At 43.5% G+C, this 72,089-nt stretch overlaps 1 long non-coding RNA gene and 1 other non-coding gene across 2 annotated transcripts; one reads left to right on the top strand and one right to left on the bottom strand.

Annotated features, from left to right (window-relative positions):
* Positions 1–20,655: 20,655 nt before the first annotated feature.
* Positions 20,656–20,728, bottom strand: TRNAS-GGA (transfer RNA serine (anticodon GGA)). Its single transcript has one exon. It is a non-coding gene; the product is annotated as a tRNA-Ser (tRNA).
* Positions 20,729–49,216: 28,488 nt separating this feature from the next.
* LOC112449142 (uncharacterized) lies at positions 49,217–64,183 on the top strand. The gene is made up of 2 exons (XR_003037637.2): positions 49,217–49,510; positions 64,018–64,183. It is a non-coding gene; the product is annotated as an uncharacterized lncRNA (long non-coding RNA).
* The last annotated feature ends 7,906 nt before the right edge of the window (positions 64,184–72,089 follow it).

Genomic DNA, 72,089 nt, shown 5'->3' with positions numbered 1-72,089 from the left:
ACTTCTCCAAGGCTCAGAAGAAATTCCAGAACTTTCTCAGCCTCTGTGGTCTGGGTCTGATCTGATTGGTGAGGCCCATACCAATTCAGTCATTAATTAATTGATATGCTTTCTGATCAATGTTGCCACAACACGTATTTTCTGATAAATAGTCACCAGCGTTGCTTAGTATCATTATCCTAAGTCTCTGCTTATTTGTTGGCCATAAAAAAGTCATTGCAATTTAATTCCCATTCCCTTGAGCATTTGTGAGTTCAACATTTGTTTACACATTTGCATTGTCCATTTGCATTTTTCCTTTGTAATCTCCATGCTGGTAATTTTGTGTGTTTTTCATTGAGGGTCTTAGTGTTTCCTCTTAATGATGTATAGGTGTTCTTCATGTTACTTTTAAAGTTTATTTTATTGAAGTAGAGTTGATTTACAGTGTTAATTTCTGCTGTACAGCAAATTAATTCAGTTAGACGTGCTATACAGTAGGACCTTGTTGTTTATCCATTCTCTATACATTGGAAATTTCAAATATTAACACATTTAATGTATATTTATTGTGAATGTAGTTATTAGTTTGCTTATCTTGAATGTTGTTAGTTATCTTGTTTTCTGAAGTTTATCTTAAAATATGAAGACATTTAAATTCTTTCATTGCTGTGGTATTCAGAAATCTCCCCTCTGTTAGAGTCAGAGAAAAAGCTAAATTATGTCTTCTTAGCATCTTTCAACCTTTTGTTTTTATGTCATAAACATTAATCTCCTTAACCATATAGGTAATCTTGGTGTCTGATGAGAACTAGGAGCTATAGTTGGTTGTTTTCTGATAGGGGGTCCCCCCAGTTTGGTTGACTTAGATGCCTCCTTTGTTCTGTACATGATTTCTGGCTTAATTGCCTATTTTAACACTGCTTTGGAAAAAGAAAGGCTGTCCTGTGTCAATATGTAGTGCCTCTGGTTTCCTGGCAAGCACGATGCCTGCGGCATCTTTCTAAACCGTCACGAGGTCCGTGCCGTTGCTCTGGTGTAGGAACAAGAGAGTCACAAGAACCGCTCTCAGCCCACTGGGTCTTGGCAAAGCAGCTCGCCACTCTGGAGTAGTGGCTTTGCCAGAACTCTGCATATAGCCTCGGAGTTGGGCCTGGAATGCTTTCTTAGAGAAAAATGAGGTTAGAAGATGTATTCATCACCTCTGACTCCACAGGTATTTTGCTAGGACAGGGTCTAATTTGGACTGTAACGATGTGCTTTCATAAAATAAGTTTAGAAAAGGAAAAAAAAAAAGAGTATGAATTTTCAAGGATTTATTTCCATTGATTTCATAGGAGAAAGACCCTGGGAATGGAAAAGATTCTTGGATCAAAACTGAAATTTAATTACTTCTTCAAGTTCTAATGACAGCACTTTTCTGTAGTTTTAGAAGTAATTTGGGTGAATCCTTCCTTTTGCTTCACTGCAGAAGTGAGGCATAGAGCAAGGATGACCCAGAGGGAAAACAAGTGTCACTTCCTTTCACTTTTGACCCATCAGTAATTCCAGGTGAAACACACTTCAGGTTAAGACATTTTTTCGTGGACATCATTGCATGTTGCTGTTGTATCAACTCCAAACTATGTTTTCAATTACTTACCTACTTACCTTGTGGAGAAGGAAATGGCAACCCACTCCAGCATTCTTGCCTGGAGAATTCCATGGACAGAGGAGCCTGGAGGGCTATAGTGCATGGGGTTGCAAAGAGTTGGACACGACTGAGCGACTAAGCACAGCACAGCACAGTTGCTCAGTCACGTCCAACTCTTTGCAACCCCATGCACTGTAGCCCACCGGGTTCCTCTGTCCGTGGAATTACCAGACACGATTATTAGAGTGGATTGCCGTTTCCTTCTCCAGGGTATCTTCCCAACCCAGGGATCAAACCCATGTTTCCTGCACTGGCAGGTGGATTCTTTACCACTGAGCCACCTGGGAAGCCCAGCTGTTATAATGAAAGTGAAAGTCAATAGCTCAGTCATGCCTGACTCTTTGCGATCCCATGGATTGTTGCCCACTAGGTTCCTCTGTCCATGGAATTCTCCAGGCAAGAATCCTGGAGTGGGTTGCCCTGTCCTTCTCCAGGGGATCTTCCCAAACCAGGGACTGAACCCAGGTCTCCTGCATTACAGGCAGATTCTCACCGGTTGAGCCACCAGGGAAGCCCTATTATCATAGTGTCATATTATAAGATTTTACTTTACAAGTAATTAGTGTACATTATTGAAGAAGACCTAGCATTCTTAGTGTAGAGAAGTTACAACAGAAAGTGCATTTCATAGTTTCTTTTGTGGGAGAAGAATTCATCATATTACCACTTGTCTCACTGGCAACTTATTTCCTACAGTGTGTATGTGAAGTTGCAGAAAAATAAAGACACAAAATTTAAATTTGAAACTTTATTTTAGGATTGATTAAGTTATGTTATGCTGTCAATGTGTCAGACGGGTTTTTGGAGTATGTTTTTTGTTAGGCTATCATTTTTAAAGAAACCTTTAACAAATAGCGTTTAGAACTAATACATAAATCTGTCAGTATTTTCAAAAGTGCTATAGAGTTTCAAAGAGAAAAGCATTGTTCTTTACCTTGCCCAATATAGCAATGAAACTAGGGCAAGCTGATTTTGTGTAAGATTCCGAAGCTCCACTGTCATGTCACGAAGGCTTAAAAGCCCTTAATTTACATTTTCAGAAAAAAAATTACAGAATTAAATATCTTTGAACCAGCAAGACTGTTCATTACAGGAAGTTATTATTTTGATCAGGCTGTTGGTTTCTGAAGTATCTTGGCAACAATACAAAAATAGCTTTCCCTTGTTAATAAAGAACAATCTGCAAAAACAAATTAGAAATGTGTTAAGGACAAAATAAACAGACATTTTATTTTTTAAACTTGGGGGCCTCTGCCTTTCACAGACTTCTGGAATCTGGGGCGCTCCACCCAACTGCTACACACTTTATTGCTCTGTTATAGGTTTGGCACGAGACGAATAATTTTCCAACTGTTGGAACAATGTGGATTCACATTTTTCCAGAAGGGGAAAAAAAACTCTATCTTACATATTAAATTCCAAATAGAGAAACAGTGTCTGTATCACTCTTGCCATTTCATGATGGAATTTGAGAACTAAGGGAAAAATTAGACGTAAGAAAATGGTATATCTAAGTGTAGTTGAAACCTACATCTGGTGAAAGGATTTTTAAATCGGTGGAGAAAAGTCAATTCACAGAGCCAAGCTCCCATGTTGTGAAATCTTACTTATAACAGTCACTTGAGGCCAGTCACCTGGGATTTGTCGAAATAACTCCTGTCTAGTTCTTACTGTTACATATTATACACGCACTGCTGGCTGCCAAAGAGAGCTTGGTCGAACCTGGGCCAAGAAATCGTTCTCTGAATACTTGCTTAGTCTAATTGTTCCTCCTAGGTGATCAGAAATTAATACTGACTTAGCTGCCATTGCAAGTGACACAGCTGTTTTGGTGGGGTGGAGAGAGGTTTATGTTTTTGCTTTTTATTTTAGAAAGGATGACATTGAAAATTTTCATATTCATACAGAAGGATGATGTAAAAAATGTGCAGTGGAAGGTGATCTTTCGTATTTCCCCCCCTACTTTATGAAGCGGACAAAAAGAGATATCCAGAGCTGTTCACAAGACTTGTATGAACAAATTCACTCAGTTGGAATTAAACCCTGGCTTAGGCACCACAGGTAAAGTGGTTCCTGTTTTGCCCTCCTGAGTTGAAGCGTGACGAAGGAGTGAAATAAAGGAAGTGGGAGGCGGAGAGGTTGGCTGGCTGGTTTCTACCAGGTGAGAGGGTAGCACCGTTGCATCAAGGTGACAAAGCCTGCAGGTGTCTGCTTCTGTGAGACTCATTTCCTAAGCATTTTGCTCGGCTCTTATTTCTTCCGCTCAGATGTGCGTGGTCGCACATCATTGCAGCCGTGTTCACACCCATGCTTGCTGGCATGTCAGCCTAGCAAACTGATTTCCCCGGCTTGTCCTGCCTGCTTCCTGAGTGCGGTGTGCACGCCTGCTGTCCCGGGGTCCTTTGTTCCCCTCGTCCCCTCCCTGGCCCCCGCCCTCCCTGGGGCTGAGTTTTGCCCCCATCTGGTCTGCCTCTATCCCCCTCTCTTGTTCCCCGGCCCCCTTGTCCTTCATAGGGAAGCTCCAGAGGGTCCGGCCGCCGTCTGGGACCAGGCGTACTGTGGCCGCTCTGGGGTGAGGGTGGCAGGGTGAAGGAGCCACCCACGGTGCCCGGTACTTGGGGAGCTTTGTGACTTCTGTCCCTGGAAAGACAAGCAAAGCTGATACCACAGCGCTGAAAACTTGAGCATCCCAGGAGACCATCTGGGTGCCACCCTCGGCTTTCATGGGAGTGAGGTATCATTACCCTAAAGGGGCAGCTGTGGTCTTGAGAGGTTAAGCGATCCACTCTGAATCTCACAGCTAATGAATGGTAGCCTTGTGTGTGCAAATGTGTGTGCGTATCTGTATGTGCGAGCATGTGTGTGTGTGAATATGTTTGTGTATGTGTGTGTGTCTGTGCGTGTGAATGTGTTTGTATATGTGTGTGCGTGTGTGTGAATGTGTTTGTGTATGTGTGTGTGTATCTGTGTGTGTGTCTGTGTGTGTGAATGTGTTTGTGTGTGAGTGTGTTTCTATGCGTGTGTCTGTGTGAATGTGTGTCTGTGTGTGTGTGAGAGTGTGTATGGATGTGTGTATGTGTTTATGTGTATCTATGTGTGAGTGTGTGTGTGTGTGAATTTGTGTATGTGAGAGTGTGTGTGCTTGTGTGTGTGAATGTGCCTATGTCTGTGTGTGTGTGAGTGTGCGTGAGAGAGAGAAACTAGAACATTGGTAGCTTTCTTCTAGAGTTGCCTTTTTATCCCATTTGGAGAATTTTTTAAAATACAGAAAAGTACAAAAAATGATACAAAATTATACCCTCATCACTCATGTTTAAAACTGTTAAACATTTTGCAATACTCTTGTGTCTTTTTTCTATCTATCTGATAGAAAATCATATAGATTTAAAAGTCACACAGGAAAAGTATGCGTTCGTGATCTTAGGGGAAAACAAGATAGGCAAAAATAGGAAAAAGAATGAACGTGTTAAGCCTCTTTAAAAAGGCAGAGAATAGACTATACAGCAATCACACCAATGCCCAGCCTTGCCCAGCTCCTGCCACTGCCTCGCTGCCTTCCTTTCCCTTTCGGAAACTAAACACCAAGCAGCTTCAGTCTGGTGAGAGTCCCTTCAGGGTTACCTACATCTCCACAGCCATAAACAGAGCACAGTATTGTTTTACATGGAATGCTCCCCTGTCGTACTTTATAGGTCATCAGGAACCTTGATTTCTTTGTTAACATCATTTTGCTGAGATGAAACACACATAACATTTAGCTCATTCATTTTAGCCATCGTGCAGTGATACACTGTGGGCCTGTAACATGTTTTGTCTAGATGGTCACTTCTGAATGTCTGGGCTCCCGATTTGTGATCTGGGCTATGGCATTTCTACTCCAAACCACCCCACCGTAAACGTGCCCAGAGACACCTCCCTGTGCACGTTTGAGGGTTTCCCTGGAGATGAAATTGCACGTGTTCACTGATCAGGCATTTCCCCACCTTGTCGTCCATATCACTAAACTGCTGTCCAAAGTGTCTGCAAGAGATAGAGGCCTGCCAACATGAACGGGGATTCTTTTCCCCTAAATTCTTCCCAAAGGTCAATGGGCTTCGTCTTTTTAACTTTTATTTAGCGATTGAAATTTTTTTTTGTTGTGCAAGCAGGAGGAAAGAGACTAGGTGAGTGCTCAGAACACTTCAGCATCTGCTAATCCCAGACTCTCCATCCATCTGGGATTAGCAGACTGTTACGGAGAGGATGGATAAGTATCAGGGCCCTACTGTATAGCACAAGGGACTAGATTCCGTATCTTATAATAAGCCACAATGGAAAAGAATATGAAAAAGAATATATAGATATATATGTATAACTAAATCACTTTGCTGTGTACCAGAAACTAACACAACATTTTAAATCAATTAGCTTTCAATTATATACTATACTTCAATAAATTAAATTTTACAAAGACCACTTCAATGTATGTGGAAATGTCATTATGATAAGATCATAGGAGATAGTGGGCTTCCCAGGTCGCGCTAGTGGTAAAGAAACCACCTGCCAATGCAGGAGACATAAGAAACTTGAGTTCAATCCTGGGTCGGGAGGATCTGCTGGAGGAGGGCATGGCAACCCACTCCAGTGTTCTTGCCTGGAGAATCCCCTTGGACAGAAGAGCCTGGCAGGCTACAGTCCATGGGGTTGCACAGAGTCAGACACGGCTGAAGCGACTTAGCATGCACGCACTACCAAACTGTAAGTTAAAGCAGAGAGCCTGGAAAGTTGTGAACAAGACCACTTTTGACATTTCTGTACATTTTGAGGACACAGCGTTGACTTAGCTGCTGTATGTTAACGATAGTGATACACACATATTAACTTTGCGTAAAAGAGCGTTTGACGATTGAAAGTCTGCGTATCCACATTTGAATGCTTTCTCACAAATCAACTGCTTGGTCATATAGTAGAAAAACCAAAGCCTAGAAAGTTTAATGACTCATCCAAGATTTCATAGGAAGATTTCTTGTAGAAGAAAGAAATTTTGAAAAGACCAAACATCTGGCTGAGAAATATTGAAATGAAATAAATGGTGCTGGGGCTTCCCTGGAGGTCCAGGGATTAAGAAGACCCAGAAGAGCCAAAGTAAATAAATAAACTAAATGATGCTTACGGGGCCCACGAGGTCTCCTCATGATTCTATGTACAATATACGTCTCTCAGCAGCTCCCATTTCTTCAAGGATGTACCTTCTGTGCCAAGGGCAAAGCCTGGATTATAGAAGATGCTCAATATCTATAATATTAGCTGAATTAATAAATAAGGTAAAAGAGGGAGCGTATTGAAATCCCTGTGGTGTGTATTTGTATATGCATATGAATTTGTATTTGTAAATGTATTTGAAACCTGTCCCCAGAAGATTCTGTCTCCCAGAGAATCACAAATCTATTTTCTTCCTCCTGTTCATCCCCTCGTTGCCTCTCTGGCCCCGGCATGAGAAACTTAATTGCAGACTGACCCAAATAAAGGGGGAGGTTGAATCAAATGAATAGTACGGGATAAACGGACTTGATGGAAAATTGCATGCAATAAAAACAGGGAACATGAGATATAAACATCATTAGGGTTGTGGGTAGGTAAACAATTTAAATCTTGTGACAAATGTCATCAGTAACATATACAATATATTATGGGATAAATTATAGTAGTGTTAGTATAATTGCTATAAAAATATAAGAACAAAGTCTTTTTAATAACTTGCAACAGGAGGGAACCTAGAACATGAAGCAAAAATTAGTCCAAAAGTTAACTGCAGAAAATTAAAAAGAGATCATTTGGATAGCAATAAATGATTAACTTTATTGATTAAAGGAAAGGGTTTTAGATGAAGCATTAAGGCTTAAGGGCCTTTTTCTTGGGTTTTGGAATGCGTGCTGACTTACATTTGGAGGGGCAATCTGGTGTTAAGGGTAGTTATTTCTTGAGCTTTAGGAGAATAGGTTTATGTTGAAAGCAAAAAACATCCAAGTGAGAAGGGGCATGGCCACCCACTCCAGTATTCTTGCCTGGACAATCCCATGGACAGAGGAGCCTGGAGGGCTACAGTCAATGGGGTCGCAAAGAGTAGGACATGACTAAAGTGACTTAGCACCCATATCAAATTAACGAGAAATAAATTGAGAAAGGGACCTCAGGAAAAGAGGCGTGGTGTGTGGTTTGAGAACCAGATAGCATTCTGCTAAGGCCTCCGGTTCTTAGTCCAAAGAAAGAGACAACCTCCTTTCCGACATCCTGTAATTCCTCCACCCTGATTCACTCGGATGGTGTCAGAGAGCAAGCGCCTGCACCACTGCTCTCCGTCGGAAGTCAAGCTCTAGGAGAGGGAAGGAAGAACGTCCCCATATTTTGGGGGAACGCATTGAGCTCAAGATGGCATGGCACCTCTCTCCCAGAGGAGCTGTGAGGTTTCTGCAACTCGTGGTTATTACTCATCTGAAGGGCAACGCCTCTACCCCACAGGGTCTCCTTGTGCCCGGCTGGAGGATCCTTTCATTATAGAGCACTTCTGTCACATTAAAAGCCTTTACCAAGGATTTTATAATCCTTATTTACTGCTCTGCATAGCAACCTTACAGCACACTTCAGCCCTGCCCTTTAGACTTTAGGGAACAGCTGCTGGGCACACCCAGTACCAGCCTTCTGAAGGCTCCTCTAGAATGAGAGTTTCTGACTTATGAAAGTTAAAATTTAGGAGTTGTCATGGTCAGAAAAGAGGATATCTAATTTAACTGCCTTTGGACTCTGAGGGTTATGAGGGGAGCAGATTAGCAAGGAAAAAAAAAATTCTTTAAAGTTCAAGGCCTTGTCTTTGGCTCTGGAAATTTCTCTGTGTTCTAAAGTGGATAAGAAGATATTAAATGTAAAGAAAAACACACAGGCACAGAAGGAGTCACTGACATTTATTTTTCAAGCTATGTGTTGAATTCAATACAGGAAGGAGCCAGGAACGGAATATTTTACACTAAAGTCACAAACAGAAACACCCAATGCAGTTTCTGCCTTGTAAACCTAATGGTTTTTTAGCATTTGCCACATATACCATGTTTATTACATGAAATTTATTAAAAATAGCACCCGTTCCTTGCTTGATGTGGAAGGAATTCAGTAAAGTGAACATCTTGGTTGTGCTGAAAAATTTGTTTCAGGCCAGACCAGGAAGGAAATTTATTAGGTGTATTTAAAATTTTGCTGATTTTAAATTCACGCATTAAAGAAGAAAATGATGCTTGGCACACCTGAAAAAAAGTCTATGTAATGGAATTCTTGGAGGACTGGTACACCCCTGAGTCATTTAAAGCCAGATTGGATTCAACATTCAGGAGCATTCCTTGGGGAATTTCTTGCAACTGACACTGACTAGGACGCACAAGGAGAATTCCCTTCTCTTTCTGCCCTAACTTGTCACTCTTTTGATTGAAAAATAATGTGATGTGTTCTGGGTCTTTTTTTTTAAGTGCCTATGAAATGTGTACCTCAGTTACACAGTAAAAATAGAATTCATTAAAAAAAAAACAAAAGCAGAGAAGACTATGAGGTTGCTATTTAAAAATACATTTTCAAGATAATGTGCTAATTGTCAGTGGATTTGAAGAATTTTATCAGGAATATTCCACTGTGTTTCAATAAGGAAGCAGTCTGAAATCTGCTATTACTCCTCATTTCCCGAATCCAAAGTGAAAGGAGTCGCAGAGGAAATTAAAATCCCACGTAAGTGACTTAATAAGCCTAGAAGAATAATTCGATTCTTTTTCACCCATTAGCCATTTTCACTTCATCAAATGATAACTATTGGTAATGTAAAACAAGAACAGTGTGTTCACTTGTTTTCCTATTGATAACAATATGGAACCTTGAAATTCGTCGTGTTAGGTACTAGCCAAGTAGTTTAAGAGTGGCCAAACCTGGTTAAATGTTGCCTAAATAATTGTCTGCAGGGTGAACACAATTGCTGCCACTCAGGGGATGTTCCTTTAAACTCTAGTGAATATATATTTTTAATTTAAGAAACCACAGCTGGCTTACGTGCACTGTAATGACAGTAATATTATTCTCCCAAGAGATAACAGCATTCCTATAGAGTCTAAGTAGAAATGACACATTTATGGCATATATTTGCAGGCTTCCAGACACAGTAGTTCCCCACCAGCACAGTCAGAACTATGAAGAGAGCTGGAGAAATGAGAACACTCCATCCCCTACCCCGCAAAAAAGTCACCTTACCTTGTCAGGAAGATAGTGCCTTCAGCTTTGGTAAATTTCAGGGCTGTAATTTAAAAAGAAAAAAAGAAAGGATAAAAAAGAAGGGGAAAAACAGTCAGGCAACTTGCATTCGGAATGTTTAGGGTTCCAGCAGGGCACTCTGCTTTTCAGTCTTTGCAAACATGCATGCGTGTGTGGTCAGTTGTTTCCGGCTCTGCGACCCCGTGGACTGTAGCCCGCCAGGCTCCTCTGTCCATGGGATTCTCCAGGCAAGGATACTGGAGCGGTTTGCCATCTCCTCCTCCAAGGGATCTTCCTGATGCAGGGATCGAACCCCCATCTCCTGTTACCCCTGCCACTCCTGCATAGGCCAGCGAATTCTTTACCTCTTCAGCCACCTGGGAAGCAAAGATTTCTGCTGAAGCACCGAGCAATCTTCCCTTAATGCCTGGTGAGCACTCACACTCTTGCTTATCTCTCTCCTTCTGTCTTTCGGCAGCACGAAGAACCTTCCCCCTCTGACCCTACGCAGTGTGTTAGTGGAAAGGGCCGTGTTCTTTTACGAGGAGCAGGAGGTGGATCTTGGAAAGGGGTGCACGTTCCCTGTGGCCCTTGTGATCACGCACCCTCTCACGAATAGCTTGAGATACACTTTGGCCGCGGGTTGTGCTGGTGTCGTCGCCATCGCTATTGGACCTGACCCGTTTGAGCACGGAAAATATTTCCCCCCAAGATCTCCAAAAATAATGTTACAGAATTGTTTTTCTGCTGGTGATGCAGCCGTTTGGATTCCTGCATGAGCTGCACTGAGACACTAAGTGCAGAAAGGGAGGCGTTGATGTGCTGAGACCTTTGATCTCTTCCTGCTCTCCAGTTTTGGGAGTTCATCAAAATCAAGTCAATTTCAGGAAGGTCTTTGCCCAGGGAGGCACGTCTGTCGACGCTGCTCCCGGGGCCCTGAAACCCTCTCCAGGCCAGGGAGGTGACCCATTAGCTGCTGTTTCCTTCCAGAATCAGTCGGCTTTTATTTTTGTCCCTGTGTTTCTGGTTCCTGTTTTGTATCTAGGCTATAAATTAGAGTCGAAGTTACCAAATAGAATTTTCTACACTATCTTTCCAGTGAAATATGTGTGTGTGTGTGATTTTCACTTTGATGATGCTTGTTGCTGAAAGCTAGTTACTTTGTGTTTTATTGTCAGAATAGAGTGAGCCAAACCATATTCTTAATAAAATGCAATTTTACTTGTACTGTGAAAGCGGTTAGGACATCCGTTTCTAATGCATTACTCCAGATGATGGTATTATTCTACTCGGTCATCCCTACCTCTCTCTTCACCTGGCTAACCTGGACTTCTCCTGCAGGTCTTGGTGTGCCTATCACTTCCTCAGTGGTTCTTCCTGAACCTCTCCCTTCCCCCAGGACTGGCTTCCACTGCTCAGCGCTCCTGCACCCTCTTACTTTCTCAGCAGACTAGCTTTTGGAGTCTTTCTTGTTGACCAGTCTTTTTATTCCTCAGGGTGAGGAGTGTCTTTGTCCTGTTGCAGCTGGAACCTTAATGCCCAGCAGTCGCGGAGTGTCTGTGGGAGGGATGACTGTCGGCCACACCCTGATCCAGGTCTATTATCATTCATCCACAAACAATTCCTCGCTGACAGGCTCCAACTTCCCAGTCAGACTGTCTCCCAGTCCCGCTGTACCCAACACCTTTTCTTCACAGAGGAATGACTCAGCAGAAATATAATGCAGACCAGAAAGAGGAATTTAAAGGTTAAGAGACCCCTGGCTTTGTGCAATGATTCATTTGGACCTTGCTGAGGGTATACAGCATTGCTCAAGACTTTCCTTGCTTGTAAAGAGTTCAGAGGTCTTCCCGGGTGGTGCAGTGGTAAAGAATATGCCTGCCAATGCAGGACACATGAGTTTGAGCCTCTGGCTGGGAAGATCCCCTGGAGAAGGAAATGGCAACCCACTCCAGGATTCTTGCTGGAGAATTCCATAGACAGAGGAGCCTGGTGGGCTACAAATCCATGGGGTCGTGAAGAGCTGGACATGACTGAGCATGCGTGCCACACAAAGAGCTCAGAGCCTGGCTCAGAGGAAAGGGAGCAAAAATCATTTAAAACATTGAAACAAGTGGAGTTAGATGTTCTAACATGGCAGCATCATGCTTAGGCATGGAAGATTCCAGAACTGTCCTTAAGAGTAAGTTGGCCCTGAAGTAAGGAAAGGCCATACAGTTACAGCAGGGTTTTGAGAACTATGGCCCATAAGCCAAATCTGGCCCCATTACCTGTATTCCTGTGGCCTGGGAGCTAAAAAAAAAAAAAAAAAATTTTCTGTATATAAATGGAACAACCAAAGAAGAAAAATAGTATTTCACGACATATATAAACTTATATGATATTTAAACTCAGTAGCCACAGAGTTTTATTGGGATGCAGCCATGTCCATTCATTTGTGTTCAATGGCAGGGCAGTTATGACAGAAATTGTAAATAGTTCAAAAGCTAAAATTATTCACTATTTGCCCCTTGACAGAGAAGGAAAACCTTTCTGGTCCCTAAGTTAGTAGAAACAGCATCTGCAAAGCTCTCTCTGCAATCTATTCAGCTTGATTTCAATGTAAGGGGTGTGTGAGTTGCAGGGGGTAGAAGGGTGTGCATATGTGGAAGGGGCCAAGAAATATCAGGAAATGAGGCTGCACAGATTTTGGACACCAGGATGAAAACTGGGCCTCTTCTGATGTTGGCGGAAATCTCATGGAGAGGTTGAAACAGGAGAGTAACCAGCTCAGACTTGTGTATTTTGGAGCTGGTCTCTCAGTAATTTGTGTCTGTGTGGGGTGGCCTGGTGGGTAGAGACCATGAGATTTCACTTGATAATTAATCTTATCATTGTCATGAAACATATCCCCTTTTGTTATGTCTCCACCAAAACTATTTTCAACCTATGACTCCCCCCCCCCCACCATGCTTTCAAGAAATCCCTTTGAAACCATTATCCGAGTCATGAAATTTAATTTACTTGTGTTGGGAGAACCTGTAGACATATCTAGGGACTTTGAGTGTTTTCATGGGGAAAACGCTGCACTTAAGTCACCATACAGTTGTGATTCACAACGTTTTTGTTTGTTTCTAGAGCAATTTGCCAAGAGTGTCCCTGGCCCCTCGTCCTGGAAAAAATGTCTCGCCATCTTCCCTCAAGGATTCTTTGGACTTCAAAGAAGACTATGAGTAGCTGGCAGGAGGAACAGGCCCCAGATGGAAATGTTATCAGCACCCACGTGTGCATACCTCTGGAAATGTTCACATTTTAAAATTGCAGAGTTAGCATGCTCTGGTCACCTGTAGGGGCCCTCTTTGAGGTATATAGTTTAACTATTAATTCTATACTTCAAAGAACATGTAGTTCACGAATGCAGCTGCAGGGCATTTAAAATATTATTCCCACCACTGTGGTCACCTCTAGTTTTGTCTTTTAAATAACAAAAATCAAATGTAGAACTGTAGTTGTGAGTAGCTAGGGCAGTAGAATTTCTAGAACAGAAGGCCATCTAAGTTACCTTTCTTTTAGAGACAGCCTTCCTCTGGCTTTTAAATGATATTTGTAAGGTTTGACTTGGCTGTCATTCAGGGAAGTGTTCATGTTTATGAGGAAAAGACGATATATAACCATCAATACCTCTGATGGATAGAAAATGTGGAAGAAGGTATATTATAGTTTCACCTTAACATATGAGTTTCACTGGTGGGAGGAAATGAAAGGTCAAGCTTTTAAATATTCTTTGTGTTGTTTTTGCTAATAATTTTCTCTCCATTTATATTTCACTTGTTCCCCAAATGACAGTTAATAAAGACAGAGCAACAATTTTTTAAAAAAATATTGAAAATTATATTTAAGAAAAGTCATGTATATTATTAAAGTTATATGAAAATATTCTGTAAGTTATGTGAGCTCCACAGTGAGCCTGAGCCGCATGGACTGAGGGTTGTGGAGGGAACGGATTCCTAGAGAAAAAAATCCAAGGCAGTTAGTGGAAGATTTGCTGGATATTCACTAGAGCACAGACTCAGGTGACTTTTGGCAACTTCTGGTTCAGGTAGCAAAGAATGAAGCTGATAGCAAAGAGTGAGGGTGATGGAATCAAGACGTTTTCCTTATAAAAGTACCTGGTGTTTGCCTCCTTCATTGGCTGGGTTTCTGCTTACTGAGTGGGACTCAGAAGAAAACACTGGGGGTGGTGAGAAGAGCTGTGAGATAGAGGCAGCGGGTGGCTGTGGCTGCTGGTGTGGAGGGAAGTGGAGCGCTGCGCCGCACGCTCACGCGGGGCGACGTTTGGTTTGACGCTCTACTGCCGCCATCTTGAAATTCCTCACAAGCTTTCATCAAGAGGTTCTGCGTTTCCACTTTGCACTGGGCCCTGTAAATTATGTAGCAGGTTTCGGTGAAGGGCTACGGCTTTATCTGGAGCTGGAAGAGCAGAGGTCAGCCTCAGGAAGGAGACCTGAATGAGGGTCACTGTCCTAGCAACCTCATCCGGGAGCACTGACTGCCAACGGAAAGAGCTTAAAAGGGTTTCGCCATTGCAGTGGGGCATCCGCTAACAGCCAGGGGAGAAATGTTGACCTCAGTGAGGGGACTATAAGGTGAGAACTTCATGGGGGGAGGTTTCTCCAAAGGACTCACAAATGCCTTCAAGGCAAACAGGCTTTGAAGATGCCGCAGTCCAGTAAGCCCCAGAGGCAGCCTGGTGCAGACAAGGGTGGGGCAAGAAGAGAAGAACGTGCTGAAACGCAGAGGCCAGCCCCTTCTCCTTGTGTCCAGTGGGATCCTGCCCTTTGTGCTCAACAAAGGTCATAGGTCTGTTCTCATAAAGCACACAATTTTACAGAAGTTAGCCTTCTGGGTCTTATTTTTGAAACAATAAACATTGAAGTGAAAAAGCACTCGAATATTAAATTTTATTAACATCATAAAAAGCTTAATATTAGAAACAAACTTTATGAAGATAGAGCCTTCCAGAAATGCCCGTTAGGGTGGTCAGTGGCATTTGGTAGCGAAGGAAAACCACCATGCTTGAGACTCCAGTGAGAGCAGATCTCTGCCTTTGCTGATAATTGAATCTCAGTTGTGGTAGCTTATTCTAGGAGGGTCATACCTGTGTAGTTACAGAGAGGAAATTAAATGTACTAACCAGCGAGTCACTCACAATACATTAAGGTCATGACAGAAGCTAATAAGGGAATTCCCAGTTTAAGCTTCTCTCCCTTCCATAGGCTCGGAGGAACATCTGAAGGAAGAGGTTCAGAAGACACCCCCGTGTGAGCTGGTGATGAAAGTCAGCCTTAGCTCTCTATTTCCTTGTTTTCATTAGCTTGAGTTACAAACCGAGAGTTTTTTGAATGCCCTTTTTAGTAAGTGCACTTCCTTTGTTTTCCTTACAAGTTCCCTGGTAAGAGAACTTCTGTAATCCATAATCACCTATTTTATTTCTATTTTATGTGATTTCACAGTGAAAGACAAACTTATCCATTATCTCATAATTACCTATCTTGTCCGGTTGAACAATACTTTTCTTTGTGTCACAAAACCTTCTTCTAAGAATTTGGTAAAACTGGTTGAGCAGGTTCCTCACTGAGCAGAAATCAAAAGGGAACTCACAGATGGAATCTCAAGCATTTATTTTCATATATGAGTGGGTAAACACTACATATGCAACCAGAAAACCTTTTTTTTTCCCCTCAACATTCACAGGGAGCATGAAATTGATGTCTGAGAATAAAACGTACCTCCAGTATTTCAGTCAAGACAGAGAAATGCAGAGTTGAGAATCTCAGGACAGACCCTGGGAGGCCCACGTTACTGCATATTTATTATCACCTGCCTTTTCATGGCAACTTTGGGATCTGCCTGTGGCCAACAGAGCTTGAGGTTTTGACTCTATTTCACTAAAGTGAACATTCAAATGACTCCTTCAAAAATGAGTGTGTGGATATCATTCAATTCATTTATTGAGTAAATACTGAAATGACATAGTTTACTTTTTTAATGACCCAAGTGAATATACAATTTCATTCCATTTTGCTTTCACTGGTGTCAGTGAAATTGAGAAATGCACCCCATGTTTTAATAATAGTCCATCTTTAAAATGATAGCTTTTATTCATTAAAAAAAAAAAAAAAAGAACAGTTAGGTAGAAGTTTAAAGTAAAATCCTTCAGCTTCTTTTAATGTAAAAGTAATATTTGATCACCATCCTGAAATGGTGTAATTTACCCCCTAAGCCTCTTCCAAGTAAACAATCCCCCCAGGATATCAGTTTTCTGTAGCAACACATTTGGGAAAAATAACATAGTTCATAAGCCAAGAATAAAATTCTAGTGCCCAAATATTTGCATAGGTAAACATTTTCAAATTCATGTTCTACATGCTAAACCTCTTGGTGTTTATAAAGGTTTTTGCCATTAGCCTTCAAGTTTTTGTTGGACAGATGTGTAAAACCAATAATTACAAGTAGGGTGTAAAGAGAGAAAAGCAAAGAGAATTTTACTCATTATTAGCACTTAAAATTATGCCTTTGCTCTTGAGATGAAATGATTAAAACACCAAAGACCCAAGGCAAAAGTAATTTGAATTTGACCTGTTTTCAGATCCATGTCTTGAATTTGTCAGGATCATTTTGTGTGACAGCAGGGGAGGAGCTGGCTGAGACCCAACATAAAAGATGCACGATTCTGGTGGGATATGATGGCTGGTTTTTTCTTTCCAATTGAGGTAACCTCGAGTAGACTCACCTATATGAGACATTAGTCTAAGACATCACAGCTATTGCCTATGTGTGGATTAAAACAGCAGTATTAGACACATCTGATTATATCCGCCCCACTCACCAAAACCAAAACCAAACGGTCAAATCTGAGTACTTATTCTAAGCACTGATGCTGAAGCTGGAGCGCCAGTGTTTTGGCCACCTGATGCAAACAGCTGACTCACTGGAAGACACCCCGATGCTGGGAAAGACTGAAGGCAAAAGGAAAAGGGGGTGACAGAGGATGAGATGCTTAGATAGCATCACCGACTCAGTTGCCATGAATTTGAGCAAATCCTGGGAGATAGTTAAGGACAGGGCAGCCTGGCGTGCTCTGTAGTCCGTGGGGTCACAAAGAATCAGACATGACTCAGAGACTGAACAACAACAACACTCGGAAAAAAAAAAAGTCCTAAATATTGGGGTAATGTGAAAACTTTCTAACAAAATCAAATCAAAGGATTGTGTTTAAATTTCTTTTCTTTTTTTTTTGGTATCAGCTTGGTTATGTTCATTGCTTTTCTAAATTTTTTTTATTTTTAAATTGGAGTATAATTGTTTTATGATACTGTGCTAGTTTATGCTCTCTGATGAAGTGACTTAGCTATTAATATGTATATATATATATATCCCCTCCCTCTGGACTTCCTCCAGCCCCATCTCCCATTCCACCCCTCTGGGTCATCACAGAGCACAGAGCTGAGCTCCCTGTGTTGTGCAGAAGCTTCCCTCTAGCTATATGTTTTATACACGGTGGTGTATATATGTCAATGCTATGCTCTCAATCCACCCCACCCTCTTCTGCCCGGCCCCCAGGTCCACAAGTCAGTTCTCTACATCTGTGTCTCTATTCCTGCCCTGCAAATTGATTCAAAGACTAAAAATAAAGCCACCACGTGACCCAGCAGTCCCATGACTGGACACATACCATGAGAAAACCATAATTCAAAAGTTCACATGTATCCCAACTCAGTGCAGCAGTATTTACAGTAGGACATGTAAGTAAGTAAAGTCGCTGACTTGTATTCGACTCTTTGCGACCCCATGGACTGTAGCCCACCAGGATTCTCCATCCATGGGATTTTCCAGGCAAGAGTCCTGGAGCAGGTTGCCATTTTCTTCTCCAGGGGATCTTCCTGACCCAGGGATCGAACCCAGGTCTCCCACATTGTAGGTAGACACTTTACCATCTGAGCCATCAGGGAAGTCAAGTAGGACATGAAAGCAACCTAAATACCCCCTGAATGGATAAAGCTGTGTCTAAATTTCATAGTATTTCAGCACATATGCATTGCACTGCACAAATAACTTCTAGAAAACTTCCCTGAATAATTTCTTGAAGGGAAGTCATGAATACCATTGAGGGAGGAGGCAGATGGGCACCCCCCAGGATAAAGTGATTGAAGATTCATTCCCTGTGGGCAGAAACTCCAAGACTAGAAGAACAGAACAATTAAGGAAGGAGACTGGTTTCTTCCCAGACCACATATTTCTTATTCCCAAACTCAGGAGACCTCCCTGACCACACATGGGTGGAAAAGACTCCTTGGATGCCAAAGGGGAGTCACGTCAAGCGCTTTTCCCTACTCAGATGCCTTTTCGAGTAAAATTCATCTTGGCTAAGAAATGCATCTGCACACCTGGAAAGATACTGAGATATACCAAATATGGACTGTGAACCAGGTGAATCAAAATGGCCAAAGGAAACCTGGAAGAAATACCCCATAAAAGTAATTGGAACTGCCATGGGGGTGCAGCTGTCTCGCCCTGAGTCTGCCCGTGTGTCTGTCCACACGTGCTGTACTCTCTTTCCTTTTAATAAATACTATACTTGTTTCCCTACTTTCTGTCTTTGTGAGAATTCTTTCCTGCAAAGCCGAAGGGCCAGGGCCCTTGTCACTGACCGCTGGTCTAGTGGCTAAGGTCTGGGGTGCTAGGACCAAGCCCAGTCTCTGGTTGGGAACCCAAGCCAAGCTCCAAACCATTGCAGGCTGAGGCCACCCGAGATCACCATCATTTCAAAGACGGAAGCAACTGTTTTTCATGGTCCCAAAGTGTAAAAGTGAAAGTGTTAGTCACTCAGTTGTGTCCAACTCTTTGCCACCCCTTGGACTGTAGCCCGCCAGGCTCCTCTGTCCATGGGATTCTCCAGGGAAGAACACTGGAGTGGGTAGCCATTCCCTTCTCCAGGGGATCTTCCTAAACTAAGGGACAAATCCATATTTCCTGCATTGCAGGCAGATTCTCTACCAGCTGAGCCTCCAAGGTCCCAAAGAGAGAGACTATAGGTATATATACCCAGCCCATTTGTCAAATGTTATTTTTTGATTATTTGTTCTTCAGTTCAGTTCAGTCGCTCAGTTGTGTCCGACTCTTTGCAACCCCATGAACTGCAGCAGGCCAGGCCTCCCTGTCTATCACCAACTCCCGGAGTTCACCCAAACTCATGTCCATCAAGTTGGTGATGCCATCCAGCCATCTCATCCTCTGTCATCCCCTTTTCCTCCTACCCCCAATCCCTCCCAGCATCAGAGTCTTTTCCAATGAGTCAACTCTTCACATCAGGTGGCCAAAGTATTGGAGTTTCAGCTTTAGCATCAGTCCTTCCAAAGAACACCCAGGACTAATCTCCTTTAGAATGGAGTGGTTGAATCTCCTTGCAGTCCAAGGGACTCTCAAGAGTCTTCTTCAACATCACAGTTCAAAAGCATCAATTCTTCAGCACTCAGCTTTCTTCACAGTCCAACTCTCACATCCATATGTGACCACTGGAAAAACCATAGCCTTGACTAGATGGACCTTTGTTGGCAAAGTAATGTCTCTGCTTTTTAATATGCTATCTAGGTTGGTCATAACTTTCCTTCCAAGGAGCGAGTGTCTTTTAATTTCATGGCTGCAATCACCATCCACAGTGACTTTGGAGCCCCCCAAATTTGTTCTTAGAGATCCTTAATTTATTGACCCCAGATACATACAGGTTTTAGTGCTTCTATCTGACCCAAGGAGGTTTTTCAGAGAAATTGAACTCATAGGAGAGAAGAACCAAGCTAAACAGTACTCATGTTCTGAGAAGCTCTTCCACTGCACCTTCTCAGACATTTTCCCTTTGACAGAAAAGGAAAAAAAAGATGCTATTCTGTTTCTGTCATTCTTCAGTATATTGTGTGAGACATGGCCCATTCATTCTTTTTAAAAAATTTTTTATTGAAATATAGTTGATTTACAGAGGCTTCCCTGATGGATCAGATGGCAAAGAAACTGCCTGCAATGCAGGAGACCCAGGTTATATCCCCAAGTCAGGAAGATCCCCCAGAGAAGGGAATGGCAACCCACTCCAGTACTCTTGCCTGGAGAATTCCATGGACAGAGGAGCCTGGCAGACTACATTCCATGGGGTCACAAAGAAACAGACATGAGTGAGCCACTAACATAGTTGATTTACACTATTTCAGGTCTACAGCAGAGTGATTCAGTTCCATACACACACACGTGAAAGTGAAAGTCGCTCAGCTGTGTTTGGTCTTTGCAACCCCAAGGACAATACAGTCCATGGAACTCTCCAGGCCAGAATACTGGAGTAGGTCTTCCCAACCCAGGGGATCTTCCCAACCCAGGGACTGAACCTAGATCTCCCATGTTGCAGACAGATTCTTTAGCAGCTGAGCCACAAGGGTAGCCATATATATATATATAGATAGATACGTATATTCTTTTTCAGATTCTTCTCCCTTATAAGTGATTACATGGTATTGAATATAGTTCTTCGTGCTATACAGTAGGTCCTTGCTGTTTATCTACTGAAGTGAAGTGAAGTGAAGTCACTCAATTGTGTCCAACTCTTTGTGACCCCATGGACTGTAGCCTACCAGGCTCCTCCCTCCATGGGATTCTCCAGGCAAGAGTACTGGAGTGGGTTGCCATTTCCTTCTTCAGGGGATCTTCCTGACCCAGGGGTTGAACCTGGGTCTCCTGCATTCCAGGCAGACGCTTTAACCTCTGAGCCACCAGGGAAACCCATTTATCTATTATATATATATATATATATATATATATATATATATATATATAATAGTGGATATCCTTAACCCCAAACTCATAATTTATCCACCTCCCTCTTCCACTTTGCTAATCACTAGTTTGTTTTCTATGTCTGTGAGTCTATTTCTGTTCTGAAAATAGCCTCATTTGTCTCCATTTTTAGATTCCACACAGAAGTAACACCATACGTCTGTCTCTCGCTTCTGTGACGGTTTGCTTCACTAATCTCCAGGTCCATGCATGTTGGTGCAAATGGCGTTATTTCATTCTTTTTCATGGGATTTACTCATCTTCTAATCAGGTACTAACTGAGCACTTATTTTGTGCCAGATGTTTTGCTAGTGCTCAGAACCCAAAGAAAGATAATACATTCACCCTGAAAGAGCTTACTGTACATGTATGTGTGCTGTTGCCGCTAAGTCTCTTCAGTCATGTCCGACTCTGTGAGACCCTACGCATAGCAGCCCACCAGGCTCCTCTGTCCAAGGGATTCTCTAGGCAAGAATCCTGGAGTGGGGTGCCATGTCCTTCTCTGTATATGTGCTAATAAGCTTCATATTTGTGCACTATTATGCAGACTTTTAGGGGCTTCCCAGGTGGCACAGTGGTAAAGAATCTGCCTGCCAATGCAGGAGATGCAGGTTTGATCCCTGGGTCAGGAAGATCCCTTGGAGGAGGAAATGGCAACCCACTCCAGTATTCTTGCTTAGAGAATCCCATGGACAGAAGAGCCTGGTGGGCTACAGTCCATGAGGTCACAAAGAGTCGGACACAACTGAGCAGCTCTCACTTTGACTTTATACCTAATTGCCAAACTTTATACTGACATTGCCAAACCAGTCATCACTGCTGAGGATGGAGATTTCAGGGGTGCTAATGGTACAGCGGTAGTTCCTAAAAATGGGTTTCAGTGTGAAAAAGCCATAACCCTTACCGATTGGCGAGTCTTGACATATTCAATAGAGGAAAAGACCTGCAGAAAAAGAGAGGTGTAGAGAAACCCTGAACAATCACAGCAGTGTCTGAAAGGGAGGCAGTTGTATTTTAAGAAATTGAAATTGCTGTTGGTCATCAGCAGAGACAGTTTAAGTTGGCACCCTCATTTTGTAATATATCTCCTAAAAATCAGTCAGCACCTACTGACACCTGTCAACCCTTTCGAGTATTTTTTTTTTTTTTTGAATTACAAGTAAGTCCAGTTACAAGTTTAGTTGGCATCTATTGATTTGGCGTCTTTGAAAGTGAAAGGTTAGACTGGAGTTTGGGGGGACTGGTGCTGAGAGGCAGATGCTTGGTTGTATGTTAAAGAAAGCCCTGCATTTCAGGAGACATGTGTCCATCCCCTTTGAGAGTGGAGACCATACAAGGCACATCTTCACATAACGCTGGCTGAATGTTCAAACAGCTTCAGCTGAAGCCCATTAGAATCTGTAATGTCCAGGACAACGGTATTGGAGGAGATGGCAATTGTCTCAGGAACCAAATACCTGCCCCCACTCCCCCCTACCCCAATTTAGCTTTTTAGACATAACAGTCGTGTTCCTCATTTTTTTTTGAGACCTTTCAGTAGTTGGGAATTAGAAGTAGAGCCTTCCCAAACATGATTTGAACCTTTAAAGTGATGTGTGGTTGGTATAAATCTTATTTTACAAATTAAGAACCTGAGTTTCAGGGAGATCCATAGTTTGTCTAAGACTCAACAGCTCCGAAGTGTCACGATTGGTATTAACATTCCAATGTGTCTCTAAAACCTGGGTTTTCACCGTCATTCCATTAACGACAAGACAGACTTTCTGCCATAAGCTACATGGCTAGGCGTTTTTAGACACAGAGTTCTCCATTTCTGGGGTTTTCTTGTGTTCTGAATCAACCGCAGGATCGACATTAGACCATGGTCCCAGCTGTCTTGGTAGCAGAAGGATGTGGCGTGTCTGGATTCATAGGGTGATCGCTCTTCATGGCTGCGCTGAGACATTCTGCGAGTGGACTCATGGCTAGGCAAGCTGTAGCGCACCAAGGTAGACTGGTTTGTTTATTGTGGAGTTGCTGAGACAGAGGGGCAGCTGTGAGCAGAGGTGAAACTTCGGAGCCAAGGCTTTTAGCTGTTTCTTTGCTGCTCCCATACATTTGTCAGGGGCTTTGTCCTGAGTGTGTGATTTCTTGATGATAACTCCTGAACTGCTGTAAAATGCTTTCAGAGCCAGAGATCAAAGGATCCCCATCAGAACTGATAATGCTCCGGCTACATCTGAAGTCATAAATAAACGCTTTTCTTTTTGATACTGTTGTCCTTCCCTGATACCGCAGGGGCTTCATGTTTATCACAGTTGCCTTTGGATGGTGTTTACTGTGGATTGATATATTAGTTATTAAGTTTTTACTGCCACATAAAAATTCCCATTTACTCAAGAGAGAGACTGTATATAAATCAGAAGCGAATAAAATAATGGCTTAGTAGATGCAATTTATTAATATTATGACTTTAATTAACTTGTTCATAATAATGAATATGTGAATTACCCATGTTTCTGCCTGACAGATGTATTAGTGTTTGCTCACCTTGAACATCTCAATGTATTAGACAGTAATCCACATTCAGTGAACCCCAGTCTAGTCATGAAAAAATGAAGTTATACAAAATGTAATTTTTAATTAAGTTTACTCGTGATGTATAAGAGACAGTCATATTATGGCCTATTATATGGTTTGCAGTCTGACTTTTTCCTCCCAGCTCGATTGAACTGTATTTTAAATACAATTCACTCATTTTAGGTACATGCTGGTAAAGAATCCGCTTGCAATGCAGGAGACCCTGGTTAATTCCTGGATTGGGAAGATCCCCTGGAAAAGAGATAGGCTACCCACTCCAGTATTCTTGGGCTTCCCTGATGGCTCAGATAGTAAAGAATCCACCTGCAATGCGGGAGACCTGGGTTCAATCCGTTGGTTGGGAAGATCCTCTGGAGGAGGGCTTGGCAACCTACTCCAGTATTCTTGCCTGGAGAATCCCCATGGACAGAGGAGCCTGGTGGGCCATGGAGTCGCAGAGTTGGACATGACTGAATGACTAAGCACAGCACATACAGTTTAATTAATTCAGTTCAGTCACTCAGTCATGTCCAACTCTTTGCAACCCCATAGACCGCAGCATGCGAGGCCTCCTTGTCCATCACCATCTTCCTGAGCTTGCTCAAACTCATGTCCATTGAGTCGGTGGTGCCATCCAACCATCTCATCCTCTGTCGTCCCCTTCTCCTCCTGCCTTCAATCTACAGTTTGATAGAATTTGTTAATTTATACAGTCATGTAATCACCACCACTATAAATATTTAGAACTTTTCCATTATCCTAAAGAGTTTCTCATGCTCCAAGTTCCAGGAAATCACTGATATGCTTTCTGTTGCTACTGTTTTATTTTTTCTATAATTTCATATAAATGGAATTTTAGGATAGGCAGCCAGAGAAAGAGGAGCAATAGAACTTTTTTCTTCTATCTATCTATCTAGAGCTTTGTTTTGAGGAATTGACTCATTTGATTATGATGGGCAAGTCTGAAATGTGCAAGGCAGGAGGGTAGGCTGGACGTTTTGACAAAAGTTGAAGATCTGATGTCACAGTCTTGAGCTCAAAGGTAGTCTGGAGACAGAGCTCTCTTTTTTTTCAGGAAACCTCAGACTTTTGTGTTAAGGTGTTCAAATGATTGGCTGAGACCCACCCATCTATTGCCCACCCATAGTGTGGAAGGCAATCTGCTTTATTCAAAGACTACTGATTTAAGTGTCAATCACATCTAAAAAATACATTCATGGCAACATATGTATGAGTTTTTGACCAAACAGCTAGGCACCATGGCCTACCCAATTGGCATGCAAAGTGAATTATCACATAGCCCTTTGTGTTTAATTTCATTCATTCAAGCATGATGTTTATGAGATTTATCCATGTTATTGCATGTTTTAATAACACATTCTTTATATTATTCAAGTGTATTCCATAGAACAGCTATACCATAATTATTCATCTATTTACCAGTTGAAGAACATTTGGCTTCCTTCCATGTTTTGTCTCATATAAGACATACTGTCATGAGCCATGACCATTAGATGGCTTTTAATATGACTTTTCAAGTCACACTAAAATGTGATCAGTTTTACTCCATATATTGCTGCATACAAATGGCTGTTTAATTATGTTTGTTTATTCTTTATACTTTTTTGGCTGCACCACATAGCGTGTGGGATTTTAGTTCCCTAACCAAGGGCTGAACTCACATCCCTTGCACTGGAAGCTTGGAGTCTTAACCACTGGACTGCCAGGGAAGTCCCACACATGGCTGATGTTTATATTGTCTTTAGCATTTGCAGAGTATGTTTGCATTTTTGCCTCATTTCATTTTTACCATATAATTATTTTAATAAAAAACATGCAAAATAATGTTTTTTTGTGCTTCCATAAAAGTTATCTCATTTCTCATTTAATGTTTACAGCAATTCCATGATTTAAGTATTTTAGCTTCATTTTGCAGATGGAAAAGTGGAAAGTTAGGAATATGTAGAGACTTGTCTAAAATGACTATAGTAGGAAGCTATAGGGGCCTCCCAGGTGGCTCCGTGCTAAATACTCTTCCTGCCAATTCAGGAGATGAAGGAGACACAGAAGTTTGATCCCTGGATCGAGAAAATCCCCTTGAAGAGGAAATGGCAACCTATTCCAGTATTCTTGCATGAAAAATCCCATGGACAGAGGAGCCTGGCGGGCTACAGTCCATGGGGTCTCAAAGAAACAGACACGACGTAGCAACTAAACAACAAGAAAAACAGGAAGTTACAGAGCTGGTTTCAGACCAGGATGTTTTGACTCTAAATCCAATTAACTTTTTTCACTGGTGACAGCCAAGGGTGTCCTCAGAGAAATGACAAAAATTGCAGTAAAGTATTGGAAAGAGGCATAGTCAAAGCTCGACGACCCTGAAGAATTAATTCTCCTGATTTAGAAAGAGCATCAAGTCTTCTGCATATTTAAGGATTGGAAAAATTCAGTCTCCTCTCAGGTAGGTGCTGAAACCTCCGTGTTGCAAATGAGGAAAACTGAGGTCCACTGAGATTAAATCCTTTGGTCCAAATGACATAACTCATAAATGGTTGAGGTGAAATTAGAATTTATGGGTCTGTCTGACTCCAAAGTGAATCCTCTAATTCAGGGGTCAGCCAGTGTTTTATGTAAAGGGGCCAGTTGTAAATATTTTAGGTTTTATAGGCTGTGAGGAAAAAATGGGAATATCATATAGGTGCTCACGTACGATATACTGCCTCTGTGAAAAAGCTTGTGTGTGCAGCATGAAGAAATCATGTGCATAAACAAATGGTGTCGTGCATCCTAATAAGCCTTCATACACAAAAATGGTGCATTTGACCCAGGATCTGTAGGTAGCCAACATCTGCTCTGAACTAAACTCTGGTGTTCCAGTTATTTGGGGGAGGGAGGTCTCTTTTCTAAGTTAGTTCTAAGCTATTGGATAAGTGGAAGGTTTTAACTTAATGGCTGCCTTAGAAAATTTGATGACATGCCACTGAATAAAACCCCCTTTAGTGCCTCTTGTTTAGGGAAGTGCAGGAAGAGGGGGACATTTTCATCTTAGGTAATATGGGGAGACTTAAGAGCTCAGAACACCAAGTTAGCTAAATAGAGGATGAGAGTTAAAACTGGAAAAGAAAAGCTAGATCACGTGATAACCTTTCATTCTCTAAAAATGGAAGTTTTGTAGTCCTTGTCTGTATAAGTCTTTGGTGTATGTTTTGACTCTATGAACAGTTGTTGCTTAGTTGCTGTGTTTCTATGAACAGTGTGTGTGTGTGTTAGTCGCTCAGTCGTGCCTGACTCTTTGTGACCCCATGGACTGCAGCCCACCGGGCTCCTCTGTCCATGAGATTTTCCAGGCAAGGATACTGGTGTGGGTTGCCATTTCCTTCTCCATCATATGACTAAAGATGACATGAAATGATCCATAGATTTTCAAAATAAGCCATTAGGGAGGATTAGTTTTCTTAAAAAAAAAAAGTTAATGTGGGTGCATGCTAAGTTGCTTCAGTCATTTCAGACTGTTTGCAACCCTATGAACTGTAGCCCACCAAATTCCTCTGTCCATGGGATTTTCCAAGCAAGAATACTAGAGTGGATTGGCACGCCTTCCTCCAGGGGATATCCCCCACCCTGGGATTGAACCTGCATCCCTTACATCCCCTGCTTTGGCAGACAGATTCTTTATCACTAATGCTACCTGGGAAGCCCCAAACTATTATAATTCTGAGAAGAAATGCAATGTATGTTTCCCTTCCTTTTCTTTTCTTGAATTTATATATTCTTCTCTTCTTAATGTAAATACTACTTTTATTATTCCATTTTTCTTGCAGAGTTGTCTTGCTACATATATATTATCTTCCAACCTAAGTTCAAACTGAAACAGTTCCTTGAAACAGTTCTTGTCTCATATTTGACATATCCTTCTGCCACACAGAGTACCGACCATATGGAAGGCCTTCAATAATTGATTCTTTTTTTTTGCTTATTGAAAGGAGAAAAGAAAGACAAAATGGCCAAAAGTGAGTGTCTTATCAGGTGATACAAAGTAAGAACACATTGTACGTCAGACCAATTGGATGCTTCTTATTGCTGCTGTTACAAATTGTCACAAACTTAGTGGCTGCAAAAATACAACCCCACTGTCTTCAGTGCTGGAGGAAGACGTCTCAGTGAGCTAAAATCAAGGTGTCCGCAGAGCTGTGCTCCTTCAGGAGGCTGAAAGAGAAGAATCAGTCTTTTTTTTTTTTTGCTTTTTCCAGCTTCAAGGCTGCCCACACCCCTTCGCTCGTGGCCCCTTCCCATCCGTCTGACCTCTGCTTCTCTGGCCACATCTCTGACTTTCATCTCCTGTTCTCTCCTCTAAGGGCCTCTGTGATGACGTTGGGACCACCTAGGTAATGCAGGGTTACTTCCTCATCTCGAGACCCTTCACTTAAGCACATCTGCAAAGTCTCCTTCGCCTGGAAGGTACCACGCCCCCAGGTTCGGATGAGGACATCCTTGCGGGAGCAACCTTCTGTCTGCCACAGCAGTGACGATGAGCACTGGAGAGGGGCAGGGAGAAGACCATTCTTAATAACCCTATGTTCCTCTAGAGAAGTATGTAGTCCCTTCCAGTCTGGCAAAGTCTGGTTCGTAAGCAGTCCTGGAAATTTTCAAGAGAAACAACTGGAAGCATTTCCAAGGTGTCTCCGCCATTCCCTTGCCGAGCGTATCTGAAGTGACAGCCACACCGACATCATCTGAGTCTGAGAGTTTATCAGCATGCTGGCGCTCTCCTCGTCTCTTTTAGCCAAGTAATTTGTACCATTCAAAATGGAGCTATTGTTAAGGAAATGATTTAAAGATGATTCAGATGTTGATGGTATTTAGCACCTACTGAAGGGATTTGTTGAATTTTCTTTGCAATGTTGCATGGAAATATGTAAAAGCTCTCTTTTCAAAGGACCATAAAGACGGTCCCGGACATGATGGTTTGACTTGGGATTCTTTGACTTTCCTATAGTGTGGAAGCCATACACATGCATTAACAACCGTACTTCAAATTTTGAACTTTGATTTTCTCCCCAGCTGAAGTTTAAGGCTCTTGGTGATGCTGGGGAGAGGTGGCAAGGCACACGATTACAAGGGCAAACAACTGATACACCAACCACCATTCTGGATCCTGACGACTCTGCGGCTTCTCACTTTCAGTCCAGTGTTCAATGGGCTTCCCAGGTGGCTTGGTGGTGAAGAATCCACCTGCCAAGGCGGTAGACCCAGGGGATGTGGGTTTGATCCTTGGGTCAGGAAGATCCCCTGCAGAAGGAAATGGCAACCCACTCCAGTATTCTTGCCTGGGAAATCCCATGGACAGAGGAGCTGGGTATTCTATAGTCCACGGGGTCACAAAAGAGTGGGACTTGACTAAGAGACTGAGTGCGCGCGCACACACACACACACACACACACACACACACACACACACTGTTCAATACTTTACACAAGATATTCAACACTTTGTTATAAAATAGCCATCGTCTTAGATGATTTTGCCTAACTATAGGCTAATGTAAATGTTCTGAACATGTCTAACATAGACTGGGCTTAGCTATGACTTTTGTGAGGTTAGGTGTATTCAATGCATTTTTGACTTAAGATATTTTCAACTAACAGTGGATTTATCGAGATGTAACCCCATCATAAGTGAAAGAAGATCTGTATGTAAAAATGCCCCATGTTATTACGGCTGTAGAACCCAACTTTGCAGATGCTGTTTTTGCCCTTGTAATTGTTCACACTGCACAGTCAGTTTGACAGACATTAGGTCTTTCAGAATTTCAGGGGGAAGGCCAGATAAGGATTTTCTCACCATGAAAAGCAACCATCAGATGGAACTAACCTAGTCTGTACCAGGGGACAGGAAAGCAGACAGAATGATGCTCCTTGCACAGGGTCCTCTAGATGAAGGGGGAGCAAAGTGACGAGCTGCACTCCAATTCTGAAGGGTCCCCAGGGGAAATTGCAGGGACTCTGTGGTCAGTAACCATCCCTACTGGTGTTCATCTGAAAAGATGTGTAAGCAGGTCCTTACCACCCTGAGGGTATCAAAGACAGTAAAGAGCCTAGAGTTCTGTATTGTAATGTAGAAACTGCTTCTCTGCATCGTGCTGGCTGGACTGAGGTTAGTCTGGAGGTGGGAGCTTCATCTCACGGCTGAATCTAACAGCCAGACTGGCTCCCCAAATAGGTTATCACAATATCTTGTGGCTCTGTCTTTGGCTGCAGAAAGTGTGAATAATGGGTTTCTATTTTCAAAAGCATCAGGCTTCAGTTATTTCCATGTGTGGTTAATCTCTGGCAGTGATACCTATGCTGATGAGTAATTTCCCAAATTTCAAATCCCTTCATAGAAGGATATTTCTCAACTGAAATGCCAGGAAGCAGGACTTAAGTTAGACTTAAGAGCTGGCTGATGGGAAGGTTTATTAAATACTGAAACCCAGGAGATGGCAAAGTCTTTACTGAAGGTCTTTAATAACGGTTTAGGTGTTGTCTTGCCTGAAGGCAGAGAGGATATTTATAATGTGTTCAATTTGCATATGATGGATTTCAGGAGATCTTTGAGAGAAAATCCTTAAGATACTCTTTGGGAAAAATAGGAAATGTGTGGACCTAAAGTATTGAAGCTCTGTGCGCCATCTCTTTCAATAGCTGGTCGTAATTTAGAGATGAACTACTCCACAACTCTTGTGGCTTAAAGAAACTGTGAGGGGAAAAAAGTTCATTTTAGACCTTTCTGTGAGCTTTGGGGGCAGGAGGAAAAGGGGACGACAGAGTATGAGATGGCTGGATGGTATCACTGACTCGATGGACGTGAGTCTGAGTGAACTCCGGGAGATGGTGATGGACAGGGAGGCCTGGCGTGCTGCAATTCATGGGGTCGCAAAGAGTCGGACATGACTGAGCGACTGAACTGAACTGAACTGATGAGCTTTTGAGTTACGAAGTATTAAATCTACAGCTGAGAAAGACAGAAATTCATAAATTTCTCAAGGGCTCCACTCTATAGTAAGTCTTGGTTATGAAGTTCATCCTAGCTTAATGTTAACCCAGGGAATCCCAGGCTGATAAACGTTTTCTTAATCTGTACAGAGATTCGAACTTTTGGCTTGTGGAAAAGTTGAGGTCTGCACAAGAAGAATACAGTCTCAAGCTTTTCCCCCATATTGGAAAGGACGTGCATGACTACCTAGTCATTCCTACCTAGGAATGTCAGGCCAACAGCAAGAAGCAAGGTGAATTTTTTTTTTAATTGGAGGAAAATTGTTTTGCAATGTTATGTTAGTTTCTGCTGTACAACAACATGAATCAGCTATCAGTTCAGTTCAGTTCAGTCGCTCAGTCGTGTCTGACTCTTTGCATCCCAACGGACGGCAGGCTTCCCAATCCATCACCAACTCCCAAAGCTTGCTCAAACTCATGTCCATCAAGTTGGTGATGCCATCCAACCGTTTTATCCTCTGTCATCCCCTTCTCCTTCTGCCTTCAATCTTTCCCAGCATCAGGGTCTTTTCCAATGAGTCAGTTCTTTGCATTAGGTGGCCAAAATATTAGAGTTTCAGCATCAGTCCTTCCAATTAATATTCAGCAGTGATTTCCTTTAGGATTGACTGATTGGATCTCCTTGCAGTCCAAGGGACTCTCAAGAGTCTTCTCCAACACCAGAGTTCAAAAGCATCAATTCTTTGGTGCTCAGGTTTTTTTGTGTCCAGTTCTCACATCCATACATGACTACTGGAAAAACCATAGCCTTGACTAGATGGACCTTCATTGCAAAGTAATGTCTCTGCTTTTTATGCTGTCTAGGTTGGTCATAGCTTTTCTTCCAAGGAGCAATCGACTTTTAATTTCATGGCTGCAGTCACCATCTGCAGTGATTTTGGAGCCCCCCAAAATAAAGTCTATCAGTGTTTCCACTATTTTCCCATCTATTTGCCATGAAGTGATAGGACTGGATGCCATGACCTTAGTTTTTTGAACATTGAGTTTTAAATGTTGAATGCTGAGTTTTAAATGAATCATTTATCTGTATCTATATCTAGCCCTCCATCTTGATTGGGGGGTTTTGCTCGTGGTCCAGTGGCTAAGACTCTGTGCTCCCAATGCAGGGGCCCCAGGTTCTACCCCAAGTTCTATCAGGGAACTAGAACCTTCATGCCACAACAAAGGTTGAAGATCCTGTGTGTGGCAACTAAGACCTGGCCCAGTCAAAGAAATAAAAAAAATAAATAGCTTTTAAAAGAAGAAACATGGTGATTGAACTTTAACTATATTGGCTTATTAAGTATTATCCGAGAAGAAGGGAACAGACTCTCTGAAAGGAAAGGGTATCCATCGGTGACTGTCTCTCTGTAACTGGACGGTTGCTCGGGCCCAGGAGCTTCCTTCCTTCCACGCCTGTCTGGGCCTTTCCTTTATTTGTGCTACTGGAATCTCTGCTTATCTTCAAGGACTTTACCCGCCAGGTCAGCAGAGATCCTTGGACATGTGTGTGCCTCCTTCTTGAGTAGAGCGCGTGCTTCAAGTCACGTGCCAGTTCCCCTTCTTGTTAATGACATGAGTCAAACCAAAGAAACCACACTGATATTTGTGGATTGCACAAAGCTGAGAGTAGCTCCTACAGTGGATGGCAGTGTCCGGAGGCTAGCAGATGTGTAAACAGGTAAAAATATAGACCAGAAAGAGAAAGAAAAGGATAATGGCATTAAGTGTAATGTCTTATGATTCAACTTTTAAGCATCGGTTAACTAATACAGAAGTTACAGCTTATAGAGAAGGAAATGGGTCCTATCTAATAAAGGCCTCCCCTTAAAAGAAGCTGATGGATTTCTCAGTGGTTTGCAATAGTAGGTGATCACTGAACATTTGCGCAAAGATTAAAGATCAGGTGTAAACCACAGGTTTCCTAAGACTCTTCAGCATTCTTTTTTTTTTTTTTTTTCCCTCTCCAGTGATAATCTTATTGCATTTAACCAGAGTTTCTCAGTTGGCTTGGTCTTCCTTGAACCTACTGTGCTTTTGTCTTCTTCCATCTTAGAGACACAGTGGTCACGTGGCCTTAGCTCTCTTTCTCTCTACTTCCCTGGTTATTAAATAACGTACTAGCCCAGCTCAATCCTTCAGTCCTGTCCCATTGCTCTACCCTTGGAAGACACTTTTTCCCTGAGGAAAACTTTCCAGGGGTAATTCTATTATAATCTGATTATTCATGATTTTCTTCAATATGCACACAATTCTATATTCACTTTAAACATGTGTGTTTGTGCTCAGTTGCTCAATTGTGTCCACCTCTGTGACTCCATGGACTGTAGCCCGCCAGGGTTCTCTGTCCATGGCATTTTCCAAGCAAGAATACTGGCGTGGGTTACCATTTCCTTCTCCTGGGAACTTCCCATCCCAAGAATTGAACCTGTGTCTCTTATATTTCCTGCATTGGCAGGAGGATTCTTTACCACTGACCCATCTGGGAAGCTCCACTTTAAAAATAGATGATGCTAATAATTGCATTTAGTTTCTGAATTGTACTTCAGTATTCTGTGCTTGTTGATGAGCAGCTTTGTATTGACTTCCTATGATACGCTAGATTTTGTGAGGACTGCAATGCAAAATGGTTATCTTTTGAGGAATATAAAATTAGCAGTATAGTTAATGTTAACCATTTAACTTCCTCAAATTTTATTAATTCGTACATTATTAATAAATTAAGTTCTGTGAAGTACCACAGTACTGGGGAGAGGAGGGAAAAGGGTTCTAAATCAAATCCTATGTTGAATCCAATATTCTGATATTTGATTCTCTGACCTAGTTTCTAGGAAAGTAGCCTCCAGTGGGAGCCATCTTTGCGAATAACAAAACTCGCTGCAAATGTGCTAATTATAAAGGCATGTGTTGGTTTGTACAAATAATATATGGCAATCATTGTAGCCTTGGTTTGTAGACTGTTCCTGGTGGGCTCATAAATAAACAGAGTGCATTATACACGAGCTCTGTCCTACAGGCTCAGAGTCTGTATCACTCAGTCAACAACATTTAGACATGAAGAAATATTGACAACAGGAAGGGATCGTCTAGATATTTTCTAGGTTACTACCAGGAATCTACAGATGATCCGGGAACTTGGGCTCCTTTTTAAGAAGCATCACTTGAAATATGAGGAAGAAAATCATGACTGTATACATGTAAGCTTGTGTAAAAAGCAAAGAAGAAAGTGGAGAAAAATGAGAAGTGGTTTAGCATCACATAAAACCTGGGTGACGAAGATTCCCTGGAGGAGGGAATGGCAACCCACTCCAGTATTCTTGCCTGGAAAATCTCATGGACAGAGGAGCCTGGCGGGGTACAGTCCAGGGGGTCACAAAAGAGTCAGACACGACTGAGCAGCCAAACAACAACATCCACAAAACCCAAAGATCCTCTGGATGGATCATGGTAGATCTTGGAGTCCAGCCTATCCCACGGCTTTAATGCTCCGTCTGGACTGAATCTGGAGTGCCAGGTCTGTGCCAAACCCTCCAGGACTTACTAAGAATGAAGATTTGTGCCAACCACTCTGGGTGTAGAGTTAAAGGGGTATAGAGACTACAGCTAGCGATGGCCAGTCAAGCACCCATCACAGGTGCTACAAGATGCATGAGCGCAGAGGACTCAACCGAGAGCTGGACTGTACACCCCAACCTACAGAGCTCGCAGGGAGGGGCCCACAGGGAAGACGGTGAGGGATGTGGAAGGTGAATCAGAGGAGCAGAGGAGTGCAGCAGGCAATGTCAGAGAAGGGGTGCCCCCGACAGGGCAAGAGCCCACGAAATAACCCAGATGGGAGCAAAAGCATGAATGTGCGGGGATCTGCACGGCGTATATGAATGGTGACATGGGCGGAATCAGGGTCACGTGACAAACCTGTGAATATGTCAGATGGCAAAGTTGGGGCCGGGGGAGGGGCGCTCAGGGAAGGAGGCAGGTGGAACTAATACTGCTAGTGACTGGCCTGCAAGAGGGAGCAGCTCTGTGGGTTACCCAGCTGGGAGACACAACCCACAGCACTCAGACCCACCGTCCCGGAGACGTAAACTCGGCACCGAGACCACACATGTCATCTGTTTGCGTGTTTGTTTGCAGCGAAGTAGGGGTTTATTCGCAGGGCACCAAGCCGTGGCCTGGGAGTCAAGTCTCAGATTCACCGCCTCCTGGTCTCTTTGTTTTTAATTTGTATACAATTTTTAAAGGTTATTTTCCATGTACAGTTATTACAAAATCTGGGCCATATTATCCATGTTGTGTTACGCACTATGCTCTTGAGCCCATCTTATACCCAATGGCTTGTGCCTCCCCTCCCCCACGCTATGTTACAGCCCCACCCCCACCATTGCCGCCAGTTCTCTGTATCTGTGAGTCAGTTTCTTTTATGTTGTGTTACATAGTTTGCATTTTTAGAGTCCATATATAAATAATATCATACTGTGTCTTTCTCTGTCTTATTTTGCTTAGCACAATGCCCTCTAGTTCTGTCTATGTTGGTGCAAATGGCAAAATCTCCTTCTTTTTTATGAGTACTGTTTCATTATATATATGTGAGTAGTATTTCATTATATATACGTCTGGGATTCAGCTGGTAAAGAATCCACCTGCAATGCATGAGACCCCCAGTTCATTTCCTGGGTCAGGAAGATCCCCTGGAGAAAGGATAAGCTACCCACTCCAGTGTTCTTGGGCTTCCCTGGTGGCTCAGCTGGTAAAGATTCTGCCTGCAACGTGGGAGACCTGGGTTCAATCCCTAGGTTGGGAAGATCCCCTGGAGAAGGGAATATACATCATCTCTAGAGCTGTCTCTGCATGCTAACTTAGTGTCTGACACACAGAGCTCCAAAAGGAATTCTCAGTGAAAAGGAAGAGAGCATGTCCGTAAAGAGGCAGAGGCTTAGCCAGCGTCAGACGCTCTCAGAGCTTCAAATAAAGAGAGCACGTGCAAAGCATCCAGGGGGTTGCACAGCAGAGGCTTGGCGAATGGCGTGGCTGTGTTAAAAGCATGTCAGTAGCCTGGATAGATTGAGGAAGGCAAACTGGAGGCAAGACATTTAGGAGCCTTCTCTGCTGGGGTGTTGGAAGAGCATATGATCAGGAGAAGGGGTTCTGATGTTTGAAAGTGAGAGCAAGGCTTCTGAAGAGCTTAAAGATCTCTGCAAAGACAGGGATATTGATGGAAACTGTACAGCAGGCCTTTTAAGGCGGAGCTGGGTTCCAGGGGGCCTGGGCTGGGAGCCCGGGCTGGGAGCCCGTGCCTCACACAGATCTGGGCCTGGCGGCTGGCCTGGCCTTACCTCCGGCCCTTCTCTGAGGCTTCCTCGGAGACCAGTCACAAAAGCCTATGTCCTGAGGGCCTCTCCTTTCTCTTCCTTTGGCTGTGACACAGGATGGGAAAGTCAATAATATTCACTTTTTCCTTTTTCTTTGTCTATACATAGACCTGGGTTTCCCAGGTGGTGCTAATGGTAAATAATGTGTCTGACAATGCAGAAGACATAAGAGATATGGATTTGATCCCTAGGTTGGGAAGATGCCCTGCAGAAGGGATAGGCTACCCACTCCAGTGTTCTTGCCTGGAGAATCCCATGAACAGAGGAGCCTGGCAGGCTACAGTCCATGGGGTCACAAAGAGTCAGACATGACGGAAGTGACTTAGCATGCGCACACACACATAACTAACATTTGAAAGACTTCATATTCTCTCTAGCGTGGCTTTTCACCCATCATCCTTATTTGTCCTAAGATTTTTTGCCCCAACGTCTTTTGTGCTTTGTCTGAATTCAAGATGATTAATTGAAACTGTTTCCTCTGAGCATGTCTACTGGACTAGTCTGGAGCCCTGCCTAATAACCTCAACTGCCTTGCAGAATTATCTGATCACAGAGTCTAGGGGAACCGTGGTTGGTTGGGCGAAGATCTTAACCTCCTGCCCAAGTGTTCCCAGGCTGGCCCTGACAAGTAGTTGAAACACTCCTGGTGATGAGAAGCACATGTCTTCAGATGGCAACTCATCTTGTTTTCAGATGACTCGAGTCCCTAGAAAGTTCTTCCCTTCTATTGGACTAAGATCAACCTCTATAATTTTCACAAGGTGGTTTGATTTCTGGAGCAACGGGGAGAATTTAATCCTCCAATCTGACAACTCTAAGTATTTGGAGACTGTGAGCATGTTAGTCTAAATCTCTGCTTTCTTAGGCTAAGCCTCAATGCTAAGTCTCAGTGCCTCCACTTTAGGTTTTTCCAACTCTTCCTCAAATGTCAAGTTTCCTGCCTTTCACTGTCTTGGCTGTGCTTCTCTTGAAGCCCTGGACACTGTTATAACTTCCTGAAAAGTGTGGGCATTGGCGATGGAACAAAGCCCTCCAGGTGGTGGTTGACCAACCACACCCAGAACGATCATCTGCATTTTCTGTAATTGATGAAGATCTCTAGCAACCTCACTCGTCAGGTGTCCTTTCCCCTGGAGGCTCCTCTCGCCAACCACGGCTTACCCTGATCTTGTTGTCACAATCGATTTCTTCATTCAACACAAATGTACTGACGTTCTCTAAGTATTCTGACGCACAGAGTGCATGCCAAGTCGCTTCAGTTGTGTCTGACTCTTTTGCGACCCTTTGGGCTGTAGCCCGCCAGGCTCCTCTGTCCATGGGGATTCTCCAGGCAAGAATACTGGAGTGGGTTGCCGTGCCCTCCTCCGGGGGAACCTTCCAAACCCAGGGACTGAACCTGGGTCTCTTACACTGCAGGCAGCCTCATTACCACTGAGCCACCAGGAAAGCCCCACTACAAGGAGAGCTGAATAACTGCAGAGACCACATGGCTGAAAACACTGGCTCTGGTCCTGAAGGATAAGCATTCTCATCCCTGATCCAGAAAAATAAGAGAGGACTGAGGCGAAGAGGCCATTCAGAGGAAACCAGGCTGATGGAGGTGACCTGTGATCTTAGAGCCAGCTGTGTAGACACCTGGGGGAAGAACAGTTGAGGAAGAAAGAAAAAGCAAAGCCAAGCAAACAGCTGAGAGGAGGGAAGTGAGAGGAGGCGGGTCACGCCGGTGTCGTCGGGTCGTCACCAGGATGCTACGGTGAGGCAGGCGCAGCTTGTGAGCAGAGAATGAGGCCCTTCGGGGGCTCGGCCCAAAGGCAGGAGGTCGGGGCTAGGCTGGAGGCTCCTGCAGCAGGGATCTGGGGCTCAGGCCAGGGGCCAGCATGGCGGAAGGGGAGACATGGCCAGATTGTGGATCCTATTTAGAGTAGAGTCAGCATGGCTTTTCTGATGACCTGAACATGGGTGAGGCAGAGAAGAATGGGTGATAATACTATTTAAAAAAACTGTCCTAGGAAATAACCTTAAACTGACAGAAAGGGGCAAGTGTAGTTCAAGGGACGCTGCTCACATTTTACCCTGTTAGCTTCACGTCTCCTCCTCCTCTTGGTATGGGTCTATAGTGTAATATTCATAAACGATATCATTTGTGTCCTGAATCCCTGGAGCATAAGTTGCTTTTGTACGGCTCTTTACTCCTAAATACATCAGTATATTTTCTAAGACTAGGGATATTCTCATAAATCAAAGAATTAATCTAACTTTTCCTGGTGGGGCCCACTGTACCACGTACTTGCCAATCACTTGAGATGAAGGATGCATTGAGAAGTAGAAGTTACTCTTAGATGGCAGGAGGAAGCCAGTGGTTTAATTTTTTTTTAACTTTTTATTTTATATTGGGGTATGACTGAATAACAGTATTGTGATAGTTTCAGGTGGACAGCAAAAGGACTCAATTTATTTTATATTGGGGTATAACTGATTAACAATATTATGATAGTTTCAGGTGGACAGCAAAGGGACTCAATCATGCATATAATGTATCCCTTCTCCCCCATACCCCCTCCCATCCAGGCTGCCACCTAACACTGAGCAGGGATCTTTGTGCTCTACAGTAGGTCCTTGTTGGTTGTCCAACTTAAATATAGCAGTGTGTACATGTTCATTTCAGACTCTCTAATTAGCCCTTTGGGGGGTTTAACTTTTGATGTGTGAGATTTGAATCATCTATTCCCACACTCAAGAAAATGTAAAATAGTTAACTGGACAAGAGTTCTGGGATTGTGGGAAAATCTAGACTGACCTAGGGATGTTTTAAGGGACTGAGATCTGAGATAGTTTACCAAACAATTCATTATGTCAGATTTTCTTCAGTTTGCTGCGTGTCCTAACTTTCAGATTATTACATTTGACGATAATGCACATTACCTCTCAAGTATGTTGGTATTTATTATTGATTTTTACTTTTGGTATCTGTTGTGTACTTATTTTGGAAGAATTATGCAATCTAAGGGATCTTTCTATCTTTAAGATTTCTACTTTTTGAATAATGCACGTCAATTAAAGCATTCGTAAAGGTGACAATAAGATCACAAAGTGATCAAAAATGCTAAATTATTTGAAAAATCTTTGAAGGAGAGAAGAAGATATGCCTTAAATGTGACATTATTAGTGACACCTGGCAAATAGGCACTCTGTCAGCCCCTGGGACTGCTTCAGTCTTCTCTAAGTAGTACGTAACTAACCTCAAAATTAGAAGGCTTCCTGTTACTGCATTCCACTAGACCACGCAGAACTTGGTGTCCTAAAACTTTCAGTTGAACAGCTGGGAAAAGTGAGGCAGGCTTGTTGAGTTGGTTAATCCATTTCAGAGGACATAAAAGAATTTTATCATTGATTATGGAGAATAAAGACCAGGGGGTAAGATTCAATACATACACACTTACAACCAATTACTTTTAGGTTTTAATTTAATTTGGTTTGTTGATTGAAGCCAAACTTTGTCCCAAACTAACGGACAGATTCTCCACTTGCGAAACTTTTAATTACTTAGGAGTTCTCTCAGAAGAGAAGCAAGCTCATGTTTTGCCTCTCATCATAATCCTTGGATAAAGGCAGGCAGGATCCTTTTGAGAGATGAAGCTTTTGAAGGAAAATGCATATGTAATTGGTTGTGTGGTTTGGAAGAGGAGGAAAGAGATTTGAAATTGGTGGGCCTCATTTAAGGTTTAAAATATAAGTTTTAATCAAGCACAGATCTTAAAGTATAAGGGTCACTGCCAGCGATTCGTTGTAAGGTAATTTAGACTGTATTTCAAGTGTGTTACATTATCTCTCAAGTTCCTTGCTTTAGCCAGATTTAATGTAACAATGCAGGGGAAAGTATCAATTGAAACATGATACATACTGCAAAGATGTTCTTTTCTTTGAATAAAAATTGAAAGGACATGCTGACCTATCCTGATTTTAATTGCCTGTTTTCCCACTGAAATAAATAGAATACTTTCCTAAAGTAATTATTTTATATAATGAGTTATTATCTCCAGAGCAGAAACTGACTCATCTTTTGTGAATCAACTAAGATACAATCATTTCCTTTCTTGAGTCCACAATGCCATACACACAGGATGACCTGTTCATAGTAAAGTTAGTGTCATTTCAAGATTTATCTTTAAATAGTTGATTCACAAGGCTTAGGACATCATCTGGTCAGTAGATTTCATTTAATAAACATGCATGGACGACTTGCATTTCCACATCCCATGCTTGATGAGGATGAGAGCTTTGCCTAAAGTGAATTCTGCAGTCCAGAGCAGAGGGTCTCAACTGGGGGTGATTGTTCAGGGTTGGGGGCATTTGGTGCTGTCTGTAGACATTTTTGATTGTCAGGACTAGGGTAAGTGTCTAGTGAGTAACAACCAGGGCAACTATGAAAGGTCTCGTAATGGGCTGGACTATCTCCCACCACAAAGGATTAACAAGTGCAAAATGAAACCGGTGCAAAGATTGAGAAATCCTGGTCTAGACGAGGCAAAACATGAACAGTCACAGCTCAGGAAGCACCAACATGGACCTACTGCTTCTAACATGCCTTCACAGCTTAGAGGAGGTGGCATTTGATCCTGGCAATGGTGGATTCAATCCCTGGGTCACGACGATCCCCTGGAGAAGGGAACGGCTACCCACTCCAGTATTCTTGTCTGGAGAATTCCTTGGACAGAAGAGCCTGGTAGGCTGGAGTCCGTGGGGTTGCAAAGAGTTGGACACGACTGAGCCACTAACACACACATAGTGGGTACAGGTGTGGTTATAATTAAGACTTCCTGAACAAAGTATCTTCTTAGTCTAGCTTACATGCCAAATAGAAACTCACTTGACAAATGAAGAGAGCTGGGTTTTCTAGTGGAGGAAACTCCCTATGCAGTCACAAAATCAGGAGACTAGGGAGGTGATTAGGTCATGAGAATATGAATGGGAATCAAGTTCTTATAAAAGAGACCCCAGAGAAGTCTCCCTGCCCACAGGTGTGTGAGGACACGTGGAGAAGACAGGCATCTATGGACAAGGAAGCAGGTTCTCACCAGACACTGAGTCTGCCAGCACGTTGGTCCCAGACTTCCAGTCTCCAGAACTGTAGGCGGCTTGTAAACAAGCGTCTCAGTCCACGGTGTCCTGTGGTAGCAGCCCGAATAGACTAAGGCAGTTGGAGTCCACTTAGAAAGTCTTCTCATTCGTGACAAAGATGCTGTGCTAAAGATGACAGACGTCAGCTTGCTTAGAGCCCATGGAGCTGGGCGATGTAGAGGTCACTGGTCATCTCCAAGAGGGCATTTCTGAGGGTGGTGGGGGTGGGGGGGATGACAGTGGGGTAAGAAGAGTCTAGGGAGAGTGGAGATGTGAGGGGTGAGTGTGCTGCACTCTATACGGATACGTACCTGAAAATGGAGAGAGAGCTAGAGGGGAAATAGCAATGCTTAAAGCTGGAATTGTGTGATGAGGTGACCCAGTGGTTAAGGGGATGGACTCTTAATCCATTGTGCCATGCACGCGTAGCTTTGAATCCCATCCTCATCTGTTTGCTGAGTTCAGCTGGACATGCATTTGAGCAAACTCCAGGAGATAGTGGGGGACAGAGAAGCCTGGTGGGCTCCCGTCCATGGGGTGGCAAAGAAGTGGCACAACTTAGCGACAGAACAACAACAAGGCTGGAATTGATGTGGGTAGGCTTATCTGCTCCGTGGGCAAGGCCAGCGGTGCTATCTCCTCCTCCTCTTTTCATAGTTGACATTGCTATTTTTGAGATTAGAATTGTTAATTAAGGCTGGATTGAACCATCTACCTCTGCTAGACATAATACGGAGAGCCTGAAAGGATGTAGGCTTGATTGAAAACATTCAACATTTCAGCTTCGATGCAACAAAAGGAACATTCCTTTTGGATTAGATGAACCTCGGGTGGGAAAGCGGTTCATCCTCAGAGACAAGCGTTTGAGAAGTATGGGTGCGGTTTGTTTTTCGTAGATGGACGGAAGGGGACAAAGACAGAAGCTGTGAATCGCGCAGCAGGAGGCAAGATGGAGGGGACTTTTTCTTAAAAGTTGTTGCTGGTTTTAACAACAGAATGGACAGAATGAAAAGCAGGAACCCAGCCCAGAGAGAAACTTCCTGCTTGGCCGGTGGAAAGCTTTTAATTATAAATGTTTGTTTGGATGTGGGAATACTCTGATCAGAGTTTCTGCTGAAGCATCTTTATCTAAAATGAGAGAAATGGTTGCAGAGAGGGTCTTTCAACAGGAGCCACGCTCAGCTGTCCAAAAGAATCCTATGGCTTTCTGTAATACAATGATTTGTTATCCATCCTGTGATGTTATGCTTATTTTGTTCATTACAACTCTGTTAAAGTTCTTCCACTGACTTCCTAGATTCTAGATACGCAGTACCATGTTCTTTCCCCAGTAATGCTTCAGACTTAACAGCAGCCATGGAGGTGCTGGGTACATAACAGCTGGCCAAAAATGGTTTGAAACTGAGCTGAAATATACACACTGGAATCCAGAATAAAAAGAAGGAAGAAGCCATACCAGATATGATAAAATGAATGCACACATCTGGTATTTTTACTGGCTTAATTTAATTAAAAGCCTATAAAGCAAGCATCTATGGACTGTTTCAAATCTACTGTCATTAAAAGCTTCCAGAACATCGGTGTTCATTTATCGGGTGCCTTTTAAATACTCCGAAGGAAGTAAATCCAGGCTTTAGGAGTGGACTCCACAACAACAGATCTAAAGAGTAACTCCTGCCTTGTACACAGGCTCTCCTTGGCTGGTTCATCTGTAGCATGGGCAAAGCACACCCTGCTTCCCAGGCATGATGCAAAGTGTGAGTCAAGTGAGTACCTGTGCTCTTTCTAGAAGGAGGGATCAGGTTGCTTATTTTGTAAAGTATTCCAGAAAACGCTCTTCAGAGTGTTTACGTCTTGATACAGCAGAGCAGCGGTCCCCAAGCTTTCTGACACAGGGACCTATTTTGTGGAAGGCAGTTTTTCCGTGGGCCAAGGAATGGGAGTGGCTTGGGGCCGATTTAGTGCATCGCCTTTATTCTGGCCATTTTATTTCTTTTATTATTACATCAGCTCCACTTCAGACCATCAGGCATTAGATCCTGGAGGCTGCGAAGCCCTGCTAAAGGGATCGTGGAGATTCATCACCCTCCTCAGTTGGAAAAAAACTGTTTCCAAAAGTCACTTATGCTAATATGCTAAAGATGGCTATTTAGATATATTTAATATAATGACTTTATTATATTTGGTTCTGTTTAGAATTAGGTCAAATCATTTGAAATTATATTTATAGGTCAAAAAGGTGAGTATTGGCACCTTCATCTGGTTCAAACAAACAGAGCTACCTTCATCTAAAAAATACATTTCAAATTGTCACCTAAAAATAGAAATATTGGGCTTGTGTATATCCTGCTGTGAGCCATTGGCCTGAATAGCATGCTTTCAACAAGGAGGTAGGTATTTTTCCTATTACTTTGAAAGGCTTGACCGAAACAATGTTAAAGTATTGTGTAATCCCTCCCTAAACTGGGAACTGAAGGCAAGACTTTTTTTTTGAGTCCAAGTTAGATCAGATGAAACATATTTTAAAACACACAAGCAAGGTTACAGGCTCTGTTTAGTAAAGCTCATCAAAACCTACACTGAAGTTTATTCGGAAGTTAGAAATGGCTTTTAGACTGCCTGTTTAGAAAAACCTCAAAAAAGCCTTATTTTAGGAGACACTGACTCCTTTGAGAAGTACTATTATCTTCTTCATTAAATAGAACAAATCAAGTTCCAAATGCCATATTGAAGCTACTCTGTTTTTGTTGTCTATTTTATTACAAGAAGAAAAGAGTCTGAGTCTTTCTCTTTGCCTTTTGAGTGTTTTATGGAGGAAGTCAGGCATTATTTTGTTTATAATTAAAGACCATGTACTAAAGCACAATTTGAATAAGCAACTTTAATTAATCAAGGAACAAACCCCACAACGTTCTATGCCCATGTTTCAGTTTCTAAGAATGAGAGAAAAGGGCTTTCTCCTTCCCTCCTCCTCTGAGGTTAGAAGCAGGTCAGGTCAGTAATTGGAGCTGGCTAGTCATCAGCTGGTTTGACCTGCTAGGCTAGAATTTTCTTTACTACGGTAAAGTGTAATCAGAAAACCAGATGTATCTCCATCCTGAGAGGGAAGCATAATGAAAAGCAGGCAGTTCATTTATTTTTTTCCAAGCCTTTCAGATCTTCATTCAGCCATTTGGGGCTTGACTTTGCTGTGGACTGGACTACAGTGGGAGGCTTTATTTTATTGCATCACAAGTCCGGAGATGGAGAAATTGAAATTCAAATGCTTGCGATGTCTCAGATCTTCCGGTTCCCTCAAACGTTGATAGCTGTTATGTGCTTTTTGCCTGAAAACAAGTGAGATTTCCAATAAGACTGTGAGGCTGCAGTGATATGCTTGGTCTGATAAGGGCATTTCCCAAGATCCCTATAGATGATGTCTCAGTGATTGGGGATGGGAAATCCCGCCCTTCTGAGCAAGTGAGGTGGGGTCAGATACAGTTTGAACAAGCATATTCAGTAGAACTCTTGTTTTCATGACAAACTACCTCATTCTATATTCGTCTCCGTACATGGATTTATCCTAGTTTTATCCTAAAGTTTTCCACGTACTTCCCAATGTCATTCCTCATTAAAATCCATCTGTGTATCCTAGTTTTCATAAAAGAGGTCATCTAAGAGTTAATTTTTTAAATCAGTTTTTCATAGACACTGTCTTGTACATCATGCCATTGGGATTTTTTTTTTTTTACATAAACAGGTTTGGACTATTTTCCAAACATTAGCTATTCAAAAGCTCTCCCTCAGAGAATGAGAAGACTATTTATTGGAAGCATAAATGAAGAAAGAAAAGACTTCAATTTATGAAGCCATTAGTCTTGAGGGAGACGTTTTAAAGACTGCAATTAAGGAGAACGCCTCACCACAAACTGCTGGAGAGACACTCCCTTCGACTTCTGAAGGGCTTCGTCACACGGGGTGAAAGGGTCAGTCCCAGGTTTTACCTCGAAGTCGTTTCCAACGAAGCTGGGTCAGAAAACGATCTGAAGAAATCAAGATGCCTAAGTAGCCTCCACACATGAGTCAAAACTGGAATGTGGCCTAGGATACAGAAGAGGAATCTGGGGTTCTTTAGTTTCTGATTGTGATTTAGTGGAGGTGTTGAAGGAAGGAAGTGAAGCCTGGTGGAACTCATTCTTTCATGTGGCTTGGAGATGGTTTAAAGAATTGGTTTGGAGCAGGGAGGGAGAGGGTAGGAGCGATCAAGCAAGAGATCTGGAGAAGTAGTGGCCGAAGCGTGTATCCTCCACGTGGTCTCACTCAGATGTCACAGATACTCAGTTATTGGAACACAGGAAGCGCCGTGGATGAGTCTGTTTATAGATCAAGGAGATAGCCACTTATGGCTTCCCTGGTGGCTCAGTGGTAAAGAATCTGGCTGCCAACGCAGGAGATGAGGGTTCGGTCCCTGGGTCGGGAAGATCCCCTGGAGAAGGGAATGGCAACCCCCTCCAGTATTCTTACCTGGAGAATCCCATGGACCAAGGAGCCTGGCAGGCTACAGTCTATGGGGTCACCAAGAATGGGACACGGCCGAGCAACTAAACAACAACAACAATGGCAAAGATATCCACTTAGTTATCGGAATACGGAACCGCTGCTGCTGCTGCTGAGTCGTTCCAGTCGTGTCCCACTCTGTGCGACCCCATAGACGGCAGCCCACCAGGCTCCCCCGTCCCTGGGATTCTCCAGGCAAGAACACTGGAGTGGGTTGTCATTGCCTTCTCCAATGCATGAAAGTGAAAAGTGAAAGAGAAGTCGCTCAGTCGTGTCCGACTCCTAGCCACCCCATGGACTGCAGCCTACCAGGCTCCTCCATCCATGGGATTTTCCAGGCAAGAGTACTGGAACCACAGTGCACGAGTATTATCTGTGAGACAGGAGGCTCTTTAACTCTCCGGCTCAGTCTTTCTTCTGTATCAGGAGTGGACCTGGCATAAGACTTTGAAAGGTGGGGGGGGGGGGGGAGTGGTGAGGGCACCCCAGCCATTTTGTTTTCTTGAGCATATATTTCTTTTTTTGAAGTATAGTTGACTTACAATGTTATATTAGTTTCAGGTGTACAGGGAAGTGATTCAGTTACACATATATTTTTTCATATTCTTTTCCATGATGGGTTATTACAATGTATTGAATACAGTTCCCGTGCTGCACAGTAGGTGCTTGTATACCTAGTCCATATATACTGGGGTGTGGCTGTTGAACAGATTCCCTTCTCTGGTTTGTCAAACGTGCCTTAAGGAAATAAAGCACAAGGAAATAGTAAAACAGCAGTGAAAAAAACCAAAACATTGAGATGAGCGCCCGAGTATGAGTCTCACTTTCCATCCATCTTTTCTAGGCTCTTCCCCAGTGATGAGTCGTGGCTTTTCTTGGGTTGGCCCTGGGAAGGATGATCATCACATGACGTGTGTCTCCAACCAGTTGAGCAACCGTGTCCTTCTTCACGGAGGGTCCTCCGCCTCCTCTTTCTCAACGTGAGCTCCTACCATTTCCTACTTCTCTGCATCTTTCTCATCCCATCAAAAAGATGCCTGTTGGGGGCACCATTCTGTCTAGGGCCTGCTTCCTAAGACAGCTGTTAAGACCTGAAACTGATTCCAGCTGATGTGATACAAGTCAGATCCCTGGTTCAAATCTAACCCTAAAAAACTCAGAGAGGACTTCTGAAGCCTCTGTCAAAAAAGGGGTGAAAAGCGCGCTGCGGTTCAGTCCTGCAGACGTCTGACTTGAGCCACTATAACGTCAGTTCCACATAGAATTAAATGCTTTTACATACCTGTGGACACATCTCCCTTCTTAATGTTCTCTTTTATCCCATTAACTATTTTATTCCCATTAACGAAAGCCCATTTTTTACAAGCACATGAAAAGCATGAGTAAGTCATATAAAAATTTTAACCTAAAAATGAGTATTCCATTTAATATAGAACTGAGGCCTCAAAAGATGGCAGATGTATAATTAGATATTAAAAACCGAGAAAATACCCTCTGCCTCTTAGAGAAACACAAGCTGCTGAATCATGTTGGGTTAAACCTCAGCAGGTCTATCAGATTTGCCTGTTTAAAAATGTTTCAAGGGGACTTCCCTGGTGGGCCGGGGGTGGAGAAATCTCCTGCCAGTGCAGGGCATGAGGTTGGATCCCTGGTCCAGGAAGTCCCCACGTGTCTCCGGGCAACTAAGCCCGATTGCCACAACCACTGAGCCCGCACGCCCCAAGAAAGACCCAGCACAGCTGAAAGAAAATGATTTAAAAAAGGAAATGTTTCACGTATCTTAAAGCTGAATATTCTTATCTTTACTGCAAATACATGGTGATTTCAGAGTCCGTAAACTCATTCTTGTTTGTTATTAATTCTGTATCAGTGTGTAGTTTTAAAACCAGTAGTATCTTTGGGAAATGAGTATTAGAAATGGAAAGGATGACCAAGTAAGGTATAAAGATAGAGGGAAAACCCACAATTCAATATTATGATAGTATGTGACTGAATCTTAATTTCATGAGAATTAAAGCTTATGAAAAGACATTTTAATATCTTACCCACAGGAAAAACTGACACAGTTCTTTGTCGTAATACTTATGTTTAGTAACTAAAAGAATAAACCTTTGAGCAAAGTACATAAATGTAAAATTCTCATTTTAAATCCCGTATATGGAAGAGCAAAGACAAGTCACAGTCAAATTAGAGTACTGTTTCCTTTTAGGGGAGTGGATTTGGAAGTTGCTTTTTCTAACTGGGAATGTAGATTTTTTTACTTTCATTTTCCCTCCAGAATGGTACTGGGGAATTGTTTTGACTTCACTTACGAATCAACATAAATGCTGATGAGTCAGAAGAAATAATGCTTGTCTCATTAGCATTTGAATACAATTATTTTTAATAAAGTTATATAATCTTATATCTATAATTACATATTATATAATTTAGTGTTCTTAAAATAGAAGGGGGTATCATCACTGTCAAAAGAGAAGGTATACCCAAACTAAATGATAATTGGTTCCAATGTATACAAAATAAGCAGGGAAAGCTAAAAGAAAATCATTGTAAATAAACTGAAGAAGGCATTGTTGCCTACTTAAATAATTGTTTAGGAACTTTGAGGAAACAAACTGATCCTATTGAAGTTCTCCTTAGAAAGTAAAGTGAAATCCACTCAGTCGTGTCTGACTCTTTGTGACCCCACTGATTACACAGTCCATGGAATTTCCAGGCCAGAATACTGGAGTGGGTAGCCTTTCCCTTCTCTAGGGGATCTTCCCAACCTAGGGATCGAATCCAGGTCCCCCTCATTGCAAGCGGATTCTTTACCAGCTGAGTCACAAGGGAAGCCCTCTCCTTAGAAAGAAGACACTACAGCTTTATTACTTAGCTGTTGTATGTTTTTTAGCTGTTACTACCTCACTGAGTCAGGTGACATAACATTTTTAATCATATTCCAACTACTCTCTGTTTCCATCCTCGCATTCCCATCATCACCCACTCCTCAGGATGGTCTCCGAGGAACCCACACGAGGGAGAGTTTGGGAAGGGCTGACTCAGGTAACACTGCTGCTGCCAGAGTTCTGATCTCGGGTCGGGTCTAGGGAACCCCGGGGAAGGGCAGGCTGGCTATTTGTTACTGAAGCAACAAGCTGATGAGTTTACTCTACCAACCTCAGTGTGCGATGTAGCTTAACAAATCACCAATGGGAAAGCCTGTGTAAATATCATTGACTGGGTTGTCACATGTTTGCACTAGGATTTACTGAAGCACAGATTTGGAAAGCATGACCTGGATTTGTAATAAATCTTGGGTTTATAAGAGTGGGTAAGACCAATATTTTTAATCTATCTCTTTTTGGCACAGAGCTACTACTCAGTTCAATATTGAATCCTATTTTAATGTTTCAAGGTGTCAACGTTTGGTTTTGCTGAGCAGGTAGGTATATGGAAATTATCCAAGAGAAGTGAGGATACAAATGAATGAGTTGAAAATAGTCAATATATCATGCATGTCTTTGTGGGTAGAATCTGAAGTTTTTCAAACAAAGCCTCAAAACTCATCCATGCAAATAAGTACTGTCCTTCAAATACCTTCCTTAAAATTTAGAATTTGTCTAATGATATTACTCACATCTTCTCTGGGAATTGCTTTCAGAGTCAGTTTATGAGCCGGATAACAATCCATCTATTTCTTCACGGATGGCACCTATTTCAACCAGAGCAGCATTCCACAGCTCGATTACTCACCCTCCTCACCACACTTGGCTCTGAATAGTCATTGTCTTCTTTTTTTCTCCTTCCAGAAATAAAGTGTGAAAATTGTCCACCGTTGACAATATTCCAAAAAAAAAAAAAAAAAAAAATGACTTAGGAAAAGATTCAGAAGAAATTCCAAATATGGAAATACTTCTGAATGATGACAGCATCAGGGTCATGATCCTGCCATGAAGTCACAAGCAGCCTACAGGCCAGGAGCGGGGGAGAGGCTCCCAAACACTCAGAGGGGAGCACTCCGGAGGGGTGCCGGGTCCCACTGCCATCTAAACCAGTACATGGCCAGCCGTCAGACCCCAGCTCAGGAGTGCAGGGTGAGCGACCCCAACATTGATGCCATGATTGGAGACGGCCCAGCCCCTCAACTGGTATGAACAAGACGTGTGCTGGCAGAAACTGGTTTGAGCTGCTAGTTCAGCCTGTAACACTACCTAATGTTGAAGTGCTAGCCTAGACCCCCCTCCATGGAACTCTCCAGAAGGCCATCCAGCAGGGAGATGATCTCCAACTTTCCCTTCCGAATATTAGCTCTGCCCAAAGTATCCAAAATGGAGGGGACAACACAGGGTTTTTTTTTTTTTTTTAATCGCTTAGTCGCTAAATCATGTCTCACTCTCTTGTGACCCCATGGACTATAGCCTGCCAGGATCCTCTGTCTATGGGATTTTCCAGGCAAGAACACTGTAGTGGGTAGCCATTCCCTTCTCTAGGAGATCTTCCCAGACCAGAGATTGAACCCCTGTCTTCTGCATTAAAAGCAGGCAGGTTCTTTATCACTGAGCCACGTAAAAAGCCCCAGCATGGGCTTATCTTTAGTCATTAGATTTAGGATCAAGTCCTGTATCTAACTATCTAACTATCCAACTCTGTGGGCTTGAATAAGTCACTTACCTGCCTGAGCCCTAGGGCCTTAATCCATGATACCACCAGATAGTCCAGAATTTTCCACTCTTATGATGCAGTGTTATACTCTCTGTATGATTGAGTACTTAAGGGTTCTTCATATCATTTATTTCAAAAGCTCACCTAAGGAGGGGAAAAGACAAACTCTTAAACACAGCATCTCACACATCATTTAACTAAACAGTAAATATGTAGAATATGAGATGAACCTAGATTAGAAAAACAAAATTAGAGCAAGTTTACTGCTGATATGTTGTGGGAGCAATTTTAAATTTCATAGCTTGCTTTCATTTCCTTTCTAAATAAAGGGATTTTGAGATAGAAATTTAGGTTATTGTTGTTGTTCAGTCACTCAGTCATGTCCCACTCTTTGTGACCCCATGGACCACAGCATGCCAGGCCTCTCTGTCCTTCACCATCTCCTGGAGCTTGCTCAAGCTCATGCCCATCGAGTCAGTGATGCCATCCAACCATCTCATCCTCTGTCGTCCCCTTCTCCTCCTGCCTTCTATCTTTCCCAGCATCAGGGTCTTTTCCAATGAGTTGGCTCTTCGTATCAGTATTGGAGCTTCAGCTTCAGCATCAGTCCTTCCAATGAACATTCAGGTTTAATTCCTTTAGGATTGACTGCTTTGATCTCCTTGCAGTCCAAGGGACTCTCAAGAGTCTTCTCCAACACATAGTTGGAGACAAAATTTGATTCCTAAAAGCTCACAGTCTAAATGGGTTACAGGCACACCTCACGTATGGATACTCGGGGCAGAAAAGCTTTCTCTTCAAAGTTTCAATCTTAAGCCTTTTATGGAGTTCGCGTTGTCGGCGGCCACACGTCATGTAGACGGGGGCTTCCTTTCTGAAATATGCCTGGACTGCGCAGCCTGACATGCTTGTAAACCAAATACAGGAACGGCGCTGCAGAAATAATGACTTCATGCCCGGCATCCGCGTCCTATTTCCACTGTTTAACCCCACACACATTGTTCTCATTTCCACTCTTCACGAGACATTTGTTCTTTTCACTGTTCTGTGCTTTAAGTGGATGAGGTTCATCTGGTTTGCTGATGTTATGAAATATGGAATTCGCATATTAATGGTCCTAAAGTCATATGGGAATACTTTGCACCGTGTCTTTGCCACGACGTGGCACTACCTGGTACCGTGCAGAGTGAGTTAACATGATATTAAATTACTGCTTTTGGTGTCACTTGCGTTTCTTATTTTCAGAGGACCTTTGTCCTCCTGTGGGTGAAATGCAACCACTCATGGTCATCCTTGGCGAGCTTATGCAGAGTTTGACCTTTTACATAAAACTATGTGGATCAGCGTATTTGAGGCTTCAGAGGAGGGATGTTGAAAAGGGGTATCGGAGGATGTTAAATTATTTCGTTTGATCAATCTAGTCAAACCCACTGATATATTTTCACAGGAAATTATCTGAGCCTTTTCAAATAGTGTCGGGGGACTTTTCTAGCATATTAACTTTGCCTAAGATAATGTGGGTCAGGGACCCTCTAAGTGAAAGCAAGCAGCTTATCTTGGTTAAATTATTGTAACCAACTGTAACCTAGTATCCTTAAAGATAACCACACCTTCATCTAAAAGCTAAATGGTAATTGCCCTTATCTTTCTTATTAAAATCTTAGCACTTAGTAAAACATGCAGAGGCCAGGGCACCAGTTCTTAAACGTGAGTGTGCACCCACGCCCATGCAGGGCTGACCGAGACACACCAGCGTGTCCTGCCCTGGAGCTTGATTCCGTGGAAGGGGGTTGGGACCAAGGCTTTCCATTTCTAACAAGTTCCCAGGTGGTGCTGGTGCTGTAGACTGGGGATCGCACCTGAAAGCTCCTGGGAGAACACGGAAGGGAGAAGGAGAAACAGAAGGGAGAAGGAGAAACGGAAGGGAGAAGGAGAAACGGAAGGGAGAAGGAGAAACAGAAGGGAGAAGGAGAAACGGAAGGGCAGGCTGATCATAGCTCCGAGATGTCATTTCTACACGCTTTTTCTTCAAGACTTTCTTTTTTTTTTTAATGTGGACCATTTTTAGTCTTTTTTATTGAATTTGTTGCAATACTGCTTCTGTTTCATGTTTTGGTTTTTGGCCAGGAGGCATGTGGGAATCTTAGCTTTCCAACCAGGGATCGAACCTGCACCCCTGCCTTGGAGGGCAAACTCTTAACCGCTGGATTGCCAGGGAAGCCCCTCATTTCTACTCTTGATGTAACTTAAAATACAACTGACAATTAAAAAATGCCAGAACCTGGACTCAAATCCAAATCAGAACTTGAGGATACAGATCTGAAAGCTAAATAATCCCTTGAGAATAGAATCTCCCTTCTATTTCCTTCCCAGTCATTCATACTCATGGTCCTGAGCAGAGCATCCTCCTGAACCACAAGCTCTTAGAAGTGGAAAAAACAGAGCCCCTGTCTTAGCAAACCTAATCAGAGCCAACAGCTGCTTCAGAGGAAAGAATACAGCTTGGGATCCACACACAAGGCTTTGAACCTTGACTCCTGTGCTGAATTTCTTAAGTCTTCTGGCCTTAAGGGACAAAACACACCCACTTTCCCTTAGAACAGGAGGGAATAACGTTCTCCCTTAAATGTTTAGCTGCTGTGTCAAGATCTAACTAAGCCAAGTGTGGGTGTGCAAAAGGACCGCTGTGGCTTCCTTGGTTGCTCAGATGGTGAAGAATCTGCTTGCAATGCAGGACACCCAGGTTCGATCCCTGGGTAGGGGAAGATACCCTGGAGAAGGGAATGGCAACCCACTCTAATGTTCTTGCCTGGAAAATCTCGTGGGCTGAGAAGGCTGGCTGTCTACAGTCCACAGGGTTCTGAAGAGTTGGACATGACTAAGCAACCAATATTTCACTTCAAAGCAATCTGTGGGACTTCTGAGCCTGCAGAATGGAGCTATAAACTAGATTAAATTCATTTCCATCTATGGAGTACAGTGTTTCTATTGAACAACTGAGTCTGATGGACTGAATCTCAGATGGATATGTTGTTAGTGTCCCTTGAAGAGAAGAATGGATGCAGGGACATCACCAGATGGTCAATACTGAAATCAGATTGGTTATATTCTTTGCAGCCAAAGATGGAGAAGCTCTATACAGTCAGCACAAACAAGACCAGGAGCTGACTGTGGCTCAGATCATGAACTCCTTATTGCCAAATTCAGACTTAAATTGAAGGAAGTAGGGAAAATCACTAGACCATTCAGGTATGACCTAAATCAAATCCTTTGTGACTATACAGTGAAAGTGACAAATAGATTCAAGGGATTATATCTGATAGACAGAGTGCCTAAAGAACTATAGACAGAGGTGAGTGCCATTGTACAGGAGGCGGTGATCGAGACCATCCCCAAGAAAAAGAAATGCAAAAAGGCAAAATGGTTGTCTGAGGAGGCCTTACCAATAGCCGAGAAAAGACGAGAAGTGAAAAGCAAAGAAGAAAAGGAAAGATATACCCATTTGAATGCAGAGTTCCAAAGAATAGCAAGGGGAGATAAGTGATAAACACAAAGAAATACAGGAAAACAATAGAATGGGAAAGACTAGAGATCTCTTCAAGAAAATTAGAGATACCAAGGGAACATTTCATTCAAAGATGGGCACAATAAAGGACAGAAACAGTATGGACCTAACAAATGCAGAAAATATTAAGAAGAGGTGGCAAGAATACAAAGAAGAGCTATACAAAAAAGATACTCACAACAAAGATAATCACGATGGTGTGATCACTCACCTAGAGCCAGACATCCTGGAATGTGAAGTCAAGTGGGCCTTAGGAAGAATCACTAAGAACAAAGCTAGTGGAGGTGATGGAATTCCAGTTGAGCTATTTCAAATCCTAAAAGATGATGCTCTGAAAGTGCTGCATTCAATATGCCAGCAAATTTGGAAAACTTAGCAGTGGCCACAGGACTGGAAGAGTCAGTTTTCTTTCCAGTCCCAAAGAAAGGCAATGCCAAAGAATGCTCAAACCACTGCACAATTGCATTCATCTCACACGCTAGTGAAGTAATGCTCAAAATTCTCCAAGCCAGGCTTCAACAGTACGTGAACTGTGAACTTCCAGATGTTCAAGCTGTATTTAGAAAAGGCAGAAGAACCAGAGATCAAATTGTCAACATCTGTTGGATCATCAAAAAAAGCAAGAGAGTTCCAGAAAAATATCTATTTTTGTTTTAATGACTATGCCAAAGCCTTTGACTGCGTGGATCACAACAAACTCTGGAAAATTCTTCAAAATATGGGAATATCTTGACCTTGCTCTTGAGAAATCTGTATGCAGGTCAGGAAGCAACAGTTAGAACTGGACATGGAACAACAGACTGGTGACAAATCGGGAAAGGAGTATGTCACGGCTGTATATTGTCACCCTGCTTATTTAACTTATATGCAGAGTACATCATGAGAAATGCTGGGCTGGAGGAAGCACAAGCCGGAATCAAGATTGCTGGGAGAAATATCAATAACCACAGATATGCAGATGACACCACCCTTATGGCAGAATTTGAAGAAGAACTGAAGAGCCTCTTGATGAAAGTGAAAGGGCAGAGTGAAAATGTTGGCTTAAAGCTCAACATTCAGAAAACTAAGATCATGGTATCTGGTCTCATCACTTCATGGCAAGTAGATAGGGAAACAGTGGAAACAGTGAGAGACTTTATTTTGGAGGGGGCTCCAAAATCACTGCAGATGGTGACTGCAGCCATGAAATTAAAAGACTCCTTAGAAGAAAAGTTATGACCAACCTAGACAGCTTATTAAGAAGCAGAGACATTACTTTGCCAACAAAGGTCCATCTAGTCAAGGCTGTGGTTTTTCAAGTAGTCATGTATGGATGTGAGAGTTGGACTATAAAGAAAGCTGAGCGCCAAAGAATTGATGCCTTTGAACTGTGGTGTTGAAGAAGACTCTTGAGAGTCCCTTGGACTGCATCGAAATTCAACCAGTCCATCCTAAAGGAAATCAGTCCTGAATATTCATTGGAAGGACTGATGCTGAAGCTGAAACTCCAATACTTTGGCCTCCTGATGTGAATAATTGATTCACTCGAAAAGACCCTGATGCTGGGGAAGATTGAAGGCAGGAGGAGAAGGGGATGACAGAAGATGAGATGGTTGGATGGCATCACTGGCTCAATGGACATGAGTTTGAGTAAACTCTGGGAGTTGGTGATGGACAGGAAGGCCTGGAGTGCCACAGTCCATGGGGTCACAAACAGTCGGACACGACTGAGCAGCTGAACTGAACTGAAGAGAAGACAGGCTGGGGAACTCTTGAGTGCTGAGTGCCACTGTAAATGTCCCAGGTGTGGTGTTGGTGGATGCGAGCGTGGCTGAGTAGCCTCAAGTTTTGTGGTCCTAATGATCCTATGGGCACAGACACCTTGGGGCCTCTTTGCCTGATGCCATGAAAATACCCAGTTCTTCCAACTGTGTGGTTCTGAGTCTGTGTTTACAATAAAACATTCTGATCATGGTCTGGCTTCCCCCGATAGGTCTGCCAATTTGAAGTATTTTGGCTTCTGCAACAATAAATCCTCGTAGCTAATGAGTAAGCTGCCTCATTACAGACAGCTGAACACACCAACCAACACTGTCCCCACGCAGTAATCCTTCTTGGTATCTCAGTTGAGAAGGCGTCTGATTATAAGCTGGTTTTTCCTATAGCTTAACCATAGGGACAGAATGTACTGGTCCTGCTGGGTGTGTGTGGCAGTTTTATTCCTCTGAAATTATTAAATTGACATTCTTCTTGCTTTATGCTCTAGTCTAATGAGCTTGGAAAATGTGCTTCTGCCCCCAAGTTGCTGCTCGTAAAGCTGAGGGCCAGATCTCAGACTGAGGTGAATTCTCTGCATCCTGAAGGCCCTGTGTGTGAGCCGGGATGCTGGCTGGGGTCCTTGGTGGTCCAGACGCGAGCATGTGGAGAGGGTCAGCCTTCCGATCTCTGTACCTTCAGGCTACCATTATGGTACCAGCCACTGGATTCTCCTGGGAGGCTCAGATCATGGCTCTAATGCCTGTTCTGACTAGGGATTTAATAAATGGCATAGTCTAACACAGGCTTTATTTCAAAATCTCCTGGGAGAAGAAACCCATACTTAAGACAGTAAAGATTTCTGCCAACTTGTGATGGATCCTCAGTTCCCGTTTAAGTCGCTGGAGTTCACCACCATCCTTCCCTCTTCATCTACCAAAGCGCCGCCTTTGCCTCCAGTGTTCCTGGAGTCTCCACGTTCCGGCTCCCTTCTCCTGCCCAGCGGGGTGGGCTTCATGAGCTTGTGCCCTGCTCAGTCACACACGGTCCCAGGGTCACCAGGACCCTGAGCTGCACTTAACGCTCCGTTGGGTCTTGAGTTTTCATAGTCTCTGCTTGAGGGCTTCACGGAGCCCCAGAGATGGCCACCTCTCTGCTGATGACTTCAAACCTGTACCTTGAATCTGAAAGTCACCCCTACCCTCCAGATGACGTCTAGACCGCTTCCCGAAGGCCACCACCACCTGGGCAGTGACATTTCCTCCCTGAAAGCAAGCACTTCCTCTAACCCGAGAAGGTATTTCCCGACTCAGTGGAAGGAGCCCTCTCTTACTCAGAATTCAGATTGGAAATCTCTCGTGTTCCTCTTTCCTTCCACCTGGCCCGGCTTTGCGTCTCTAGGTCAGACAATCCATCCTCCTGAGAAACCTGTGTTGGCAATCTCTCTTCCCAGCTCTGCTGTCTGTGTGTCCCCCAGGCATGTCCTCCTCAGTGACTTGTTTGTGGGGGTTTGTTCCTCTCATCCATGGCCTTTCAGAAAGGCACCCCTGGTAATATCCTTCTCCTGCTTAAGACTCACTGGGCTTAAGTACTCATCTTTCTGGGGCACAGGAAGACGTCCACTCATAACTATTGCCTTTAATTACAGCTTAACCCCTTCACGTGGGTGTCAGTTCAAGCTAGACCAAACCAGGGGCACATTTCCTAGAATTTCTATGACTCCCATGCTCCCACGGTGGTTGAAATTAACCTGTGCCCGTGGAGTGGGACGTCTGTCTCCTAGTCAGCTGCACGGCGTGTTGGATGCATGTGTGCTGAGTGGCTCAGTCGTGTTTCCCATGCAGCCCCACGGACGTAGCCCACCAGCTCCTCTGTCCATGGATTTTTTTTTTTTTAATTTTCCAGGCAAGAATGCTGGAGTGGGCTTCTGTTTCCTGCTCCCGGGATCTTCCTGGCCCAGGGATCGCATCCCAGGCTCTTGCATCTCCTGCAGAGTGTATGTCCTGCACTGGCAGTCAGGTTCTTCACCACTGGCATCACCACAGTATGCTACAATCTTTTTTTTTTTCCAAGATGAAGCTCTCCCTACAAAGCCACTTCTGATCTCTCCTGGGTGGTCAGGGATGCACTTTTGCCTGGGTGCTTATAGTTCCACGCTTATCATTTCCCTGGCACACTTACCTCAATGAACCAAAATGTTCTTCCACTTTTTTCTGACCACGCCATGCAGCATGTGGGAACTTACTTCCCCAGCCAGAGGTCGAACTCTCACCCTTTGTATCAGAAGGACAGAGACTTTTTTCCTATAATTTTAAAAAATCTATTTTATTTATTCATTTAGCTGTGTCGGGTCCTGGTGGTTGGACGTGGAGTCTTCACTGAATCGTGTGGAGCCTGTCCTTGTGGCGCATGGACTCTAGCTGTGTCCCACGGGCTTCCCTGGTAGTGCCCCTGTATTATACTCCTCTCACTCGTGGTAGTGGTTTAGTCACGAAGTTGTGTCTCACTCTTGCAACCCCGTGGACAGTAGCCCGCCAGGCTCCTCTGTCAGAATGCTGGAGTGGGTTGCCATTTCCTTCTCCAAGGGATCTTCTCAACCCGAGTCTCCTGTGTCTCCTGCTTTACAGGCAGATTCTTGACCAACTGAGCCACTAAGGAAGCTTCTCACCTATACTGCACAGCAACTGTACTTCGACTAAAAAAATACATTCACGAGTAGAGACCAGGGGCTGAAAGGTCAATGATGTGAAAATGTTATGGCAATTGGAGTATGAGGAGAGGGCGTGGTCTGGGCCAGATGCAGGGGAATGACTGGGAAAGAATGCCCAAGAAAACCAAGTGCACCGTGGCGGCCGGGCTCAGGATGAAGTCAACATATGCATTGAGGGGAAGGCCTTGAAAGTGCTCTGGGGTGAGATGAGAAGGAGTTCCCTCCCCTGAGTTGACCGATGCTGGGTCCTGGCTCTGTTAGAGGTGACGAGTCCGGGTGACCGTGTGTGCCCTGTGTGGTGTGCGTGGCAGGGCTGTGCTGATGGTTTAAGGTGGTCAGGGGCTGGGTGTGCAGAAGTCATGCAGAAGAAGCATGATGTTTCTTCAAAGAAGGAATCTCCTTTTATAAATTCACATAAAGATCATCTGTGGATTCTTTGAGATAAATGTGATGTGTCCTTAGAGTGACTCTTGGTTCCTGAACTCAACTTAGGCAGAAAAGGCTTTATTTTCTATAAGACAATTTTAGAGCCCCTTCTTGCAGAGCTGGCAGGATGTGTTGACCTCAGAGTTTGACTCCTTCTCCCAACCTAGTCAATCCTAAAGGAAATCAACCCTGAATATTTACTGGAAGGACTGATGCTGAAGCTGAAGCTCCAATACTCTGGCCACCTGATACGAGGAACCGACTCACTGGAAAAGACCCTGATGCTGGGAAAGACTGAAGGCAGAAGGAGAAGGGGACGGCAGAGGATGAGATGGTTGGATGGCATCACCGACTCAATGGGCGTGAGTTTGAGCAGGCTCCGGGAGATAGTGAAGGACAGGGAAGCCTGGTGTGCTGCAGTCCATGGGGGTTGCAAAGAGTAGGGCAGGGCTGAATAACTGAACAAGAAAACCCGCCTTTCCAGGTCTGTATTATTGAGGAGGGTCCATGGGCAACCGTGTTACATCAACTTCTGCCATCAGCCCACGGGACGCACCAGTGGAGTCTGGGCTCCCACGCCACATGTGGTTACCTGAGCGCCTTCCCTGCTCTGCCTGTGCTGGCCTCTAACTGAGCGGCCCCCACCTGCCTGCCCTGGGCCCTCCCAGGTCTAGGCCTGGGCCTCCGACAAGAATTCAGAATTTCTAGAACCCTGTGTCACCAGTTCCCCTCCAGCCAAGAGAATCTCCTTCCTAACTTTCTCTGTGAGTGTAGTTGCAAGGATATTTTATCTACGTTGAGCATTTGGTATTTTTAGAAACAAAATGCTTGTCTTCTTGCTATGAACTTGTGCAGCCCTTGAGAAATAAGCTTAGCTCACACTATCCGGTTGAGTGGTGGGAAGAAAAGGAATCTGAGAGGAAGAAAAGGAATCTGATGGAGAGGGATTAAAAACAAGGTCATCTAATTAAAAATCGAAAACCTTGACACAAACATTTTTCTCACATCTTCCAGGAAGCTGTATCGTGCTTATTTTGTAACTTTGATTCCATCTCCCCCAAACAATCCCACTTCTCCCATTCAGATATTTGTTGAGCACCTCGTAGGTGCCAGGGACTGTTCTAGATACTGCAAAGACTTTGAGAGAAAATCATGGCCCAGAGGATTTATAGTGAGCTCTGAGAAGCAGTGATCAAGAGGGGATGGGCTGGTGGAAGTGGCCTGGCTTCAGCTGTCAACACTTAGTCACTTAAGGGCCTTTAAAGTTTTTCTGAGGTTGAGCATCGAGCTGAGCCTGGTTTTCTTGTGATTTTCTTTCTTCTTCTTTTTTAAACAGCTAATGAGATTTTTGAGCAGTATGATTACTGGGTAATAAAATTTTGAATTTGAAGAGAGGTCAGACCACAGACCACTTTTCAAAAGTCCTTCCTTTTTTTTTTTTTTCCTGGTTATGTATTAGAAAACTTCTGTGAAATAATAGCTAGGAAAATACTTCTTTGAGTCCAAGAGAATTGTCTTTGTGTTCTTTCTTCCTTTTTCTTTTTTATTTTTTTACCCTGGGGGCCACCTACTTGAGTTTCCGTTTTGCAGTGTTTGCTAAGCGGTTATTGTTATGCATTGCTAATGCACCAAACACAGCTTTAAATAAAACAACAAGGAACCTCTGAAAGGCACTGAATACAAAAATAAGATATTCTCCAAGTACCCTTCATGTAGATTTGCTCTGCCACGAGGGAAACGGACTTTAAAATTAGATCATCTGCTTAGAAACCCTAAGAAGCCAAGTTTTTCCTCTCTTGCTCCTGAAATGGAGAAGTAAAAATCTAGGCCATTTGAAACCAGCAGGAGCAGGGCGGGGAGCGGACAGGCCTGTAACTCAGAGTGACGGGCGGTCGGGCAGGGCAACAGGGGAGGAATCCCCACCCCAGGTGTGTGTGCTTCACAGACAGACGAGCAGCCCCAGGCTTCCCGGGGCAAAGCTTGCCCTTTCAGCTTGTGCTGTTCCCCAGGCGCTGGCAAGGCCCCACAAAAGAGGGTTTTCTCTTTTCTGTGCTTCAAGAGGCTCTTTTCCACAATCTCTTTCCCTTCCTGCCCTCCCCCCACCCCCTTTCAGCTGGTCTGTACCCCCCTCTCCATGCCACTGGTATGCCAAGGGCATCACTGAGATGCACCCCTAAGTGCACCCTGGGGACAGCCTCAGATTCCGGGTTAGTCACTCACGTGTTTGGTGGGTCCGTCTCTAAACTCCAGGGAAGAACTTGCTAGAGGACGGGCAAGATCCCCCGCTCCATACCCTGCCTCGACCCCACCGGGGACGGGGTTGAGGAGTGGGAACCTAGGAACCACTTGCTCCGATCGCGTCCTCTACCTTCTCGGTGGAAAGGGCTACATTCTTTAGACAGAGACGCACTGACATGAGGTTTGTTGTTGTTTAGTCACTAAGTCTTGTCCAGCTCTTTGCCACCCCATGGGCTGAAGTCCACCAGACCCCTCTGTCCATGGGATTCTCCAGGCAAGAATACTGGAGTGGGTTGCCCTTTCCTTCTCCAGGGGATCTTCCCCACCCAGGGATCGAACTCAGGTCTCCTGCATTGCAGACAGACTCTTTATCATCTGAGCCACCAGGGAAGTGGGTTAAATGAGCATAGTAAGTTAGATCATTAAAAACTGCGGTTGGAACCACGCTTGACAAGAGTCCAAGGATACAGGTCCTTGGCCATTGTCATCACTGCCAAGTTATCATTCTCAAGTGCCCGGGTTGCTTGAGATAAGCTTCAAGTTCATTGTCCAGTTTAAAAGGCATCACCAATTAAAAAAAAAAACCCTAGAACCTTAATCATATCTTAATCCTTAATCCTTAATTAAGAATCCTTAATCATATCTCGTCCCCAACACCTGATGTTATCTGCAGGCTGGGCTGCAAGCAGAGGGTGCCCTCTGCACCCTCACCTCGCCTGCCTCCTGCACCCTCACCTCGCCTGCCCCCTGCACCCTCACCTCGGCTGCCCCCGCCCCTGCCCAGCCCCTCCTCTCGGCGGTCTGGCGGCCTTGTTCCCTGTCACAGCCGGCCGGAATGCAAAATGATGAAAATTAATGCTATTATTAAAGGATTTTTCAATTAAATGTGCAGTTTAGAGCCAGATGCTGCTCTCTTAAAGGAAGAGAAGTTTAAGTAAAAAAGCCTGACAGATATTCGTTCCATCTAGCGTGGCAGAATTTATAGTAGATTACAGTCTTTGATTTCTGCGGGCTAAGGTTGTCAGGTCCACTTGCAAATGGGCTGTGGGAACGAGTTGCACTTTTGCAATTTGAAAACATATGGGACATATGGTAAATATTACACCCGTAACTGTTACGACGCTGGGCTTCCTTTCAGGCCCTTTCTTCTTGGCCTCCAGTGTGCTATTTGCAAGCACCCCGTTACCTTTCTCCTCTATCTTCCCTCAGAGTACAGTTTGCTTTATTCTGATGCTTCAGCATCCCAGCGGAAACAAAAATTTAGAAATTAGGTGATTTTTTTTCCCATATGTGACAACGCCATGTTCCCCAGTCTCTGATCCTCTCTGAGCCAAAGTCCATCCCAACTGTTATCCTCATGTGCCAAGATCTACACTGTCTTACTTTTTATTTTTTGCTATCTTACTGAATTCTGTGCATATTTCAGCCACATGACACATTTTTTAAAAAATGGATCAAATCAAAAATATAATAATCAACTCACAGGAATTTAAATGATATTTAACAGAAGGGATGTAGGCTGTTTTAGAAATGAGTTTGGTTTAACCAAACCAGTGATGGTCCAGTGGTTAAGACGAGGTGCTTCCAAGGCCAGGGGCATGGGTTTGATCCCTGGTCAGGGAGCTCTTTCCCACATGCCACACGATGTGGCCAAGCCAAGACAAACCCTGAGTTTGGGTGGTGTGTTTAAGTGGATCAACCAAGTGGTTATCAGTTATTCTTGGCCAAAAAGCACAGGACACAAGTTTCGGGGTTTAAGGAGCTCTGTATAACTAACAATACAGTCCTGTGCACGTTAAAATATGTTGAGACTAGATCTGCTAAGTGTTCTTGACACAAAGTACTATAACAAGCACCCAGAGAAGAACACAAGGAAACTTTGGGAGGTGATCTGTTTTGTACCTTGATAGAAGTGATTCTGTTATAGGTGTACAAGAATGTTCAAACTCACATATGTGTGTGTGTGTGTGTATTTATATATTTATTTATGTGGGACTTCCCAGGTGTCACTAGTTCTAAAGAACCTGCCTGCCAGTGCAGGAGATGTTAAGAGACATGGGTTCAATCCCTGGGCCGGGGAGATCCCCTGGAGGGGGGCGTGGCAACCCACTCCAGTATTCTTGCCTGCAGAATCCCATGGACAGAGGAACCTGGTGGGTTATAATCCATGGGATCACAAAGAGTTGGGCACGACTGAAGCACTTAGCACACGTATGTATTTGTGTATACATATATATATATGTTAAATTTTTTGTATTTCAAAATATTTAAATAAAGTATGTCATAATCTAAATGTCATAATCTGGAAAAGGAGAGATTACTATAGAGCCCAAAGTTCTAAAGAGAATTCAGGTGAAAGGGAAATCATGTCTGATTAGCATGATCAAGAAAATCTCTGTGGAAGACACATTTGGGCTAAGCCTATTAAGGGACATTGTAACAGGCCAAGGTGGAGAATGTTTTACTGGGAAAGGCTCCTGGATGAATTTGTTTGTAGTCTGGTATGCGACATCACCCCCTGTGAGATGGCCTACTGGGTTTCAAACTTGGAAGGGTCAAGAGTAGACCATGATGGACTGGTGATCTCTTAGAACATATGCTCATCGGTTACATCACTAACAACAAATACAGGAGGCTTAGCAGGGCAGCCGGACACCCCTCCAGCTCCTCCCGTGGGCTCTGTGGATCAGCTTAAGAAGCGCTGGAACTAAAGCATATCACGCTTAGGAGCGCTGTCCAGGCCTCCTGACTGGAAGGTCAGGCTGTCTCTCTAGGCCATCACCGGCTCACCGAGGTGACTCTAGCTGTGGGCTAACTTGTCTGTCTATCTCACCCAATCCCCTTTCTCCACTGAATTCAGGGCAATTTTTCTAAAACGAAAAGTCAACTCATAGGGCTTCCAGGGTTAAAACACTTCAGAGGTTCCTCACTGCCTCTAGGAAAAAGTTTAAGCTCTAAAACATGACTCATAAGTCACTCGTGATTGGGTTTCTGCCTGTTTCCCAATCTCTTCACTCCCCACCCCCTCTTACACAGATGCAGGTACACTGGAACGTTCCTTCCATCTCAGCCTGCTCCTGTGGCTGTAGTTCCGGGGAATCTGTTCTCCCCCCATCACTCACCTGAGTCCTTCTCCACTGGGTACCACTTGCTGTAGGAGACCCTCCCTGACATCACAGTCTAGCCCAGAAGCCAGCCTTTTGTAATCGCATAGCAATTACTGCACATGTAAAATAGCTCTTTATTTGTCTGTTACCTACTAGGCAGTAAACTTCATGAAAATGAGAGTTAGCTCATCTTCCTCAACCTTGTATTCCTAGAACCGAGTGCTGTTTCAAGACACAGAAAGCTTTCTACAGATGTTGAAAGAACGATGAAAGGAACGAATAAAAGCATAAGGGAAATTGAAAACATCCATCTTGAGGTTTGGCAGTAAACAAACGGAGGAATGGATTTTACAAACAATAAAAAGAGATTCTAGCAGGACTCTCCGGCTTTTGCTTGATAGAGTGTAAACAACTAGTTTCTTAAATAGAATTTTTACAAGTTGGCAAGATTATAACTAAATTACATCACAGAATATGATTTTTAAGTGGTTTTTGTTACTGTTGGTATGACTCTTTTCACTTATATCCCTCATATTCCAAAGGCATTCCTTAAAAAGCACTTTAGGTACCATTACCGTATTTTTTTTTAGATCTAAAGAATTTTAGATATATTTAGAAATATTCAACTAATGTAAATATTAACTAACTAGAATTAAAAACTAATATTAACTAATTACCCACAAATAGTTCACAAAATACCGTAGAAGCCAAAGTAGTCTGCTAGTTACAAAATGCTGTTTTATAACAAAGGTTAAAAGAGAGTTTCCTGAATTTTTCAGAATTCTAGAGGTGAGCTATAAAGCTCCTGATGTTTCAAGAGCTCTCTCAATCATGCTAACTGTTTAATTTTTTATAGTCGTATATGTTTTAAGCGACTTTAGAATTTTTTTCTTTTTTGCGTTTACATTTCTAATAGCTACAAACATACCCCGAGTTCAAGGACTTTTAACTAAGTCTCAGCCATGCCCTAGTCGTCCCATCAGTGGGTTTCAAGGGAGGGAGTGTTTCTGCGAACCTTCTGAAGTTATATATAAATGTTTGAATTTACTTATGTGCTTTGCCTGCGGGAAGGGTCCATAAGTTTCACGAGCTTTTCAAGGAGATGTCACAGGCACCTTGATGGCTGAGTTCTGAAATATGTTTAATTAATTCTAAAACAGCTGACCACAAGGTAAACATGTGACCAAGAAACAGGTACTGTAAAAGTGATTAAAGCTGCAAAGACCGAAGTACAGAGTCCAGGTTTTATTGCTTCTAATGGCTGAGGGGGTGATAAGGACAAGTGAATGTGGATTGGCACAGCAGAAGCAATCATTTTGCAAGGTTCATGGTCAAATTCTTAAGTAGCTCATCTTTTGAAAACCACTCTGGTGCTAGGAGGGATAAAAGTGTAAGACAGAGACACCTGTTGTTGTTGTTGGTTTTTAAACTGTTTTATTTTGAACTGGAGTATATATAACCTATTAACAATGTTGTCCCGTGTTGGTGCACCGCAGAGCAGCTCAGCCAGACGTATACATGTATCCATTCTCCCCTAAACTCCCCTCCCATCCAGGCAGCCACGTAACACTGAGCAGAGCTCCTGCTTCTGAAGGAGTGTGTGTGGCGTGTGTGGGCTACCCAGATGACTCTCAGTGGTAAAGAATCCACCTGCCAGTGCAAGAGACACCAGCTCAATCCCTGGGTCAGGAAGATCCCCTGGAGAAGGAAATGGCAACCCACCCCAGTATTCTCGCCTGGCAAATCCCATGGACATAAGAGCCTGGCAGGCTACACTCCATAGGGTTGATGTAGATTTCTATAGGTTCATACAGATCTCAGTTCAAAATGCTATGGGGGCCTTGAGCATTCATAAAGGAAGAAGAAGATATGGATTTCAACCAGGAGATCTGGAAGGGCTTCTGGAAAAGGTGGGATTTGAGCTGGTTCCAAAACAGGTAAACAGAGGGAGAAGGACAAAGGGCAAAAAGCATTGCAGAGAAAGGGAGTCCCTTAGTATAAGACGACAGGAGAAAAGCAAGGTCACTTCCGGGGCAGGGAGTGGCGTATTATGGCAACAGAGGTGTTTCCGAGGTGGGGAGTATAATGCAGAACAATACTCCAAAGATAGGTAGAGGCCAGATAAATATTTGAGTGCTGGGCTGGGCATTTGTACCTTACTCCCTACCTGGTAGGGAGTCATTGAAACTGTGAGCATAGGGTAGTCTCAGATTCTTGTTTAGGAACATGGTTTTTGAAAGCAGTGTTTAGGATAGATCAGAGGCAGAGAAGATGGAAGAGCTCTATAATCCAGAAGACCACACTGAAATAGTCCAGGTGGGACATTTTAAAGAGCCTTGCAAGGGGACTTCCCGGGCAGTCCAGTGGTTAAGACTTTGCCTTTCAATGGAGAGGGTGCAGGTTTGATCCCTGCTCTGAGAGCTAAGATCCCACGCGCCCCATCGCCAAAAAGCCAAAACATGAAACAGAAGCAATATTATAACAAATTCAGTAAAGACTTTAAAAAACAGTCTACATTAAAAACAGAGAGAAAGAGAGCCTTATGAGAGGGTATCAATGGAGGAGAAAGAGAGGAGGGTGTAATTCCATAGAGGAAGTTGCAGGATTTCATGTACAATTGGATGTGGGTATGAAATAAACGGATACATCAAAGATGATTGCCAAGTTTTAACTTGAACTTCCTGGGTGGTTGATGATGCCATTGACTAAAGAGTGGAATAGTTAAAACACTTTATTTTGGAGAAGAGGCAGCTGTGTTCTATTTTGAGTGCGTTTTTAGGATTCATTTGGAAACCAACTTGTCTAGTCCACAGCTGGAAATGTGAGTGTGGAGAGACGAGAACTTGAGACATGGACCAGGGAGTTATCTGCAAACTGGTCATAGCTGAGTCATATAATAAAAATCTCAATAAGAGAAGACTGAGAAAAGAAGAGAGCCAGGGCTAGAGGGTGTTAAACAAAACTAGGGAGGTTTGCCTGGTGAGAATGGGGTGGTTGGTGGTCTTTGTGCTAACTGGGAAGTCACTGGCTTGTTTTAGGGCTTCCCTAGTGGCTCAGCTGGTAAAGAATCTGCCTGCAATTCAGGAGACCTGGGTTTGATCCCTGGGTTGGGAAGATCCCCTGGAGAAGGGCAAAGCTACCCACTCCAGTATTCTGGCCTGGAGAATTCCATGGACTGTATAGTCCGTGCGGGTCGCAAAGACTCGGCAGAGTGACTTTCACTTTCACTGGCTCGTGTTACTTGGAGAGTTCCAGCAGAATTGAGGCCGAAATACTAATTGTATGCAGTGTAGGGGTAATGAGGAAGTTGAGGTTAGGAGCATGGGTAAGTCCTAAAAAAAAAAGTTTGAAAGGAAGAACAACATGATAAGGACTGTGAGACTGTGAGTGTGCTATGCAGGGCTGGGTTAAAGTAAGTTTTGCACGTGTGCGGATCAACAGAAGAAAGTCAGCAGAAGAGACATTAGAGGAAGAGGAGAGGAGAGAGCAATGGATGAAGTAAGATTCTAGAGCAGTGGGCAGGGAGAAAAGGATGGATACAAACAGTATAAAGAGAATAACATGGAACAATGACTTCAAAAGGCAAGAACCAACAACTCCTCATACATTCCTGCAGACTTTTGGCTGATCTCGACAACAAGCAACTTCATTGCAAAACAATATCTTGTTCATAATTTACAAGTGTTACCACACCAAAGGCTTCCCTGGTAGCTCAAAAGGTAAAGACTCTGCCTGTAATATAGGAGACCTGGGTTCCATCCCTGGGTTGGGAAGATCCCCTGGAGAAGGAATTGGAAAACCACTCCAGTACTCTTGCCTAGAAAATTCCATGGACAGAGAAGCCTGGCAGGCTACAGTTCATGTGATCACAGAGAGTTGGACATGACCACACCAAACTTTGCTCCTTATAAAGAGAGATTGTGCCAGGTGAGTTATTGAGACAGGGCATCCGCTTTATAAGCATAGGTTCTTCTAGCATTTCAGCTTTGATCACTGGGCCATGAACCACCCTACAGCTTTAAAAAGTAATTTTTAAAAATCATAGACTTATCTAGACTAATGGTATAACTCTGTCATGGCTTTTATTGGCAACAGTGAATCCGAGTCTACACTTAAACGCCACCTGTTTTTAAAAATGAAATTTTTCTGGGATCACTGGATTTATTTCCGTGAACACATTTCATTGAGTCTAATATCGCAGGTTCCCAGGTTGGGTCCCCATTGTGGTCAGTGATTTGCCCGAAGATTAAAGAAGGCAACCTCTCTGCTCTGCTGGCATTCTTTTCTGCTTAAAGGATCCCTAAAATCTACAGCTAAGAGATGGGCTTCCCCGGTGGCCCAGTCGATAAAGAATTTGGCCTCCCCATGAAGAAGACACAGGAGATACAGTTCTGATCCCTGGCTCAGAAAGATCCTTTGGAGGAGGAAATGGCCCCCCACTCCAGTATTCTTGCCTGGGAAATTCCATGGACAGAGGAGCCTGGAGGGCTACAGTCCATGGGGTCGAAAAGAGTCCTACATGACTGAGCGCTACACAAGCGATGTCTAAAAATACAATGGAATTTTTAACAGCTTAATTTATCTACATAAACATACTAAGCTCTTGTTATAAATAAAAGACAGTGCTAAGAGCTCTGGGTCTACAGGATGGCACTAATACCACAGTGAACATTGACTTTTTGGAAATCTAACCATTGGCCTTCCCAGGTGGCTCAGTAGGTAAAGAATCTGCCTACAATACAGGAGCTGCAGGAGATGCTGCTTTGATCCCTGGATCAGGGAAGATCCCCTGGAGGCAGGCATGGCAACCCACTCCAGTACTCTTGCCTGGAGAATCCCAAGGACTGAGGAGCCTGCCGGGCTACAGTCCGTGGGGTCACAAAGAGTTGGACTGAAGTGACTGAGCACAACCACGGCTGAGGCATGACTCTGCCACTTTCTTGCTTTGATATCTTGGATAATTGATCGATTCGGGTCTCTTATCTGAAACACGAGGACAGGCAAGATTTCTGCTTCCCAGTTCCGAGTGGCCAAAGACATTGGCTAAAGTTTTCTGGGTGTTTTAATGTGCTATTTCAAAGTGTCACTATAAATTTCATTGCAAAAACGCAGCATTGTCAATATCTATTTGAATGTTGATAATATGTGAAAGACTCATGAAGGCTGCCTTTCAACATTTTCTTCATCTATTTTCAGGTCTGCATTTTGAAATACTCTGGGTAGGATTTTCTCAGTTGAAAAGCACTTGATTTACCAGGGGCAATGTCATGTGTACCTTAAAGCTGCTTTGCCTTTGTATTCAAACGCTGAATAGGAAAGGTCACGCTGCCGCTTCGGCCTTGACTCCTGGCGGGAGGGCTCTTGCACACACTGAGGAAGGAGCCCGCTGGAGGTGGACCTCCGCTCCCTGGTTCAAGGCCAGCTGTCCTGAGGCGCATGCGCAGTGGCATCCACCTAGCCACGCCCCTCCCTAGCTGCCTGCATAGCACATGGCGTTCTGAGACAAGCTGGGATTAATTTAGGATCAAAGTTGCCCCTCCATCTGCCTCTTTCCAGTGATCAGTATGGTTTATATAGCGCTTTGTTGGTTCATTGTTCAATCTGGTTCAAAAATCTTACCCCTGTTGGGGAGAATTTGGGTTCTAATGGGACACTGGTGTAACTTTGGCGTTAGGTCAGCTTTGTCCTCTTAGCTGGTAAGGTCTAGGGGGATTTCAAGTCTCTTTGTGCCCTTTATAAGGAAGATACATTCGGGGAGATGGTACAGAGCTTTGCTGGTAGCATCTGCGCTACAGACTTTAATTGACGTCCCTCCAGCCTGCCAAAGTAATATATGTTACTTACTATAGTTAAATTATTTTCCAAAATTGGGTGATTCAGCTACTTTAAGATTTGAAATCCTTCTGCATGATGGATCTTCCCTTTCCTCTCTGAACTAGCACTCTTTGCAATAGGTCTGATGTCTTTGTTGTTTCTCTTATTGTTAAGCGGCATTTTAACTGCTAATATATTTTCTTGAGGCAAGCAATTGCCAAGCAACTGAGAGCATAAAGGGAAATTTGTACTATGCAAATGAGGGACTTAATGCATTAATTAGATGGATTGGAACATTGTATTTCCATGTGTTTCATGCCTTAATTCTCTAACTGAGAGTTGGAACCGCTGGGAGGGAGGGCTCTGATGGAGTTCCAAGTGGAGTTTGGAAACCAGAATGTCAAGAGTTTTTGAAAAGCTGTGTGGTCATGGTAGGAGCCAAATGAAGAAGAAGACAGTGATGGCTTCTCTGGAAACTGCAATGTTAGGTTATAATGAGACAGTATCGCAGAGTTCTAAGTGCTATTTGGTAGACGTGATCTCTAATAAATGAAAACTATTTATTTTCACTTCCACGGTGGTAGGACGAACCAACAAACCCCTTTCCTCCTTCCTCCGAGGGAAGCCCAGAATCAAGAAAAATTAATCAGAGCTGGCATCCCGAAGCTGGCACAATTCCTTCTGGATAGCAAAGACAGCAACCAGTGACAGCTCCCGAAGTGTCTCTTGCAGCATGGCCAAGCCTCGGGCAGGACGAGGAGCCAAGGCGTCTTAGTCTACTACGGCGGAGGGGTGTTGGCTGGGGGAGGGTTTTTCCCAAATGGCAAGGATGAACTCATGGTAATAGGAGGCATATCTTCCTCAGTACTCTTTTTTTTTTTCATTCATTCATTCACTCTTTACTTAAAACGTTTATTGAGCACCTACTGTGTTTTGTGCTGAGCCACTGGTGGCTCAGATAGTAAAGAGTCCACCACAATGTGGGAGACCCCCTCCCCACCCTCTAGGTTTGATCCCTGGGTTGGGAAGACCCCCTGGAGAAGGGAATGGCAACCCCCTCCAGTACTCTTGCCTGGAGAATTCCAAAGACAGAGGAGCCTGGTGGGCTGCAGTCCTTGGGGTCACAAAGAATTGAACGTGACCTGGCAACTGAGCAATAACAACACGTTATGCGCTGGGGGATCGATCGGAGAGCTAAACAGACACAGCCCTTTCCCTGTGGGTTTTTAAAGTCTAATGCTGAATAATATTCCCGTCAAAAGTGTTGTCACAAAAGTTACTCTCAAGGAGAGGATGGAGTTCTATGAGAATATTTCCAAGGAACCTCACAAGGGTGTGGGGCCTCAAGGAAGTATTCTCTGGGCAGGCGACCGGAACAGGAGTTAAGAAGTGAGTTCGGGTCCAGAAGTAACCAGGTGAAGTGTTTGGGGTAGATGCTGCTGGTAAGTTCATGGCAGGGAAATTGGCAAAGCCATTTTGACAAACAGAAGACCAGTGAGGCTGGTGTTTAGACAGCAAGGGGCAGGGTGGTGAGGCTGGAGAAAGGAGGGCAAGGCTGCACTCTTTATTCCACATCAAGGGCTTGGGTCTGCACCCAGAGAGCACGGGAGCACATGCATTGTGTAGGAGAGATGTGTAAGTTCGGGACTTAGCTTTTATTGCTAAGGAAGAGTCATTCTGCTTTTGAAGTTGCCTGCATCCTGGGAGACCTTGGTTTGATCCCTGGGTTGGAAAGATCCCCAGGAGAAGAGAAGGCTATCCACTCCAGTATTTTGGCCTGGAGAATTCCATGGACTGTATAGTCCTTGGGGTTTCAAAGAGTCAGACACAACCGAGCAACTTTCACTTATTACTTTTTTGTTTTTGAAGTAGGAAATGGCAACCCACTCCAGTATTCTTGCCTGGAAAATCCCATGGACAGAGGAGCCTGGTGGGCTACAGTCCATGGGGTTGCAAGAGTCGGACTCGACTGAGAGACTAAACCAACATGCTTATAGATGTTTCATCTGTAGAGAGCTTCATCTTGGTTAAGCTGGTTAGTTGGAATTGGGCGTTTCTCTCATAAGTATCTGTGGAAACAGCTGGGTACCTGGTTTCCAGGCTGTAAACCTTGGAGTCACCTCCGCATCATCCCCTCCTTCACTTAGTCAGTGACTAAGTTGAACAATATCACCTGCCAAATGATTACAGACCTTCCTTCCCTTCTTATCGCCACCCTTTCTTCCTGTTCGGTTTCATCACCTTTGTGCAACCCTCATTTCAACCACCCTATTCTTTCCATAAGGACACATTAATCGATGCAGTCATCTTGACACTGATAACGTGAAAAGATCCATTTGCTGCAGGTCTTTCGGCCTGGGGACAGGTTGGAGAATTGCATCGTTTCCTTCTTTTGCTCCTGAGCTCTCCCTGCCCTTGAATCTTACGTGACCATCCATCCCCTCCCCTCCCACCCTGTACCTCACCCTGAC

The sequence above is a fragment of the Bos taurus genome, chromosome 12 (assembly GCF_002263795.3).
Source record: "Bos taurus isolate L1 Dominette 01449 registration number 42190680 breed Hereford chromosome 12, ARS-UCD2.0, whole genome shotgun sequence".
Classification (NCBI taxonomy): Eukaryota; Metazoa; Chordata; class Mammalia; order Artiodactyla; family Bovidae; genus Bos; species Bos taurus.
This window is presented reverse-complemented; position numbering and strand designations above follow the sequence as displayed.